Source organism: Lissotriton vulgaris, chromosome 4_1, assembly GCF_964263255.1.
Source record: "Lissotriton vulgaris chromosome 4_1, aLisVul1.2, whole genome shotgun sequence".
NCBI lineage: Eukaryota > Metazoa > Chordata > Amphibia > Caudata > Salamandridae > Lissotriton > Lissotriton vulgaris.
In genome coordinates this window covers 272038201-272110289 of record NC_141691.1, presented here as the reverse complement: position 1 = coordinate 272110289, position 72089 = coordinate 272038201, and positions in this window count along the sequence as shown.

Here is a 72089-nt window from a genome sequence, read left to right as displayed (position 1 = left end):
TGACTCAAAAATCTATATCTCACAAAAAGGGGACAATATTTTGAGTTGGTTTGTTCAAAAAGATTTGGGTGTGATGTTAGATCCAAATTCCTCTCCTCCCATCATCTTAAAGGATTTACCCTTTGTTAACACTAATTCTATCAATACAAACCAGGATTGTGATGAGCCCTTCTCAGATAACTTAAAGAAGAATTTCCCTACTGTCTTTACTGAAAAATTGGGTTGTTTGAGGAACTACGATCATCACATTAAGTTAAAGAAAGATGCGGTACCGGTTTGTTGTAAAGTACGTAGTGTCCCCATTACTGTTAGAGATCAGGTTAAAGCAGAATTGGAGAAATTGGTCAAGGAGGGTATCATAGAAGAAGTTAAAGCAACCCAATGGGTCGCTCCGATTGTAGCCGCCAAGAAATCGGATGGCTCTCTTCGTCTATGCATAGACCTTAGAGAATTGAATAAGAGCGTGGTGGTAGATCACTACCCTTTACCTAAAATTACAGACATGCTAATGTTGTTAAAAGGGGCGAAGGTTTTTAGCACAGTGGATTTAAGATCCGCTTATCATCAAATAAGACTTGATGAAGACTCAAAAGATCTGACCGCTTTTGTAACACCATTTGGCACTTTTCGCTTTGTGAGGCTTCCATTTGGGCTAGTGTCAGCTGCCTCAGTTTTTCAAAGAGCTTTGGAAGGTGTCTTAAAAGGTTTGGAAGGTGTGAGAGTGATATTCTGATTTTTGGGAGCTGTGATGAGGAGCATGATCTAAGATTGGTTGGTGTGTTACAACGTTTGTGTGAATCTGGTCTAACAGTAAAATTGGAAAAATGTAAATTTAGGAAAAAGTCAATATATTATCTTGGGCACACAATCTCAGGAGATGGTATTTCACCGAAAGCTGGTCTGATTAACACCATGATGAAGATGTCCTCTCCTAAGAACAAAGAGGAATTGATTAGCTTTCTAGGTATGGCGGAGTACTATAACAAGTTTATTTGTGGTTTTGCTTCTTTGTGTGTTTGCATGAGATCGTTGTGCAAAAAAGGAACTGAGTTTGTATGGAGTGATGAATGTGAAAAAGAATTCATTGTCCTGAAGGGAAAATTGAACAATGCCCCCAAATTGAATAGTTTTGACCCAGAGAAGAAATCTATTCTAATAACAGATGCAAGTTTAAAAGGATTAGGGGCAGTTTTAACACAGAAGAGTGAAGGGAGCGAGGTAGTCATTTTGTTTTTGTCAAGAAGTTTGAGGGGTCCAGAGCTAAGATATTCTGTGGTAGAACGTGAAGCGTCAAGAAATTGAAAAACTTCTTGTGGGGAAGTACTTTTGAAGTGAGAACTGATCACAAACCGTTATGTGAAATCTTAAAAACCAAAGGGATTGATGCTGTTTCCAGTAGGATTACAAGATGGGTTGTAGGATTACAAGATTATAATTTTGAGGTTAAGTATTTACCAGGTGTTGAAAATAAGGTAGCTGATGCCTTATCTCGTCTTGTCTCTCAGGAAGATTTAGATCTGGAGGAGGATTTAGAAGGTGAGGATGAAATGGTTTGTTCAGTTGGTGAGGGTGTCATTGATAAGTGTAAATGGTTGGAGGCCTCACAGGAAGATTTGGCTCTTATGGAGATTCTGAAATTGATCAAGGTTGGATGGAAGGTCAAGCCAAAAGATGGAGACATATTGGAGAAATGTTGGCATGTTAAAGACCAGTTATCTGAACATGACAGTTTACTTGTCAGAGGTACTAGGTTGGTTCCTCCGATATCTATTAGGAGTGAGCTCATTTCACTAGCCCATGGTGGGCATATGGGCATTTCAAAGACAAAAGAGAATTTGAGGATGTCGTACTCGTGGCCCAACATGGATTTGGAAATTGAGAGGAAAGTTAGGGACTGCATGGAGTGTGCTTTGAGTGAGAAGGTGGCAAAGCCCAAAATTCAGCCCATGATTAGCAGAACACTTCCAAATAGCCCTTGGGAAGAAGTTGGCCTGGATATCCTTGGGCCTATATACTCAGCGGGGTCTGAATGGTATGTCTTAGTTTTAATAGACTTCTTTTCGAGATGGCCAGAGATTGCTATCACTCGTGGCATAGAGTCCAAGCATGTAATACTCTTTTTGGAAAAACTTTTTGCTAGGGAGGGCATTCCCAGCATCATTTTGACTGACAATGGAAGTCAACTTGTCTCTAGGGAGATGGAGTTATTCTTGTCTAAACATGTTGTTAAAAATAAAAAATCCTCTCTGTATCACCCAGAGACGAATGGCACCGTGGAGAGATTTAACCGTGTGCTCAAGGAGACAATTAGAATGACTAAATCTGCAGGTGCAGATTGGAGATCAGATGTTTTTGAAAAGGTTAAACTTTACAGGTTATCACCACATGCTACTAAGGGCAAAACGCCCTTTGAGCTCTTCAGAGGTAGGTGTCCCAATACCTTGGTTTCCCCACCTTTGGTAAATGATTTGCATCTGAAGGTTTCTAATGGAAGTGAGGAATGGAAGGTAGGTCAGGAGAAAAAGTTACAAGCTAGAAAAAGGAGAAGCGTGGCTCAATGGTTAGAGCGGCAGACCCTGATGCAGAGGTCTGGCCCGGGACAAGGGTTCAATTCCCGCCTCGGTGGCTCTTGGACTCAATTTCCCCGGACCTGATAATTCTCGCCTCGGTGCCTAGTCTAATCATGGGTCCCACTCTGTGACTCTGGGCAATAGCTTGCTTAATCTCCACAACGGCCCCAGCAGCGCTGTGGATGCCTGGCTTCACCTTGGGGGTGCCCAGGAGTGGACATTTCACAGGAAAGCCAGGATGGGTTCCACAGTGGTATGAATACAGCGCTACGAGGCCTCCGGGTAGAAGTGCGCTATATAAAATACACTACATTTACATTTACATTCATGATTTGAAACATTCTGTAAAACACACGGTGGTGCATGTGGATGATTGGGTTCTCATAAGAAATCCATGTAAGAAGAACAAGATGTTGTCTGCTTCATTTTTGAAGCCCATCAAGGTTCTAGGAAATGCTATCAAAACAACTGATCATCGCATTTGGAACTTGAACAGGGTTGTGGTGATCAAGAAAGACTTTGTTGACAATTCCAAATCTCCTGTGTCAAGTTATTCACCTACATGTATCTCATCTCATCACCCTGTGAATTGTTCTCCAACAACTACCTAATCTCATCGGGCTGTGGTTGGTCCTGTCATCGCAAGGAAATCTTCAAGGATTACACGTATACCTACTCGTTTTAATGACTTTGTAAGATAATGTTTTCTGTTTATTCTTATTTGTTATAAGGATGGAGATGTGTGGCATCTTGAGCATCTTGGTCATGCAGCCTGTTGCCAGGTTGCCACATGCATTAGAATGCCCTGTACAGATTCTGTAGTTGTGATGTTTACAAGGACCAGATCCCTTTTTTATTAAACCTATGGTCTCAGAAGGTTCCGGCGATCTTGCTGCAACTCCTTGCAGATTGTAATCAGGTGTAAGATATTTTCCTCGTCATTCCCACAAAGGCGACACTTTGCTGGCTTTGAGGGACGCAGCCAGGGGGCCATATGGTCTGCTGAGAGCAATAGTCCTAGCCGGTATTTCAAAAATGTCTCTTTTGTTTTTTTTTGGTGAAGCTGGTCTGAAGATAAGTTTGTGGTCTAAGTTTGGTATAAAATTGTATAGTTAGCCAGCCGTGTTCTCTCTCCGTCAGTGAAGCTTTATCCTGCATGAGAGAATCTTTACTGACAATGTTGTTTACTGCTTTTTAAAAATCTGCCAGAGGCCCTTGTAGATCCCACAGTTCTAGCACCCCCAGTTGTTTTATTGTGTCCTATAATAATAATAATAATAATAATACTGTTTTTTCTATAGCGCGAACAGCTACCTCAACTAGGAGGTGTCCCGGCGCTGTGAGAGCAAAACAAAGCCAGACTGCCCGGTAAGCGAGCAAAGTTAATTATCCAGTGAAAATAACCAAAACTTGAGCTGTTTCCTAAAGTCAGTTCTGACGGGGCCCTTTGCAAATCAGGTGGTAGGGTGTTCCACAGTCGAGCCGCGTTAGCTGAAAAAGTCCGACCGCCCAGTCTTGCCCTTTTGACTCGTGGCACACTCAGTAAAACCCGATCATTCGAGCGAAGAGAGCGGGTCTGAGTGTATCTGGGGATCCTGTATCCTGTATCCTACAGGAAAATCCTTGCCCGGCGGTTTTCTTTGATTTGCAGTTCTTTCCAGAGGAGAGTGGTAAGCGTGTTTTCTTCCCCCCTGCTTATTTCATACCAGCTTTTTAGGTATACTTCTTTACGTGCCAGCTCTTCCTTTGCCAACCCAAATTCGAGTCTAATTTGTGCCGGTGAAGTGTACCTCGGCAGGTCAAAGATCATGCGCATCGCTCTTGTTACTGTTCCATCTACTATTTTGGCGTCCCTTCCTCTCATTGCTTCACTTAGGTAGGTGATAGATGGAATCTGTTTTTTTTGAATCAGCTTTATTAGAGGAGCGAGATTTGGTCCAGCGATCTTATTTTTTAAGTTTCTTAGAGATACCTCTGTCATTAGTTCTCTCTTTTTTATTTCCTCGCATTGTGGCATGAAGCTGCTGCTGTGGTCTACAATTACCCCCAGGTATCTGTATTTACTCGTGACGACCAATTTCTTTGTATCCAGGAACTAGCTGGGCGTTGATTTCTTTTTGCTGTGAGTAATGCACATGACTTTAGTTTTTTCTTGATTAATACTGAGTTTGTTTGTTTTGGAGTATTGCGAGGTGATATCTAAAAGCCGTTGGTTGTTATGGTGACAGGTGTGGGTTTTGGCTTTTGTCCGCAATGCGTGGAAACAGACTCGGTAACCTGCCATTGCCAATGTTTTAAAGTCACTCGTGGTCCGATGATAACTATTCCGACTGCGCTATAAGCGTGTCGTCTGCAAGCAATGCAATGCATCAATCCAGTTTTGGAAAATGCGACAGACGCAAACCTATGGCTTTGGGCGCATGAAATGGAGACCGCCTGTGCCTTTTAGATATAAGTCTGTCTGTTCCCTAGAGACTTCACTTGCTTGCACTATCTGCATCATTCCTGTAGCTCCCCATCTCCCCATCTCTCCGCTGCTGTGTCCAAATCCTCTGGGAGCTGCTATTGCACATACAGATGGCAGGGCCCCAGCCTTTACCCAGGAGGAAAACCAGGTGCTACTGGACACCCTCCTGCCTCTGTACAGCCAGCTCTATGGTGAACCAGAGGAGCAGGTGAGTGATGATTACACTGCTTTGTCAGTGGACATGTGCAATTACGATGCACTACTAGCATTAGGAATCTGATAGGCAAGCATGTAAACTGTTTTCTGTAAGTTCAAAAGTGTGAAGATAACTGTTCTGGGCAAGTACACAGCTGTAGAAGTGTGTGTACTGGTGTAAACATCTCATCACTATTCTCATGGGATGGAGTCATCATTGAACACAGGCAAAATGCACATAATGCCACTTTCTTACCGCTTAGAGATAGTCTGAGGATAGCCTATGTGTACAATTTTTTTTACTCAGAAACATGTTGCTTGTGTTGTTGTTGTTGTATAAGCTTTATTCGAGACAGTTCTCATAAAAGCACATAAAATCAGAACAATTACACAAAATACATATTACAGGATAAAAATTCATTAAACACAGGGCAGCTCATACAATTACAGATAAAACAATTATACCAATAAAAGTTATCAAAAGGAATAACGAAATTACCTGCAATCCCCTAAAAATTCATTAAACACAGTGCAGCTCATACAATTACAGATAAAACAATTTATACCAATAAAAGTTATCAGAAGGAATAACGAAATTACCTGCGATCCCCTAAAGACCGTCGTCTTATCGCCCAAGCCCAACCCATGTATTTGGCGACACCCATGACAATCGAATCCTGATTGGTTGTACATAGGATTCTTATGGCCACGGAACTATCGCGTGTCCCCAGATTTTTGCATACCGGCGAGAGCCATTTCCTCCTTGGAATCGCATAGGCTTCACAAGAAAAGAGAAAATGTCCTATGCTCTCCTCGGCATTTTCACAAGAAGGACATAGGCTATTAGTGGGTCTGTGCCAACAAGATGTCAATTTCTTAAGGGGGATAGATCCTGACCGTAACTGGAAAATGAGTTTCCTATCCAATGGCACCGTGATGTTATCCCAATAGTTTTCTAGGGCATGTTGCTTGTGAACTCAGGGTCTGTCACCATGTCATCCTTATAGGTCAAATCGCATCATAAATCTGAGCTGTGAAGGACCTGTGGTATTGGGTTCTTCAGGCCTACATACTCCGCAGAATACCCTCTACACCATAAGAACTGTTGGCACGGAAACTAGAAAATGTAAAAGACAAGTTTATTAAGACCCCATGGGGTGGTGGTACATTCCTACAGCACCCTTCGGCAATGCAAGAAGTATCACACCGAACATCGGTGTAAGTCCTTCTTTTATACAGTTTTACAGACATTAAAAGATGGGAGGTACATGGTTACAGAGTTTTAGGTACATATATGGCCATTTTTGGAACACAGCCAACTCATGGGAGGGGTTACAACACCACTGGTCAGTTTGGCGGAACATTCCTAAGTGATGACTGGCCAGTTAAAACTGCGCATGTGCGGGCTTGACCGTTACTAAAAATAGCCTGTTGCTGGGCAAACTCGAGTGGTCAGTGGTACGGACAAAGGACTAAAGGGCACGCTGACCACGAGGCAACTCATTCTTTAAAATGGCCACCGTAACATACAAAATGGCGTTTAACACTAAGGTCAAGATAAGGAAAATACGTGTAGCAAAAGCTTAACGCTAACCTAGTCATTGTCAAATTACGACAGACGACCCTTTTAGCGTTTAGCTGAAGCTACCTCATAGTGGACATAATCGGGATACTCATCTTCTATATCGATAGACATAATTTGGGCCACTTCTTTCCGAGTTATTTGTTCATTTTGGGCAAAAGCTCGTCTGGATGGAATGCAAGCAGATAAACACATAGAACATAATGCAGGACCACATTGAATACATAAGCATAAGAAGAATAATATCCCAATTATTATACATAAGATTGTCAGTAGCTTCCAGCCCCATGTACTAAGCATTGACCAGAACCACCCCGAAAAGGTCCATGTACCATTGTCCGGATGTATCTCAGCAGCAATTTTATGTAATTTGGATATGGCATCATATACAGATGGTGAATTATCAGGGACATAAACACAGCAACTACTTCCGATAATGCGGCATGACCCCCCCCCCCCCCGATCGGCTAGAACTACATCTAGAACCATTCGGTTCTGAAGCGTTACAATTCTAGAGATCTGAAGCTCCTCAGTTATGTTCCCCAAAGCAAAAGCAGTATCATTGGCAACAGCTTCAACAATACGAGTTAATCGCCGTATTTTCCGACTGTTAAGAGCAGCTCCCACAAAAGAAAACAAACCCAAATTGAAATCTACATATTGTTGCAGTGCGGTATCTGTCTGGTCTATGTCTTCAAGGACTACTGCTCTTTTGACTCTGTTCAATACAAAGTCGTGGTACAAAACATAATCATTATGATACATTGGCGGGGCAATAAATACAGGGGGTAATACAAAAGAGATGTAGCATGTTCCTAACCATCCTAACGGGAGACGATGATAACCTTTATTGCCACATATGAAGTACGTATTTCGGGAGGCCACAAATGAGATGCCATTCGGAGTGTCAAATGTAAGTGTGGTGTTACATTCACTTCTGCCAACTGGGATGGTAACTTTATTACGTATACAGAGATCAGCCTTTGTATCAATGACATTAATACCATGAGAATTGGACATGTTAATATTTCGTTGGTTGCTGTAAATTCGTGGTGCAGATTCATTATCAGGACGGTACTCCTCCCATTCGAACCTAGTACCCTCAGCTTGTGGATAGCCGTCACGATCATTATAGCATATTTTATTTAAACGGAAAAGCAACCCCCCTTTTGTTGGCCAACGCAAAGTGAACAGGAGAGTGTACCAGGCATTGCAAGACCCGTTGTGGGAAAACGGGAGTGGGATGAGCGGTGTGCCTCCTTTCTTTTGATGTCCAGGCAACATCCCACATACCCAACAGTTAGAAGTGTTCGTCATATTGTGGGTGTGATGCAAGATTTGAATGAAGCTATTGTTCAAGTCAGTCTGTCGGTGCCGTTCTTCATGATATGGTAAGGTGAAATGAAAATGTTCAGATATAGCCGGGGTAGTTGGCAGCAAATGTTCTCGTACACACAAGTTCTACTACCCAGGCTATCACAGCTATTACTACAATTGTCAACACAAATAATACAGCACCAAGGATTCTTTTGTCTCGTGCTGCAGAAGACGCCATAGTTCAAAAGTTCACAATGTCTCAAAATGTACAACTAAAAATAAAAATATGAGTGCTGAGCTCCGAGGTAGCCGTTGTTTTCTTCTCCGGGGTCAAGACGGGTGTCGCTACTCTTGGCAGAACTGATTCCCCCCCCTTGAGATTCCCGGCTTCCGTTTCACAAACCCCAGAGCGGTAACTCAACCAGTCTCGCACCAAAAAAAATCGTCCTCTTATCGTGGTCGCAGATTGTATCTTTGTCGTCCAGAAACAGTGTGGTCCGGGAAGGCTCCCTCCAATTCGGCCGATGTCACAGCTGGGCTCTTTTCCTCGTCCAAGATCTCTCTGTAGTCAGATAGCACAGTAGGATTCACTAGGTCCGGAGAGACACAGCGGCAGTGAGTAGAATGCACCCACCGCTTCCTGTTGGTCACTCGCACCACCGTTCGGGTTGCCAGCAGTACCTGCTCGGGGCCACGCCACCTCGGTTCCAAGCTGTTTGTTCTCTCGAAGGACTTGATCATCACGTAGTCCCCAGGACGAAGATTGTGAGCCTCTCCAATGGAGTTGTCAGGGAGCGCTTCTCGAACCTGTTGATGAATAGAAAGCAAATCATTTGTTAATCGTGCCAAATAATCGTTCATCATTATACAAGGCACATCATGTAACAATCGAGGCTTAGGAACTCCCCATATATTCATCGGCCTTCCAAACACCACTTCATAAGGTGTGAGGCCAGTTCGAGAGTGCGGCACTGATCTGATAGAGAGTAATGCTAACGGTAAGGCATCCGGCCACTTCAAAGACGTGGATGCCACAATCTTAGCCAACTTTAGTTTCAAAGTAGCATTGTACCGTTCAACAAGACCTGCGGACTGAGGATGGAACACGGCATGAAACTTTTGCTGGATCCCCAATCCCTTCAACACGTACTCCACAATTTTCCCAACAAAATGGGGACCATTATCGCTCCACAAAAATTTGCAAACGCCATATCGAGGGAAGTACTCTTTGAGCAAAACCTTAGCTGTTGTCAACGCTGTATTATCCTTCGTGGGGAAGGCCTCAACCCATTTACTAAAGGCACACACCACCACTAAGACATACTTAAGGTTATTGCAACGCTCAAGCTGGATGTAATCCATTTGTAGTACCTCGAATGGTGCGGAAGGTGGAACGAACCCTGCTTTCGGAGTATGCGTCCCTTTTGCAGGATTGTGCTGTAAACATATCAAACAGGTCTGCACTACTCTCTTGGCAGTGTTGGCAATCTCAGGATGCTCCCAAACTCGCGTTATCAATCGAGTAATTGCAAGAGCTCCAACATGTGCCAACCCATGTGTCATCTGGACCATCGCTTGCAAGTAAGCTGCAGGCAATTTCCATCGTTCCATATCTTTACTCCTCCAACAACCTTCATCATCCAACACTCCCTCTGTTGCCCAGGTTGCGAGTTCTGCTTCAGACGCTGATTTCTGAATGTCTAATATCTCCGCTCTAGCATCATGCCATCGCTCGGCCTGCGACTTTACTACATACATTGGGGAGTCATTTTGTGACATAGCCGTTTGTCGTGCTATACTGTCTGCAAAAGCATTACCTTGTCCCACTTTGTCAATGACCTTTTTATGTGCACTGCATTTAATTATCGCCACTTTCTTTGGACAAAGTAACACGTTTAGGAGATCACGCACTAGCTCTCCATGCATAATGTGTACTCTATGCGAAGTCAAAAACCCACGTTCTCTCCAGAGTAGGCCAAAGTCATGCGCTACTCCGAAGGCGTACCGGCTGTCTGTGTAGATGTTCACACATAAGCCAGCACTCAATTCGCAGGCTCTTGTCAAAGCTATTAGCTCCGCTGCTTGGGCCGATTTCTGTGGTATTCGTGCTGTTTCTACCACTGTCTTAAGTGTCGTGATCGCGTATGCTGCAGAAGTTGTGCAATCTGGCAGCCTTCAACACGATCCATCAACCCACAGTTCCCCATCCGCTTCTGGAAGTGGCGTATCCTGTAAATCGACACGACCCTTTGTTTGTTCTTCGGTCAGGAAAACACAATCATGGTGTTCTTCCTCCTGGCCCTCAGCAACCGGATACGGCAATAAAGTGGCTGGGTTCAGGGTAGCGCATCTTTTCAGTGTGATATGTGGCGCCAGAAGTGTGAGCTCATATCCTGTTAATCGTGCACTCGTAAGATACTGGGTTTTCGTTTGGTTTAACAGCGCGTCCACTGCATGGGGAACTAACACCAACAGTTTATGTGACAAAACTATTCCCTCACTCTGCCGTATAGCTACTGCTGTCGCTGCAACTGCTCGGAAACACCCAGGTAACCCTCGTGCTACAGGTTCAAGAATGGCTGAAAAGTACGCACATGACCTTTGCTTGTCCCCGTGTGTCTGCACTAACACTGATAATGCGCACCCATCTTTCTCGTGCACATACAACGTGAAAATCTTAGTGTAATCTGGTGTACCTAACACGGGTGCAGAGCAAAGGGCCTGTCTCAATTGTTCAAAAGCATTTTGACATTCATCTGTCCATTCAAGGGGCATATGTGTAGTTTTGGACAATAACGCTAACAAAGGTTTTATGATGTGCGAAAACCCCATTATCCACTGTCTACAAAAGGATGTTAAACCTATGAAGGCACGTACATATCTCTGAGTGCGGGGGACTGGTGTATCTAAAATCGCTTGGATTCGATCAGATGTTAATGCACGTCCCTCCTTAGACAAAAGATGACCGAGGTAGGTCACCTTTGGTCTACAATATTGCAATTTCTTTCTAGAAACTTTGTGATTGTTCTGAGCAAGAAAGGAGAGCAAAGCAAGAGTACTCTCCTCACATTGTGCATATGTGTCTGCCGCCAATAAGAGGTCATCAACGTATTGAATAAGAGCTGCTCCAGATCGCAATTCAAGGAATCAAGCTGTCTTTTCAAAGCCTGGCTGTAAATGCTAGGGCTTTCCGTGTAACCTTGGGGAACACGACAAAATCTATACGATTCATTATTTAACGTGAAACCAAATAGGTATCTGCTATCAGGATGGATGGGAATGGAGAAGAACGCGCTTTTGAGATCAATAACAGAGAAAGTCGCAGCTGTGGGGGGGACCAGAGTAAGTAAGGTGGTGATGTCAGACACCACCGGGTACTGGGGAATGACAATTTTGTTTATTTCTCTTAAGTCAATAATAAATCGATAGACTTTGTCGTCAGTGTCTTTCTTAAGGATCGGGAGAATAGGACTGTTACAGACATTGTAAGGAACTTCCTCCACTACTCCTGCAATATTCAAATCCTGAACGATGTGCGTCAGGGCAATTTCACCTTCCCTGGATATCTTGTACTGTGGTACACGTGGCAAAGATACTCCCTCCTTGACAGTGATTCGAATAGGCGGGATGAGCATCTGTCCCACATCCGTATCTGAGGTCGCCCATAACGTGTGTGGGAGGGAGGCTAACGCTTCAATTTCTTGCATAGTACAGAGTCTGCCTGAATCTGGGTAATTATCATTCAAAATAACCCGCACTGCTTCAGGAGCACAGCGTATCGTTGCTCGAAAATATTTGAGCAAATCAATACCCATAATATTGTCTGGAGTGTGGGGCGACAACAAATATGGACAAAAACTAAAAAATTTGTCAATACAAAATGCAAGAGGTTGTGATAATGGGCTTGGAGAGGGTGTGCCATCAAACCCTATACATGTTATCGTTTCGCCAGACAGGGGAGCCCTTGGAACCAAGTTTTTAGACAAAGCACTACGAGTAGCTCCTGTGTCAACTAAAAACTGATCAGTAGAACCCAAAATGCCCGCTGATACATATGGACCTCTTTGATCTACTGGCACTTCAACCGATTCCACACCCCATCCTATGCAGTCCTATGCATGCACATAATCATGACTCTCCAAGTTCTCACTCTCCGATATCTGATACTGATTTCGCCGATCGAAAGCATTTTGTTCATCCTGACCACGACCCCTCGCTTCAAACCTACCACGATCACCTCCGCCACCCCTCGCTCCAGAATAACTATTCTGTGACCTTCCACCTCCTCGACCACGCTGACTACGTTGCTCACGGAGCACCGGACAGTCGTCAGCCCAATGTCCAAATTCTTAACAATATGCACATTGATCCTCAGCAATATCGGTACGACCATACGACACATAACCCCCTCCTCGCCTACCTCTATCATTCCCTCTAGATTGTGCATCACGAACCTGTGCCAACATCACCTTCGTCTTCAACTCCTTCACTTTCTTATCAACACTTTCTTTAGCCTCTAACTCCTGCCGCTCATAATACTGAGCCATAGTTAACAAAGACGCAGGGGTCGCCGTGGTCCAGGAACTTTCACTTGTTTTCAACCGCTTTGCAATCTCCGGTAGGAGATTAGCCACATACTTGTCGACAAACAGATGCCTACCCGTATCATCCGTTAACAATTGCCCACTGTAATCCTGAAACGCTTCTTCAAAACGTGTGAAGAAGTCAGATACCGACTCGTCTTGTTTCTGTTTACACGAGGCTAACATAGTCCAATCAATCTTTTTAGGGGGAACAAGCGTTTTCAATTTATTCAAAATAGCTGTTGGAAGATCTAAAATCAGTTGACAAGGTTTACATGCAGGCTCCCTGTCCAAATCAGCTTGGCCTATATCTTTCCAAGTTGCTCCGAACATCGTTTGATCATCAAACTTACGAATCGCTCTCCACATATCAGGGGGGAGTATTAATCCAAAGAAAATATCTATATCAACAAGCGTCATAACACAAGAAGAAATAGCCCCCTCCACTCCTTCATAGAAAGCTGCCGGATTTTTACGAGAATCGGGTAAAGCATTTTTCAGTGCCATAACATCCGCTCTATTCCAAGGCGTATACACCCAATTATATATGAAATACCCTTTTGCATCCCCAGATATTTTATCATCACTGGTACCTTGCCCTTTAGGGGGAACATACAAAGGTGCAGCTTCACGCATAGGCAAAACATGCACTTTAGAACCCTTATCTGCTCCAAGGATAGAACACTGTTTAGACTGCTCCGTCGACTCCGGCACGGACTTTTCTGATGCCTTTCGTGCTTCCCGCAATCTGGACGCCTCATCCCGCAGCTGGACCAATCGTAAGAAAAAGGCATCTGCATCTGCAAGAACAAATAAACCTTTACGCATATTCTCATGATGGACTGATATATCCTTGGGTTCTAAATCCTCTGAATTCTTACGAAATCGTTCAATAACTTCATCTGCAAAAGTATTTAAAAAACACATCTGTTCTCGTTCTGACCACTTATCCCTTTCAGCTTTAACTTCTGACATAGTTATTCTATTCAAATTCAGTTTCCTGGCTAAACCACGTAATTCCGCGGCTCTATTAGCAGTTAACCTCGTACTCGCACTATCTCGATCTTCATCACCGAAGTCCTCATCCGGAGCCGTAGGCGAAACGTACGGGGGCGGAGACCGATCTAATAACGAAAAATCATCAACTTCATTAGTAAGGACAGGATAAAGCGGACGTCGAATAGGAAATTGACCGCTCGTCTGTAAATTACGTTCCCGTGCCTCCCTCTCTTTCTCCTCCTGTAATTCCTTCTCCTCCTGCTGTAAAGCTTTATCTCGAGCAGCCTTGCGCTGCTCCTTTTCCGCCAAGGCAATCTCACGCTTCATACGTTCACGCACTGCCTTCTCCCACATTCGCACACAATCAAACATATTCTGTCTAGACCTGCGTTGAAACAAACATTGCTCTACAAACTGAACCTTTCGTAAATCAAACGACCCATGTAGTGGCCATTGCAACTCGGGATCAGACTTGGTGTATTTATTCCATAATTTATTGTACAGTATAGGGGGAAGGCCAAACTTTATATACATTTCACGATTAGGGGTCGCCTCTGGGGGAGCCAGCTGAGATTCATTTAATCTATACGTGGTACCATTTCCAAGACAGCACATCCCTCGGAGTGTGCTTAAAACAGGCATGTTCAAAAAGTACCACGAAAACGTGATACTGTAAAAATGGCACTTACTATACTACACATAAATGTGCCGCTCAAAATACAAACGAAGTTAGAGAACATCTCTACATGCCTGCCTATGTGAAGTGCACTACACATATAAAATCAAATCCACAAACTCAAATGTTAGCTAACTCAAATCATAGTCATATTCATAGAACCACAGTAAGCGTCCGCAGACTACCTTACCAATCACAATTCTTACCCAAATCTCAAATATCCAGGTTCCAACTGCCAAGGTCTTTGATCAAATCAGCCAAACCGGCACTGTACGGCAACACAAACGAGCAGGATCTCAGTCGGGGACCGGCGCCACCTGGAAGGTCAGATCAGAAGGAAGGGAAGAAAACACCGTGGGTGCCAAGACTCGGGTCACTCAGTGGCAGCGTACGCGTCCATGGCGAGTTTCCAATCCTTCGTCACGACCTCTCCTTCGGGCATCCGAGTCGCCGATGAGTCCCTTCGTGGTCGCCAATTTGTGGTTTTGGGTTCTTCAGGCCTACATACTCCGCAGAATACCCTCTACACCATAAGAACTGTTGGCACGGAAACTAGAAAATGTAAAAGACAAGTTTATTAAGACCCCATGGGGTGGTGGTACATTCCTACAGCACCCTTCGGCAATGCAAGAAGTATCACACCGAACATCGGTGTAAGTCCTTCTTTTATACAGTTTTACAGACATTAAAAGATGGGAGGTACATGGTTACAGAGTTTTAGGTACATATATGGTCATTTTTGGAACACAGCCAACTCATGGGAGGGGTTACAACACCACTGGTCAGTTTGGCGGAACATTCCTAAGTGATGACTGGTCAGTTAAAACTGCGCATGTGCGGGCTTGACCGTTACTAAAAATAGCCTGTTGCTGGGCAAACTCGAGTGGTCAGTGGTACGGACAAAGGACTAAAGGGCACGCTGACCACGAGGCAACTCATTCTTTAAAATGGCCGCCGTAACGTACAAAATGGTGTTTAACACCAAGGTCAAGATAAGGAAAATACGTGTAGCAAAAGCTTAACGCTAACCTAGTCATTGTCAAATTACGACAGACCCTCGCCCAGAAGGTGCGCACCGTGGGGGTAGCAAATCAGCACATCCATCATTGCCGAAAATGCTGGCAGGACCTTTGTGGCTGGAGCAAGAAGATTGCAGAAGTCCAGCTGGGCATGTCAACTCCAGGCAAGAGGAGTGGGCACTGAACACTGAACCCCCACATGCTCAGGATTCTAGCCGTGGTCTTCCCTGACCTGGATGGAAAGTTGAAAGCCACACAGCAATGAAGGGTGAGTATGCCTTGTTGCACATCTTCTTTAACCATGCATGTTGTAGTATCTTAGCCTGCTGGCCCTTTTACAGGTTGTATTACACCTAAAACCACTATTCAGTGTAGTGACAGTATTGCCATGCTCATGTGATCTGAATAAATTCCAACCACATTTGCATGGACATAACCTTCATGAATGATGTGATTGCTTAACATGTATCAGCACATTGAGTAATGTGTGAACTTTTTTCAGTGTGGGCTCAAAAAATCTGCAAAGTATGTTGTTATTGGAGCACCAAGTGTGACAAGCCCATGCTATACATCCCAGCAGCATGTGATGTCTATGTTGAGGCCTTGGCAAGTTTTGCTTGATCAGTGTGCTAATGTAAGGTCCCAGCCATGGTGCTCAGTGTATTCAAATCTATCCCTTTGGCTTATTACAGGTTTGCTAACCTGTCACCCTGGCCTTTCACATGATTGGGTGTAAGATTCCATTCTCTTCATTCCAAAGAGTGATTCCATGTGTCTGACAGTGATAAAACATGTCATTTATTGGCCAACACAGGTGGTAACATAACAGAACAGCCAATGTTTCCCAAATTGATAAGTAGGGTTTGCAGATTGGATATCATGTCTCAGATCAATTGCATCATTATCAAATTTTGAAATGTCAGATATGCATTATTTATTTGTAACGTAACAATTTGAGACTACTTTGATGTCTCCACAATGAGAATTAGATGTGTGACCTGACAGGAAATAACTTTGTCTTTTTGATGTATGACAATACAGTTATATGATCAGTAACATCACAGCCAATGTTTCCCAAATTGTTGAGTAGGGTTTGCAGAATGGATACCATGTCTCAAATCAATTGTGTTAATCCTATTTCCATAGTGAGGCCTAAACACCCTTGCATTAGATGAGGCAGGTATGTCATGACACCAGCCTGTCAGGAGCAAAATACAGTACATCGCCTGCAACAAAGTGCAGTACTTGACATGTGGTTGTTGGTTTTGGTATTGATACACCCAATGCTTCAGATTTCATCATGCACGAAGGAGCAATGGTTAGCTGTCATACTGACAAGTGTCATGTACAGAACAATTTTAGATGTAATAACACATGTCCCATTGTAGTATTTGGTTGATTGATGAAGATTTGTGATGATACCAATGTGTCAAGTACATATTATTGACTCATGTGATTCTTGTTCCTTCTTTTTCACAGCATCAGCACTGGCCAGCAGAGGAGACAGTGCCACAGACCAAGGGGAAGCAGCTCACCAGACTGGTTCCAGTGCTGAATCTGAGCAGGAGGGAACCAGTGGCATGGAGGGTGAGGGGAACCTCACTGAGGGCACTTTGACATCGCATCAGCTGGATCACCAGCCACCTCAAGCTCCAGTGAGGACTCACTCTGACATGTCTGCCATACAGAGATCTAATCAGGCTCCGGCCTCCACCCTAATGGCAGCAGTGTCCCAGCTCCAGCTGCCCCCCCCTGCCTCTTCCCCATCCATAGTCCCTACTACCCTCCCTGACCCAAGCACACACAAACAATCGCATCCATCCACCTCAACAGCAAGCACACAAACACATATACAAATGGACAAACCCATTTGCACGCACACTCCAAAGACATATAGCATACCCACCCTCACGGACATACCACCAGGCAATACACATGCATCCACAGACACTCTGCAGACCTCAGAACCCTCTGCATCCACAGGCCATAACCTTGCTTATCCTGCACTCACCTCAGCCCAGTGACTCTAGATCATTCCCCTAAAAATATTCCCTTCCCAAACTTTACACGTCCCTCCCAAGAAGAGTAAACCCACCACCCAGACCAGCTATCAAAATCTTCCCACCCCCCTGAGAAGAAAAAAATGACCAAATCAACCTGCACCCGTTAATCCCCTGGTCTCAGAAATCAAAAACCCCTCCCGGGCCCCATACTTCTCTGGACCATCCCAGTACCTCTGGGCACAAAAGAACCCTTCCCAAACACCCAGAAGAACTCCCTATTCCTATTCCTGTTCACAAAATGATAGATTATAAAATACCAAAAAAGGTTAAGCCCAGCCCATCCCCCCTCCATCTACCCCTCCCACTACAACTGTCCCCTCCCATCTGAGCCTACCTCTGCAGTGGACCCACATCCCTCCTCAATATGACCCAACCACTGCAGTGGAATGATCCCATCCCTCTAAAATCCCAAACTAGTCCTCACTAGTTTTGTCCCTTTGGTGCCTGGCATACCTTCTAGATGCCCCTCCCAGCAGAGGTGCCCTTTAGCAGAAATTGTTCAGGCAAGACATGATGGGCATGACTCTTCTGCTCCATGTGTCAAAGACTTTTGGACTGGCCATTGGCATTTTGCTATTTATTATTTTCAGTTCTCATGCTGAATAAAGCAGTTTCGATTTTGCGTTTCCAGATTTCTGTATTCTTAAAATTGTTTTTAAAGTCAACTGTAAATCATGTACATTTAGTGGTGTAAGTATACAATGTTAGTATGGCATGGATTGCATATGGTCCATGGAGTATGAACACTTTGACAGTATGTATTCAATATGTGTGTGTCTACATTTGCTGTGTGTCATTGTGCACAACAGTTTTGGCAAACACTGTGACATGAAGTTACAAACCATTTCATTTTAAAATCACAATTGCCCATCGCTCATGCATTCAGATGTCAACATAGTGCAAGTGTCTCAAAGTGCAACAATTTAGGGTAGGCATGCTGCATATGTTTGAAATGTGCTGGAAAAACACTAGCTCATCAATATATCTTGAGACATATGGACTTTGAGTACATGGTAGTGATTTGGGTCACGCCCATTTACACAAAGTAATGGTCACAATCTTTCATGTGACTTGATAGTGGTAGACCCATTGTCTGTGTCTTCTATAGATCGGATAGACTAGTTGCAATGACAACCTTACCACAGGTGGCCTGCCACCGTAGACCAATACTCTTCAAGGCTGTGTATTCATCTGATGCCTTACCTGCGTCCATGGTGTTTGTGAGTTAAACATTATACTGAGAGTGATCCGACACTGTTGCCTCCAAGGACTCCACTTTCTGCAGATATTCCTATCAGGCAAGGTGTCTAAGGTCTGAGGTCTGTATTGTCCGGTGCCTTTAAATGTAGATGTCAGTTGTTCCATCCTGCTTTTGTTTGGGTACATAATATGAATGGCCTGTGTGTCCAGGACATTTCTCAGTAAGTTGCAGTGTTTTACTGTCTTTTCAGGGACACATTTGTTGTATGTGTTAGTTGAATGTGTACACAGCGACTAAGGTACATAAATGTTTGTCACACAATTGGAATTATAGTGATGACATGCTGTGATTAAAAAGTTGTACAGTAGCTGGTGGTGTAATGTACCTCTCTTTTAGGCCTTATGCCACAGTTATGGTGTACGAGTCTGGGTATTTCCCAATTCTGTAAAGTGGTCATAGGCAACATCATGCTCATGTGATATTCAATTTGACATTCTACTGGTGTACACATGGCAGTGCTTTTGCTTATACAACCACGGTATGTTAATCTGCTGCATGTACTGTCTATCCCAGGCTGATTTTACTTTCAATATGTTGACAAAGCTTTACAATGAGTATTTGTGCAATAAGTAGAGGCCAGAGAGGAAGTGTGACAAGCTAACCGTAACCAAGATAAAATGTGTATCAATTCAGGCTTGTGGTCGGTTAGTTGGTTTAACAGGTGTTTTGCATTGTGATAAGCTTTATGTTATTGATTCCATGAAACCTACTGTGTATCCTGGTTTGTAAAGGGTTGGTTTGCATGTCATTATATGGATATGTGTAATGAGTATGTGTCTAGATGTTCAACCCAACTGAACAACTGTCCAGTGTATTTTACATATGTACACAATTTTTCTATGTTGTTGTTTCTGGCATTTGATTCAGAGATCGAATATGACACACCTAACATTGTCCTTTAGATGAGAGACAGTTTGTATGTGCCAAATGCTGTGATTCTATTATAAGTCATGTGACACACATGAAAACTAGCTACATAAGGATTAGGAGTTGTCACAAAACTGTCTGGAGTGGATTGTGCTTGTTGTGTCCAATATATTCAATCTACTACTTCAGGGACATTGCTTTGTGCTGCCTGGTCCTTGTGTGTCATTCATGTTTCAGACATTTAGGCAAACTAGACTCAATTCAAAGGGTAATTATTTTGCCATGTCAAATGGACCTGTTGGTAATGATGGGCTATGTCAAGTCCTGTTAGTACATTCTGCCTGAACAACAGTTGGTTGTGCTTGGTAATCCAAAGCTACTTTGAGCCCTCTCATGTGAAACAGCTGAAGGTATACCTATTAACCATGACACTGCAGCACAACAATCTCCTTCTTTGTTGTGACAACAATCTCCATATTGGCTCAATTAATTCAAGCAGTCTGAACCTACATTTTTGGTATCAGGAGTGGTAAAGAGTTGATTTAGTTCAAGTTGGGTGCTGTGTGCCAGTCCAGGCTTATGCTGCCCGTGGCCAGCTGCCCAGGTCCTCACAAATGATACTGGCTACAGAGCACTGTCTTTGGTGTGGTCACTCCACACACATCATACACAATGCATTGTCATCATTACGGCATGTGACCACCTCACTTGTGAGTGCTATGGTTGTGACTGGAACCTATCCCTGTCTAGATGGGCTCCGGGAAATCCTATGTTACTCACCCACAACTGATGTCTGACATGCATAATGTAATTGCAGCAATTTGGGCACTGTTCAACAGGGGTGAGTGCCAATTGTGAATATCTGTGAATGGTTGTGATTATGTATTTTGTACAATCTTCAACTGACAATTATTTTCTCTGTCCAAACTTGTATGTTGAAATTTCAAACACACATTATTTGTAGTTGAGCATGGAATGTGTGTGTAGGTTGTCATTTGTGCATGAATGACATTGGAGTGCTTTTGAGTTATGTTTCATGCCGTTCCAGAACACAGAGAGCTTAAATGGTAGTGCTGGCATGTCTATTATAATAATCCACATTTGTAAAGCGCACAATCACCCGTAAGGGTCTCTAGGTGCTAGGGGCCGTCGGGAAGATTAAGCAAGCGATTGCCCAGAGTCACATGGTGCTGGGCTAATCTGCTGCCGGTGCCGGCGATCGAACCGTGATCCCCACACCACTGGAGTCAAGCTATCCTGGCTAAAGACGGCTGATAGCCAGAAACCGGTCCTAGGATGCTTGATTCCGGTCCAGGAAAGACATAGCTTGGTTGTTCGGGCTGGACTGTTCCCATGAGGCACAGGGTCAAGGCTGATTTGCATGTGGCCATGTATGAAATGGGGTGGTGTGGAGTGCAAAAAAACGATGGATTTAGGCCCAGAACTCTGTACTGGGGTGAATGTATGACATTGTTCTGCATTCTGTCCATCAATTGTTGTTTTTGCATTCATACCTATATATGGGCATGAATCGGGAAAATTACACTAGGGTCCTAAATTCATATACAACTGTTTGAGTAGGAGGCACTGACATCAGTACTGAGTGGCTGGAACAATGGACTTGTGTGTTGTCTGGGCCAATATCCTAAGGGCTTTACAGTACACAGAGGCTTCAAAATGTCAATTATCTGCAGTTCAGTTGCAGGCTGTGATGTTAGCCATGCTGACAAACACACCTCAACCATCTGATTGAGCAACTCTGTTGCTTTTACTTAGCAACATGACATGCTGAGATGCACACAGAGTGGTCTATGCCAAGTTAACTCCTGTCCTGCCTATTCTGTTGCTAAACAACAACCCAGCTGATTGTGAATCACCTGCCTCGAATGCACACTAATCAAGGCAACTATCCATGATTCTTTCAAAGTGTTTTGTTGTTGCTCATACATTCCCCCCTATTCTGAATACAGGGGTTGATGTGTCCTGATTGACTGGATTGAATCTACCTGAACATTATCTGGCTGCATGTGTAGTTATCAACACACCATTGGCTGGTACAACAAATACTCAGAGTGATTCTGTGTACTGGCATGTTGACCACTCATGCCACAGCCTCCCTCACAGTCTCAATGATGACTATGAACCTGCACATGAACACAGGTGACTGCATCTCTCTTGTGCCACATTGAGTTAATGATGTCACCCACATGCATTGTGGCAATTAATGTAGTGTAGCTTATTGAAACACTCAGCAACACAGAAGTATCCCTTCCAGAGCCGGAGTGGATACTTTTGTGTTGTTGAGCATACTAAAGGGAGGTTGTATGCCTTCATCCTAGCTGTAGAGGACCTTTCAACTCTCCCAGCGGTTCCCCCGGGACCTCAATCTTTGTTTTGAAGAAGCTTTTGAAACACAACAGTGACCTAGCTGAGTCTATGGCACACGTTCCTTTTACCCCGTTTGCCAGGAATTTTTCATACTTAGTGTAGTAGTCGTGTGTCACCTGCTGATACACCTACAACATCTGGTGCATAATGTCCAAAAGGATTCTATCCCTGATAGATCCACAATGCTTAACGTTCTTATGCAAAATAGAGTGCTGTGGCTGGTCCACGTGAGGTGTCCCTACCCTACGTAGCCTGCTTGGTGCTAGATTTGGTAAACCGTGCAATCCAGTTGGTTGTGTGTAACTGTTTGCCAATCTGCAAGAAACATGGGCATGTCAGGGTGGCTGTAACAACACATATGTGTTTTGGATGCCAACTGTCAAGACTCACCCTATTTTAGATTGTGCAGGGCGACTCTTCAGGCTGTCTCCTTTTCCTACTTCTCCTTGTCCTGAATATGTAGCCAGTATCACATCTTCTTTTTATGGGGTGTTACTGATGGCGTCTTCCACTGGGCGATGAGGTACATGTAGTGTCCATTGATGCAGATGACATGCTGCTCTATATTCAGTCTATCTTCAGGGTCAATTCATATATTTGTTTGAAACAATCAGATGTGAAAGGTGTTATGAGTTTGTGTGTTAACTGGGCCAAGTATTGAGTTTTTGACCTGAGAGCTGAGGGCGGATGAGCAGAGTGTGATGCGTGACCTTGATGCTTTTTGGTACTCATGTATCTGTAACTGGGATGATGCAAAGTATCACATTGTGTGAATCTTATCAGGGCCATATCCTCATTACTTCTACATATGGTTTTTATGATAAATAATCCAGTTACAGCGCATGGCTGTGTTTGACTTCCTGAGGGGACAATGCTCCCCTGCATCTTGTGTTTTTGCCATCCCCTAACAGTAGCTTTGCCTGGTGCCAACTCCAGGGAGTTTGACACCATGCTGCGATTGTTGATCTGCAATAGTGTCATGTTAAGGGTGGCTCCGTGTAGGCTGCTTCAGCCAAAGCAAAAGCTGTCAAGGCTGTGCATTTTAAAGGGAATGTTATGTTCAGGACCACTGCAATGGACTGTGTTAAGTTTGTTCGTAGGCAGTTGTGAATAGTGAGCATGTTCTTAAAATGCAGTGCACATGATATTGTGGGATTAATAGTACTCCCTGAAACCCAGCTCTCCGTTGGAGCTGACAGTCTGGTGAAAGTGTTTTTTTGGGGTATTGGACCTGTGGCTACTGAGGGACATGATCCCATACTCTCCGTCTCTCATTCTGTACGTCTTGGCTGATTTCAATAGTCAAATTGTTGGGAAGAACTGACCGTATGGAGAGACACGGCATTGAGCTCAGGGTTGGACCTAACTAGGGTCCCGGAACACACTACCTTTGTCCATTTGCAAGAAGATCCTGACATTGCAGGGGTCTCTTTCCTGCACATGGCACACAGATGGCTTAGATGGGATACTGTCAGCTTCTGTTAGCCCAGTTTGTCCTCAGGAATGGTTCAATGTCAAAAAGGGTCCACCTCTCAATAATCCCAACCCTGATTACGGTAACCGCACAGGTATTTGGGATGATCAAGTGGGGAAAGGAAAGGGTAGGAATCAGCTGGGAAGAAGGCTGGAAAAGCAAGCAATACAGATAAATGGCAGTTCTCTATAATCATCTTTTTCCTCACATAGTAAATAATGGCTTTAGTACCTTCAAATCAAAATAACAATTCCCCCATCCTACATGGCGGCAGAGTTAAACATCATTGTAATTTTTCATCAAGCTTAGGGTGAGATTTTTGAACAGAAGGTAAAACAAGTTAGGGTCTCAGGGATTCATTCTATGAGGGATAGTTTTCTATGCCTTAAGGTAATTCTCCTTAACCCCAAACACCTAGATATGCTGTATGCAGGTATACACACCATAAGGCAAATAATGATCTGCTTCGCAGTGGAAGAGTATAAGGCCATCTCTTGAACCCCCTCTTAAGAGGAAGTAAAATCAACAATCATCAATTCATTTGAGTTGATCTTTGCATCCCATTGACTCCATGGGGATCTAGGTGAGGTAATAAATTATCTTACTCAATCCACGTGTAAGGTCAAGCTGGGATTCCTCGGTTTCCAATGCCCCTAGAATTCCTTAGCACATACACAGTTACTGTCATGGGTTTTACGGTCTGCCATACCAATGCATCTCTCGGCCACAGGCACAAACTGAAAGGCTCCCAAAATGCTTCCCAAATCAATGCTAAATCCTGGCACAACAAGTGGGACAGCAGACACAAATGAGCGAGTCACTGGAGTGCTTGGTGCAAGTGCACCCTTACCAGACAAGAAGCATAAGAGGGCAGCGTGTAGGATGCCCTGCTCTGGAGAATAATCAGCAGCATCTTTACTCCCCTGGGCACTTATATGCTGTACTTCACTTTCTGGTTGCACAGGCTCATTCCCAGGCAAATGCAGTCGTTTATGCTTTCCTCATGGGAACTTTAGTCCCTGCTCTTCCTTCACTGCGCATAGGACATCGACTGCTCTGTGCGTCACAATGGGGGCCCCTACTCCTCTCCACCAGCTTGGCTAAAGTCTCTCCACACCGGGTAAGTGTAAACTGGAGGTCATGCACTGCCCATATGAATGTAACCTGGGGGTTTGTGCAGCTTCATCAATCATGTGTGTAACAGCACATCCCTTCTCTAAGGAGCACAGGTGGGGTCGGGTTTCCAGGATTTCCTTTCGGAAATGCTGCGGTCAAGCAAGGGTCATGAACGTTATTAGAATGCTCCCAGGAATTTTCCTCAAGACCATAGTTTTTCCAAGATATTAAATACCATAGAGGAGCTCCTTTTCTTTTAGAATACAATATTGTCTTAATATCATACCTATCATATTCAGGTTCGTTGTTGACCCATATGGGAATAGGTATTTTTCTTGATAGGTTTGTATGAAGGCTTTAACAATGAAGTGTAGACTACCGGACGGATTCTCATAGATGAGGGAAACGCCAACTTTACTGCCAAAGGGTTTATACATTTGACTATTTTGTAAGGACCGATGAACTTTGGGTTAAATATGCTATACCTCTTAATAGCATATGTTTTTGGTTAATAACCACACAAATTCCCCTTTTTTGTACTCTGGTCCAGGCCTTTGGTATTTATCTGTGTATTTTCTGTATCTGACCTTGGCCTCTTGCAAGTGTTTTTGGGCAGTTATGAAGGTTTTCTGTAATCCTTTTGCTCATTTCCAGGATTCTGTCTGCAAATGCAGGGTGGGCGAGGATGAAATCCGTAATTAGAGAAGAATGGGACAATTTTAATAGAACTATGTCTAGCGCTGTTGTAGGCTACTTCTGCCAACCATAACATATTTACACATGAGTCTTTTACATGATCCACATAACATCAGTGTATGATTCAAGCAGTCAGTTTGACCATCAGTCTGAGGATTAAAACTGGTAGACGTATTAGCCATGATTTGAAGTGTGCACAAAAGGAGGTAGGTCCTATTGGGGGGCTGAGAGAGGGCTGGACCGTTTCTATATCACAACACACACAAAGATGCCCCCTTCTCACACTTACTTACAATATGATTTTAACAAAGACCAAATAAACAATTTCATTAGATCTGGTCTGGTACATTTATTTATACCTATTCTTCATATATTCTCTAGGGAAACTAATATACTCTAGAAAAGTTTTTAGGCAGTAAAAGAATACACACCTCAACAAAGCACTTACAATCTTATTCAATCAACAAAGTGCATTTCCAATTACCATAAAATATTACAAAAACATTCAACGAAATAACATCAAAGGAAAAACATGAAAAGAAAAAACATCCAACAAACATTTACAAAATCATGGTAATCAATTTGAAATACACTGAATCATTTCATTAATCGCAAATCTTAAAAGGACATAATTCATAACAAGAGCAACAACAATTGTGTCTCTTAGTCAACCAACACAATGTAATAATTGGCTCTTGATGGATTTGCCGACGCGTTTCAGGTCCGGGACATTGCTCCTCAAACCCTCATCAAGGCTCTGCTAATAATCTGTTAAGGTTGCAAAAAAACATAAAGTTTTAATGACAACCTGTTTGCCTCTTCTCTAGCTATCATAGCGTTTGGATACGATTTATTTGTACCTGTATCTTCTTATGTAGGTGACCATTAGTCACTTCTGTCGATAGATGTACCTTCTTCTTTAAGTCTTGAATGGCACACCTTTTTATCTAGGAATTCCGTTTTTTGTCCATTTAACTTTTAGATGATTGCTAGTTAACCATTGTAGTGACGTTTTTAGTGCCTTATTCATTAGCTTGATATCTTCGAGGGATGTGATCCTGATGTATATCTGTATGTCGTCTGCGTACATGTGAAAGGAAATCTTCGAGTTTCAGAGAATTTCTGTAAACGGTTCGACATACAGGTTGAATAGAGATGGGGATAGTGTAGATCCATGGGGAACTTGAATTGAGTTAGGGCAGGATGGTGTTAGTGTCTGGTTGACCAGGAATCTTTGCGTTCTATTCTGAAGGAAGGATTCCAACCATTTCAGCACATTTCCAGACATTCTCATCATGTCATATAGTCTGGTTAGTAGTTTTTCATGATTTACTGTGTCAAATGCAGAAGACAGTTCAAGAAGGACTAGCAGACATGTTCAATTCTGGTCTAGGGCCTGTAATGCGTCATCGAAAATATGTAGGATCGCTGTTTCCGTGCTGTGTCCAGTTCTGAATCCCAACTGACAGTCATCCAGTAGCGTGAAATTGGCGATGTGATTGCTCAGTTGATTTTGCACGCATTTCTCAATTAATTTGGCAAGTAATGGAATATTGGTAACTGTGCGGAAGTTATTAGGATCTGCCGGGTCTGCTGTAGGTTTTTTGATGATAGGGACTACTTGCCCTGTTTTAAGGCAATCTGTGAGGATCCCTTGGGAAAGAGAGGCATTTATTAGTTTTGTCCATATTGGAATGACAATATGGCTGATCTCTTTCATACATTTTGAGGGTAGTGGGTCGTTATAGTGAATATTAGGTTTGATATCCAGGAGTATTTTGGTGATGGTATTTTGGTCATTTAGTTTGAAGGTATTCCACTGTGCCTTATTTTTTGTCCTATTATAGACGATATTCGAGGTGTTATTGATTAGTGACAGTGGTTGGATAGGGAGGTTGTCCGCTGCTCTCCTGAGCTCTCTTTCTAGCATGTCGGCCTTGTCGGTGAAGAATGTAGAGAATTCCTTAGAACTAAGTCGCGTTTTTGTGGTTTCTTGGGCGGATTTGGCCAATTTATTGGATTGTTGTTTCAAGATCTCGAATGGTTTCCTTGGTCTGTTTTTGGCGTTATCCAGTTCTGATCTGATCAATTCTTTATTGGAGTTGGGGATCTTTTTGTTGTATTCGTTTCTGATTTTTCCGAGGGATCTCAATTCGGGGGATGATGGGTGTTGTCTTCATTTTTTTTCAGCTAGTCTTAGTTTCCACCTATCTTCATTCAGTGACTCATTAAACCATGGATTTTTGAAATTTTCTGTAAGTTTTAGTGGCATGGTTTCATTGACTATATTCGCTACTGATGAGGTGTAGTGAGCCGTTAGATCATTCACATTCTGCAGGTTATTAAGTGGGTATAAGTCCTTCTCACAGCTTTCTATTAGTCTTTCATTGTTCAAGTCTTTAGTGTCCCTAGTCCATTTTTTATCTTTTATAAGTTGCGTGATCTTGTTTTGTTTTTACGGTGTGTATCTGGAACGTTATGGCATGATGGTCCCACCAGTCGCACAGAACAATTGCGTGGATTGAAGCATTCTTATTTCTTGATATTATCCACTCTAACGTGGCTCCTTTTGAGGGTGTTGGCAGTGTGCAGGCTCGAGTGAGGTTTAGTTCCGACAAAAAGTCTTTAAGAGCGATAATCTGTTTGTCATTATTGTCGTCCCAGTGTAAATTAAAATCACCTATGACTATGTTATTAGCATGAGTATTAGAATTAGTTGTTCTGATCTCCATTAGTTGGTCTATGAACGTAGCATTGTTTCCTGGTGGGTGGTAGAGAGCATGGAGATTGCACCTTTGATTGTCTGCTGACCTTATATTAGGCCCTAGATATTCACAGGACTCGAGTGGGTCGGATTGTTTTTGGCTGACCTCTATGTCCGATCGGTGGATGCAGGCTATACCACCTCCTGTCTTTTTTAGACTATCTAATCTCATAATGTTATTGTGAGGGGGCACTAGAAGATCCATAAATGCGGACGAGGATTCTGACACCCATGATTCTGTTAGTAATATCAGGTCAATTTCCTTGTTAATGATGAGGGCAGCGATGTCTGAAGCATGTTTCACTGCGGACCGGCAGTTAATCAGTAGGAATTCCAGAGGTTTCCCTGAGCTACTAGAGTTCGGCTTTTGCGAGTCGGCAGTTAGCTGGACCTGATGTAAGTTGTTAAGGTTGGGTTTCCTTTCATTATGTCTGGATGTCCTGGTAGCATCGATTGGTACTGTTCTAATTTCCTCCACTCTACTACTAACCGTAGGCTCATATGCCCGTAGTAAAGCAAGGGGTTCCTCCTCCGACAGGTAATTACTATTTCTGTCTGGTCTTTTATGCCTCTCGGATAATGGCATGGCCATCTCACTGCTCTTTCTTTGTGAGTTATGTACTAGTTCATGGATGTGCTCGACTTTGGAGTGAGTGCTTACCGTATTTTTAAGTATTTTTTTCATCGCCTGTAGTGCGTTTCGTATGTCCTGTGACAAACAGCCTATTTGTGTTTTTAGCTCTCTGATTTCTCTCTACATCTGGGATGACGAATTAGGAGTGTGCATCCGCTCCTTTTGTGGTTCACTGTTGATGTCCCAATGTTTTAGCTCTGTTTTCCTTTCCGCAATCATTTTCTTCTTGACTGCTCCGCTTTTGTTTGCGATGTGGGCTGCGTTATCTAGGTTTTGTGACCTTAATACCCTTTGGGGGAACTACGTTTCGTATAGCTCTAGGTGACATTTGTGTTGTAGAGGAGGAGGAGGGGCGTCTGGGAGGGGTGATAGATTTTGCCATGTTCTCAATGAGCGACCTACTCGAAGGAGATGTCCTCTCATGGGGGAGAGACATTGATTCTTCCCTTTGCAGCAGCTCTGGGTCGATATTCGCATATCGTGTAGACATTTCTGTTCTCTCTGTGATCTTTCCATTCACTCTTCCTCCTGTTCCAGTTGTGTCTCCTAGTCGCGTTGAATGTTTTGGTTCCTAAAGGTCTTCAGTAGGAATGATGACTGTGGTGGTATTCTTGGCAATGTATAGGGTGTCTACTTGTGACTTCCGCTGTTGTGGTTGAGATCTTGCTTTCTCTACATATTCTTTTAAGGTTGTAAAAATGTTGTCAAATTTTTCTAATTAGTTGTTAGCTGCTTGTATAAGCACTATCCTGTTCTTGTAAATAGTTATGCATAGGACTGCTCTGAGTCTTGGTGATGATATGATCGTAAGTTTGGTGCCATGTGGGATATTGTTTGTAGTTTTTATGTTGAGCATTTTTTAAATGGCATCCTGCCATTTAGCCGTTCTCCTAGTGAAGAATATCAGGTCATTCACGATTAAGCCTTTGTCTATGTTAAAGGAGGGGTCAGAGATCAACGTGTTCAGGTTTTTTCTCAGAAGATTGTGTTTGAATATTTTGGCTGCATTCTTGAATAGTTTGGTTGGGTAGTTTATGGCATGTGCATTTATCCCAACTGCCTCCAAATCATTGACGGCCATATTACTGATTGACATGACTTACTATGGTGGTGCCCTCTCTTGCATTACTATCTATCTCCTAACTCAACGCTAATGGCTTACTTGAGGTGCCTCTCCTCTCCTTTGTTGTCACTTGTCTAGTTTGATCTTTGGTGTGGTACCTCATATAGTTTAATTCTGAAAATGTAGGTTAAGGCGTAATGTCAGCACATGTCAGTAATGTGTTCTCTTATAATTGATTAATTCTGTGACAATTAGGTCAAGGCGTAATGTCAGCATACATTCAGATTACTTTCCCCATCTTTCCTGTCCTAAAAAGTCCTTTCAACAAACACTTCAGTATAATTACCCATATCTGTCCTGTTAAAAAGTTATTTTTGGAGTCACTTCAAGATGGCTGACGTCATGGTTGCCAAGCACATCTAAGAGATAGGTACCCTTTTCTCTTTTTACTTAGTATTGACTAGTCCTCTTTTACTCGCTTTTCTTTTTGAGCTGCCATTTTATAGATACAGTGAGCCCTCCTCCACTCAGGATGGCCCCAAGTAGTAGTGCTCCCAGTCACTCTCTGTAGCCAGAACCCTGATAAGGAAGAGGTAACTGGCGTGTAAAAATATAGCATGCCTTTGCTTGGGAACTACTTATTTTGTCTCTGGATGTCCGCGGCGGCCGCCATTTTAAGGACAGGTAAGCCGGGTCCTGACTCTCCAGATAATATGTTCCGCAATGTACAATTTAGCAAGTCAGCATAACCTGGCAATTCAGATTTCCCGATCCCATTGGGGCCCAGGGCGCTCCTGCATCGGCTCGGTAATGGACTGCCCCGCCTTCAGCTCTAATCATCTGCGCCTCGCTCCCCCTCCAATGATCCTCGGCGCCCAGAGCAGGGCATTTCACGGGGGGCAGATCAGCGCTCTTGTTATGTTCCGGCTCCGATCACCTGCGCATCGCTCCCCCTCCGATGATCCTCGGCACCCATATCAGCACATTTTACAGGGGCAGATCCGGACCATCGCTGCCATTCCGCTCAGTCCACATACAGTCTGGTCCGGTGGCGACAGCACTCTGCACCTTCTCCTACGAGCCTGGTGGCCAGAAGTGACTATGGGTGCAACAGACGCACCCCGTGTGGGCGCAGAGAGCCTCGATGCGATGCAGAGTGCAATGCGATTGATAGGCGATGCTGGCAGAGGGTCCGGAGCCTCACTTATGTCCCGGGTCCCCAGACGATCCCTGGCGCGATGGCGATCAGAGCCAGAGGGACCCTTGGGCGATCCCGTCCCCGGGAGCACCCAGCAGCTCTCGGATGTTTCAGCCAGCTCTCAGATGATGTCACCAGCTCCTTGTCAGCGATGTAGCCGGAGGATCCCCCAGATCCTAATCCCTGGAGTGAGTTGGACGTCATGCTGAGGTCATGTCGTACGGATTCCAGTCTTCTTGGGGTAAGTTAATTTCCAGCTCTGTTTCTTCCCCGTTGTTCTCGTAGTTAGGAGGCCTGAGGGTGTGGGTGGATGGCGGGGTTTTACCAGGGATTTAACCACTTTGGTTATCCCGAACCCAGGAGCTCTTGGATAGAGCTCCTTACTTGGCAGCCATCTTAAGTGCGAGAGAACTCATTAATGAACCATCGAAAAAAGTTCCAGAATTCCAGGAAACACTGTACATCACAAACAGTTTTTGATTTGGGCCAATCTATTACAGCCTGTATCTTTCGGATAGCTATTTCCTGTCCGTCGGCTGGGAGCCTGACTCCTAGAAACTTTGCCTTCGCCACGTGAAATTTGCAAATTTTTTCAAAGTGTATGTACCACTGCTCGGACATGCAATACATTTTCTTCCCTCTTGTTGGAGTATATTAGAATGTTGTCTATATAAATGATGGGAAATACATCAAGATACTCTCTTAACACATCGTTTAGAATTGGAACAACGCAGGGGCGTTACTCAACCCGAATGGCATTACTTGGTATTCGTACAACCCATATCGAGTACGGAAGGCGGTTTTCCATTCGTCTCCCTGTCTTATGCGAACGAGATGATATGCCCCCTTTAGATCCAATCTCGTAAAAATCACTGCTTGTCGAACCTGATCCAGTAGAACAGGTATTAGAGGTAATGGGTACTGGTTCTTTACCGTGACGTTGTTCAAGGCTCCTAAGTACACACAAGCTCTTAATTCACCGTTCATCTTGAGTATGAAAAGTAAAGGTGAAGCTGCAGGGGACTTGGTAGGTTTCCAAATACTCTCTCAAATGCACGTTTTCGGGTTCTGTGAGAGCATACATTCTTCCACAAGGGATCACTGCTCCCAGTATCCAATCTATTTGGCAATCATACACATGATTTGGGGGTAATACATTCACCTGTACTTCATTAAATGCATTCCTGAGCTCATAGTATTACAAAAAGGCAAATCCACATTTTTTTCTTCTGCGGGTGCTATGACTTGTTGAGAGGATAGTGCCTTAGCCAAATTGTTCTGTGATTTCTGGCAGTGCACAGGGCAATGTTGGGAGTTAAATTCCAACTAAGTGTTGTTCCACTAAATGGTGGGATTATGGGTACTCAACCAGGGGAGTCCCAACATTAGACCATTTTGGGGTGTCTGAATGATGTAAAAGATTTCCCAATGGCCTACCCCGCATCCAACATATATCCTTGGTATTGAAGCAGATTGGCCCTGACTTCAGATTTCTCCCACCCACTGCCACCACAGTTTCCAGTTCTGGCTTCTTAAGGAGTATGACCTGCAGTTTTCTAGCTAACTCATTATCCAGAAAGAGCCCAGTGGCTACAGAATCCAACATAGCCTTAACTGGCTGCCAATGGTTGTTGATACATAATTGGACGGTAATATAAATATCGACTTTGGAATCCTTCTGATCTTGAGTTATGGAAGGGATAGCTTTCATGCACCTTCCTGTCTTCTTGAGCTCTGAAGTTTTCCGTCTACCTTGATTCTATGGTGGCATTGGCTTGTTTTTCCTGAGATCAGCCTTTAGGTTTACTCAAACAGTCTTTAACATAATGTATTTTACGCCCACAGTAGAGACACAATCCATTTTTCCGCTTTGTTCTCTTTCTTCTGTGGTCAGCACAGCTCTTGCTGATCCTATTTTTATTGGCTCTGTCGTGGTACTACCGCCTCCTAATGAACTTTGGTTTCTCCCTCAAAAGGGAAATAGGCTGTTTGGTTCGTCTTTTTTTGTTCTTGCGTTCAGCCGGTCTATGATCCAAGCGTAATGTAAGGTTAATGACTTCTAAACAAGAAGTGGGTTAAGGCGCGATAGGTGCCAATACATCCTTTAATTCCTCTTTCAGGCCTTGGTAAAACAGGGCAGCTTGTTTCTTTTCCAGCTAGTCTTTTTCAGCTACCAACCTTTGGAAGGTGTTGATGTATAACACCTTCCAAAGGTGGTTCCCTTGTTTTAATTCCAACAATTTTCTGTCCACCAAAATGGCTGCAGCTATACAATCGAACACCCTCTTGAATTCTGTACAAAAACCCTTCCAGTTGTATATCAAGGGGTCATCACCACGTACCAATTGAACAGCCTATTGTGCAGCATCTCTGGCTAAATAGAATATTGTGAATGCAACTCTTGATTGATTAGTTGGAAAGGCTTTTGATTTACAGTTGAAATGAAAAAGGATCTGTGAGAGAATTAACTGGACCTTATTGGTATCCCCTGAGAACCTTTCAGGTGCCGCTAAAGGGATGGGCAGGTGTGGGCAGATCTATACTAAAGGGCACAGTTTGTGTACAGATGTGTAGAGAACACCCCCAAGAGAACCTCCCCAAACCCACATAAAATGGGTTTTGCTGCATCTGATCTACCTTTACTCAAAGGGCTTCTGTTTCTGCTCGTGAAGCTGCTAAGTCTTGTTGTATTGAAGCCAAGACTCCTATAACATCTTCTAGAGTTGCCATATTTTTCCTCGACCCGTTCAGGAGGAAATAATAAGTGGGACAATTATTCTTTGAGCTTCTGTAAGCCCAGGTATTCCTCAGGAACAGTTCAATGCAAAAAGGGGTCCACCTCTCGATAGTCTCAACCCTGATTACGGTAACCGCACAGGTATATGGGATGATCAAGTAGGGGAAGAAAAGGGTAGGGATCAGCTGGGGGGAGACCTGAAAAGCAAGCAATACTGATAAATGGTAGTTCTCTATAGAAATCTCTTTCTTAACATAGTAAATAATGGCCTCAGTACTTGTAAATCAAAAAACCTATTCCCCGTCCTACAGTTCAACATCATTGTAATTTTTCATCAAGCGTAGGGTGAGATTTCTGAAATGAGGATAAAACAAGTTAGAGTCTCAGGGGCTCATTCTATGAGGCATAGTTTTCTATACCTCATGATAATTCTCTTTAACCCCAAACACCTAGATATACTGTATACAGGTATACACACCATAAGGCAAATAATAATGCACTTCACATAGGTAGAGCAGAAGGCAACCTCTTGAGCCCCCTATTAAGAGGAAGTAAAAGCAACAATCATCACTTCATTTGAATTGATCTGATCTTTGCCTCCCATTGACTCCCTGTGAATTAAGGTGAGGTAATAATAAATCATATATAATCCACAAGCAAAGCTGGTATCCTAGTTTTCCAATGCTCCTTGAATTCCTCAGCAAATACACAGTTACTGTCATAAGGCTTAATGTTTGCCATGCCGATGGATCTCTTAGCCACAGACGCAAACTAAAAGGCTCCCAAAATGCTTCTCAAATTAGTGCAGAATCCTGGCACAACAAGTGGGACAGCTGACTCAAAAGAGAGAGTTACAGGAGTGAACCCTTACAAGACAAGAAGCATAAGAGGGCAGCATGTAGAATGCGCTGTTCGGTAGAATAATCAGCAGCATCTTTCCTTCCTGGGGCGCTTTTATGCTGTACTTCACTTCCTGGTTACACAGGCTCGGTCACCAGGCAAACGCGGTCATTTATGCTTTGCCTCATGGGAACTGTAGTCCCTGCTCCCCTGCCTCCTTCACCGCGTGTCAGACATCGACTGCTCTGCGTATAGGAAGCTCTGTCATCACAATGCGGTACCTACTCCTCTCTACCACCCCACCAGCTGGGATAACGTCTCTCCATACCAGATAAGGGTAAACTGGGGGTCTTGAACTGCCCGTATGAATGTAACCCGGGAGTGGGTGCAGATTCGGTAATTGTGTGTGTAACAGGATACAAGAAGAGAGTGACAGGCACATCGGTCCATAACCCACAGCCTGCAAGTCATGGGTGGAGTTTGGAGATTGGGGATCTTATTTATTGATGTGTTTGGACACAGGAAGAATGTCCCACTATCACCTAGATTTGAGACATAGATATATTATGAGTCGTCCACAGGCAAGGAGTGTGAAGTGGACTAGGCACTAGGGATGTACATTATGTCATGATGCCAAACTCCATTCCATTACATTTGACATGTGGCACAGGGCATGTCTCACCTCAGCAGTTCAACCAGGAAGTTTATGTCCTTCTACCTGTGCACACAACGTAATGCTCTAATTTTGTAATTGAGACATATTTTTGGGACATGGCTGCATGCTGCAAACCTTGGTTGGTATGTTACAGATGTATTTGGACCAGTGAGGGGTTGGTTCAAACTCATTGCATTGGAGTAGATGGAGAGAGGGATATTCCTGATAATGATATTTTATACATTATCCAATGAAGGATGGATTTGTAAATACGAATCAGACGCAAGACCATTTTCATGTATTCTTAGGACACTGCACTCCTAAGAGAGCAACATTTGGGTTCAGCGACTTGCTAATGGTGTCTGCTGTAGGGCTGAGGCTACTGCACAGAGCAGGGAGTGGGTTGTGTGCCCAAAGAGGATTGCATTTGCTAAGCTGTGAGTCAATGTGTTACATGACGAGCCACTGGATGGGTGTAGGACCTTGAAGGGTGAGGGTCATAGACACATGTCAATGGCACTGTGAGAGTTGTTCTGGTCATTGCTAAATGAGACAGCTGCTCTGTCACGTGAGGCAGACTGTCTGCATGACGTTTCCTCCTTTGTTCAAATGTAGGGGTGTCTTTTGGAGTTCACATATGCTACAATGTCAACTGTTGTTAATTGCTATTGTCTTTAGGGCCCCAGTCTCATCATCCATGTGTGGCCTGTACGGTATGTGTATTGCTGACTATCTACATGCACATGATCCCTCTGTGCTGTTCTATATTGTAATGTTTATTGTGTTGTTTGATTTAGTTCCATATGCTCCTTTTGTGGTAGGCTTGATTCCTTGCTGAATGTTTGTTCGGCCTACCTGACCTGATATGCATTTCCAGATTAATAAAGATGATTTACTATACATCCTAAATTATGTTCAGGACATGATAATGGGCTGATAGTGAGGTTTTGGTTTTGATATGGAGATGTCTTGTGACTTGTGTGCAGAGACAGCCATTGTACCATATGCCAGCGAAAGCAATTCCCTGTATCTGTCCTTTGCATGTGATAATTTGTCTTAGTTTGGAGATGTGTGTCTTCCTTCATCCAAGGATTTGGATGATGAACCATCCTTTTTGTTCCTGCCAATTTCAGGGCTGCTCTGTGTGGACTGTTATCACTTCATCTATTTGCTGTGTTGTGACTCCAAATGGGCCATTTTGCTATCTTTTCCTGACTGTTCAAGTAGGTAACCTATTCCATGCCCTGCTGGCTTGCCTGAATGAACAGCATTGGGTGAATGACACTGGCCCATAAACCACTGCCCAATTACCCGCATTCCCAATCCAAGCCTATACAGACCACTTTCTGATAGAACTTGATACCCATAGGGCTCTATAGACTCCAGCCTCTTCATCGTGTATGACAGCCTAGGCTGAGACAGCTTTCCCACACACACAGACTGTTCTTGAGCTGCTGTGTATAGCTGCTTGTCGTCTTTGAGCAGCAGCACCCAAGAATTTCACAGGTTTTTAAGTAACTATTTACTAGATGATGAGGCTTTGTTGGTTTTTCAACAGTCCCTATAGCACCAGTATATCCACTCAGCCCATTCCTTAAAGTTGCAAATTACTTTTGGTGCCACAATGTGAGAATGCATTTCCTACCAAGTAACCTTAGGCTTTGGCTTTTGTGCATTTTTCTGAAGCTTGTACTCCACTCGGCGGTATAAAGGCACATTGCATGAGCGCCAGTTACATTAGTCAAGGACAAATGTCTGCGAATATTAGCTCCCCTATAATTGTGTCTACATTGCTGGGTGTGTTAGACCCCCACCCACCCCATTTGGCTTTACATTGTTCAGAGTATTAGCCCCCCCAAGCCCACCCACCCCCAAATAGACTTGTTAATGCTGGATGTATTATCCCCCCACCCAAATTGGCTCTACATTGCTCGGAGTGTTATCTCCCCTCCCAATTGGCTCTCTATTGCTAGGAGTATTAGCCTTCATGCCCCACCACTGGGAGTGTAGACCCCACCCCCCATTTGGCTCTACATTGCTCGGAGTATTACCCCCACCCCCATTTGGTCTAAATTGCTGGGAAAATTAGCCCCCCACCATCCCCAATTTGGCTCTATATATGTGGGTAGTATTCTCCCACCCCTCAAATTTGGCTTTCCATTGCTGGGAGTATTCACCCCCCAAATTGGTCTGTAGTTTTGCCCCTGCTTTCTCTTGTTTTGTCAGGGCTAGTTATGTTATTACCTACAAGTAGGTGTCTAACTTACTGTCTACGACAAACACCTCAGTTGGGGTTGAAATATTTATTATAGAAGTAGAGTAGAGGGATCACATGTATGATGGGATGCATATCTGCACAGTCTCGGTCACAGGAATTGTGTTGTGAGGAGTTTCGGAGTTGAAATACACCCCTTGCGTCTGCTCTGACGTTCTCGGTTGGTCCTACCGATTCGGAGCATCAGTGGTACGCATTGTAATGCTTGCGAGAAGTTCACCTTTTCGCTTTAGATCCATATTGGGATCAGCTCCAAAGTTCCTTCAGGAGAGCATCCCAGGTCCGGCGGGAAGAGAGTGCTGAGAGTCTTGGAAACTGATGCGTAAAGACCAAGGGGGCCACTTAAAAACACACTGCACAGGTGAACTTACAGTCCTATAGTGAAACATCTGGGATACATTTTGTTCAGGATCAGCCAATAAAATATACAAATCACAAACTAGACAAATACGGTAAATTCTAAATATATACCAGAAAAACTATACTTCAATTCTTAGAAGTCGAGGGGAAATTGACATTTGTCAAAGCAATAAACTTGTCAACACTGGATCATTATCTGTGTAGACATTTCAGACTGTGAGATGGGCTCCCAGGTACAATAAGTCTATTTTCATAAGGAAATATTCAAACCATATCACCGTATTTGAGGTGAATATGTTAGTGAGGTGTTTAAGTTTAGTATGATTTGCCTGGCTTTTCGGGCCATGTGCGAAAAAGAACCATGTTATTTAAATGCCTCTATCAGGAGTTACAGACTCCCGAATAATTCAAGCACATGCAGAAAACTCACCGAATTAAGACATGAGAACGTGCCTTCAGGAGAATAAACCCCTAAAATTGGGTCCATACTTCCAGTAGATGAGTTATTTGAGGAGGTAACTACACAAAATATCGAGTATAAAATATTGAATTACATAAATATCAACTTTAAAATATAGAAAGGACAAAATATCGAATAGACAGAATATAGTCAGCAAAAATATCGAATTTAAGATAAGTATTGTAATATCGGGCTTTCATAAATATAGAAAGTCAAAATATCAAAGCATATAATATAGGTTATTAAAATATATCAAATTTTTAATAATATCAAATTTTTTAAAGTATTTTGTATGTTAGTATATGTGTGAAAATTGTATATTTTTTTGTAATTTATTTTAAGTAATTAATTTTATGTTAATTTATTTTTGCGTAATTTAATTCTGTAGCGGGTTGTGGGTTTATAGGGGAATAGGGTGGGAAGTAATTTAATTATATTAAATAAAATATTAATTTTTTAGGAAATTATTAATTATTTTAAATTTAATTTTGTGTTTTAGTTATGTAGCAGATTGTGGGTTTATAGGGGAACAGGGTGGGAAGTAATTTAATTGTAATTAAATAAATATTTTAATTTATTTACTGGTACTTATTTTTAATAAATTCTTAACTAATTTTAATTGGTATTTAATTAATTTTTATTTGGTAATTAATTGTTAATTGATTAATTGATAATTATGCACATTTTATTAATTTATGTTCCGTAGCGGGTTGCGGGTTTATAGGGGAATAGGGAGGGAAGTTAATTGTAATTAATTAAATGTTTTTATTTATTCATTGGTATTTATTTTGAATTAATTGGTAATTAAATTTTATTTGTTAATAAATTAATTGTAAATTGGTAATTAATTTGTATTAATAGTTAATGAATTTTAATAATTAATATGTATTTGTTTTTAATTGATTAATTATTATATTATATTAAATTGGTATTTACTTTGAATTAATTTTTTATTGGTATTGATATTTAATTATTTTGTATCAGTATAATAAATATTTACTTTACCTACTGTTAAGCTCACTAGAGAGGGAATAGTAATTTTTAACCCTACACTATCCAGCGCTTTCCCTAATGTTGCACTCTCTGGAGTGGGAATAGTAATTTTTACCCTCCCGCTATCCGACGCTTTCCCTACTGTTGCACTCTCTGGAGTGGGAATAGTAATTTTTACCCCTATGCTATCCAACGCTTTCCCTACTGTTGCACTCTCTGGAGTGGGAATAGTAATTTTTGCCCCTGCGCTATCCAACGCTTTCCCTACCTTTGGACTCACTGGAGTGGGAATAGTATTTTTACCCCTACGCTATCCAGCGCTTTCCCTACTGTTGCACTCACTGGAGTGGGAATAGTAATTTTTACCCCTACGCTATCCAACGCGTTTTCCCTACTGTTGCATTCTCTGGAGAGGGAATAGTACATTTTACACCTACGCTATCCAACGCTTTCCATACTGTTGCACTCAGTGGAGGTGGAATAGTAATTTTTACACCTATGCGATCCAACGCTTTTCCTACTGTTGCACTCACTGGACTGGTAATAGTAAATTTTACCCTCCTGCTTTCCTACGGTAAAAATATTGTATGTTTTTTATTAATATATCGTGAATATATAGATATATGTTTTAAAAAATATATATATTTTTATCTTAAATTAATTATTTTATACTTTTAATGTTAAGTATTTTTAAGTATGCTTTAGTTAATTATATTTAATATGTCATTTATTTTAAGTTACTTTTAAGACATTTACAAAAATTCGATATTTTGACTAACTATAATATTTTTAAACAATATTTTTGATTCAATATTTTTGTACTTACCTGTTTGTAGATAGGAATTCGATATTTTGTAGCCAATGTTTTATCCTCGATATTTCTGTATGTCTATATTTTTGTACTCGATATTCTTTCAGTGATCCCCCACCACCTTGAAGCACCCCCTGAATGCAAAGTGCATGCAAACACTTCCCCTAAAGTAATACATTATAAAGTAGTAGAAAAATTATGATTATGATGACTAACTAGATACTAGGTTGAAAAATATTCATTGCAGCACAAACAGCGGTGCACTAGAAACATCAGCCTCCTAATTATTTCTTATTAGAGCATTTATTATAAAAGTATGTATTCATTATTTGAAATTTGTGTTAACTTCAGAGGAAAAAAAGAGGGAAATCAACAAGATGCAAAGAGTACTTTTAATAGATTTAGCTTTTGATGCCTCCACCTACGTACATCTGCCAAAGGCACATTTTTTTTGTGCTCATAGGAACGTTTGTACACTAAAATCATATCACATTGCAAAGAGTTAAATCCATTTTCTCCAATTTTTTTGTTGAACTCCAGGACTCATATTACACAAAGTGCCCCGGGTGCAACAGTTGTTTGCACCCGCTTTGCGCACCCCCCGGGCACTCTGGAATTAAAGAAGGGGCTGCAGCCTCTTATATAGCCCCTTCTGTAATACTGAAAGTGCTGGCACACATACAGAACCAGCGCTTTCTCAAGAAGGCATTCCCTCATTTGCATGAGGGTATGGCCCCATGACAATGAGGGAACCCCCTTGCATATGCTCCTGTGCCATATTATACATGTGCAAAAACAGCATTTGATGGACATAATGTAGAACAATGACATATATTCACCCCAGTACAGAGATCTGGGGCTGAATCCATTGTTGTTTTGCTCACCATGCCATTCCAGTTTGAATCCAACCATATGCAAATGAATCTTGACCTTGAACCCAATGCGAACAGTACAGCTCGAACTGGCAGGCCCTCCTTAGACTGGAAACAAGCATCCTAGGACTGGTTACTGGGTTTCACACCTCATCAGCCAGGATTGCTTCACTTCTGTGTCATGGAGAGCACTGGACCCATATCTGGGCATACCCGTCCCACTCGTGGTGACAAATGAAAAAACAACAATTGATGGATTGTATGCAGAACAATATCATACATTCACCCTAGGACAAATATCTGGGAATAAATCCATCAGTTTTTTGTTCACCATGCCATTCCAGATTGGACCCAGCCATTTGCAATTCAGTCTTGACCCTGTGCCGAATGGGATTAGTCCAGCCTAAACTGCCAGGCCAGGTCTTCCCTGGACTGGAAGCAAGCATTCTAGGACTGGTTTTGGGGGTTCACCTCTCATCAGCCAGGATAGCTTGACTTCAGTGACACGGAGAGCACAGGACCCACGTCTGGGCATACCTATCCCACTCTGGGTGACAAATGCAAAAATAACAATTGATGGACAGAATACCGAACAATGTCATACATTCACCCCAGTACAGAGATCTGGGCCTAAATCCAGAGGTTGGTTTGCTCACCATTCCATTCCATTCCAGTTTGAATTAACATGTGGGTGCAGAGGCAAAGAAGCTGCCCCATCTAAAAGGTCAGTGTGTCCCCTGAAAGCAGCCCTCTGGAAGGAAGTCCTTTGGACCAACTAAACATCCCCTTGCAGCATCAGAGGGGTGGATAGGCATGAAGGGTTGAGGGTAAGTTTAAATAAAAAAATAAATGCAACTTACCTGCTTGCCACATCCTTCTTACCTCTCCTCCTGGTCATGTCCCTCCTCCTCTCACTGGCAGGGACAGGAAGCAGCCATGGCTATGAGCTGAGACGGGAAATAGGGGCCTGGGCATGTCCTCCACCGAGGCTGTAATGCAGCCGTTGTAGAGAAGAGCGATAGTGTGCATGACTGTTAAGGGTAGCGCGAGAGGGCTGGCCAAACAGTCTTGTGCACTTAGGAGTGAGAGAAAACACTCGCGACTGCTCTGTCTGCCCTGCCCCACCCCACATCGCAAAACTGGAAAAGCACAGAATAGGAAAAAATCAATACCTGAGTTATTATCATTTAATTTGGTTCTTACTGCTAAAAAAAATCAGTGGGGTGATGCTACTCTGCCTTAGTGGAGGAGCCGCCACTGCCTTGCAGGTAGGTGCAGTCACTCACTGCACCCTCCTGCAAGGGGATATCTAATCCCCATTAAACATGTAAGCGGGTTGCCAACTGCACAGTGAAACACTGAGTGACTTCTTCAAAGCCAGTCCGTTTTTCACCTGAATGTGCTGCACTAAAAGGGAAGCGCAATCAGTGCACTATCCCCTGTTTGTATGTGCCTGGCGCACCCGTTTAAGGTGCGCTGGATGAAAACAGGGAAAGTGTGTCCTAAACATAATAGGGCCTCAGAATCGTACCAGTCATGCAAATTCAAAATCAACAGAGGTTTAAGAAACAGACGAGGCCAGAATGCATCTGTGTTCTTGAATTGGCATTTCCAACGAAAGGGTATAAATAACGTGCGCTCATATGTGCTCGACTTAACCTGTCTGTGTTTCCCATTTCAGGTTATCCACCAAGAACAATTTTTGATCACATGGACCATCTTTCCTCGGAGTTGGGGTATTTAGTTGTACTTGCTCTTCTTTCTGATTGACATGTGATAGTCAAACAAATCTTATGATGCAGAAATATCATGGAAAGAATAGAGGGGCATATTAGCAACAAATAGCGATAATTATCGTTGAGTGCGCTTAGCACATTTTTTTTATTGCCGCCTATTGGGGGATATTATCACAGAGATAACGTGCTAATAGCAACGTTTATCTCTAAAGCGATAAAATATCCGGCGATAGCGACTCAATGCGTGAATATTGCTGGAAATCCAGCGATATTCAGGCATTATTGCTAATAGGGGCTTTTATCGCTTCACCTGCCTTGCTAATAGCTGTGTTAGCGACTGCTTTCAGTCGCTAACAGGTTGGGTACGCACACTTTGCATGTCATTATCGATAAATATCGCTGACATGCAAAGCTGGCCCCAAACCTGTAGCTATCGCCTATGGAGAAAGAATCATTCTCTCGCCAGTAAGGAACTTTACATGCAGGCAATATCTACCTATTATAAAAACATTAAAAAGGCAAGAAAAACCTGCTTAATATCTCAGCTTGATGAAGCCGGCAACTCAACTAGAAAATTATATAAAATCCTCAAAACCTTTACCAATCCCTCGGCTTGCGAAAGCCCCGACGCTTTCTCTCAAGAGTTGTGCAACAACATTTCTCAATTTTTCGAGGACAAGATCGACACTATCTACAATAAAATCCTGGCCAAACACCCCAATAACACGGAAGACCCTAGTACCTCATGCAAAAAAAAACCCACAGAGACCTTCATTGACATCCCAGAAGCCACTGAGAGTGATATTCTATATTCTATCTATCATTACTGAGCAACATGAAATCTGGCTCTCCCCGTGATCTTCTCCCTGCCAGACTGACAAACAACCGGAGCAGAATACTATGCCCAATCATCTGAAAAATCCTCAACCTCTCCTTTAAAGAAGGTAAACTTCCTCAGCAGTGGAAAGAGGCAGTAGTGAATCCTATACGCAAAACACCACCTCTCCTTGGACGGAACTCTCCAACCTCCGCTCCATCTCTCTTCTGCCCCTCCTGAGCAAGCTGGCTGAGAAATTTGTTAACACCCAGATTTCCAGTTTCATAGAGGCGACAGGGGGCCTGGACCAATCTCAATCTGGGTTCAGGCCCAACTACAGCACCGAATCAGCACTCCTCTCCGTGACCGATAACATCAAGATGTCACAGGATAGAGGAGGCTCGATGATTCTGGTGCTGTTAGACCTGTCGGCCGCTTTTGATACTGTGTCCCATAAAATCCTGCTGAGCCGGCTGCAGGGAGTGGGCATTGGAGGTCAAGCCCTTGCATGGTTGGAAAGTTTCCTCTCCGGACGCTCACAATCTGTCAGCCTGGGCCCCTATCGTTCCATCTCCAGGGCGCTCACGAAGGGGGTGCCACAGGGCTCATGCCTAAGCCCCACATTATTTAATGTGTATGTGGCCCCCCTTGCTGATATTGTGAGGAAGTATCGATTAACACCAGTGTCCTACGCCGACGACACTCCTCTACCCTTTCCATGCCCTTAACTCTAATGTTAGGGAAAACTTTGCTGAAGGCATGAGGGCTGTTTCAAATTGGATGGCTTCCAACTGCATCCAATGTAATGTCGGGAAGACAGAGGTAATGCTCTTTGGGAAAGCTAGCATACTCTGGTCTCCCGACTGGTGGCCTCTGGACTTAGGACCAGTACCCTCCCCAAAACTGACTGTCAAAAATCTGGGTGTGAAACTGGACCAAAATCTAACCCTAATAGAACACGCAAACGTGATTGCAGGAGCTTGTTTCTGCACCATTGGCCTGCTCAGACGAGTTTTCCCTCTCTTACCGGACACCTACAGAAAGACCCTTGTACACGCCCTGGTAATAAGTCGATTAGACTATTGTAACGGGCTCCTGATACTAGCTAACGAGGATGCCATTAATCGACTACAGGTGGTTCAGAACACGGCGGCCAGACTGATTCTGAACGCTCCCACAAGAACACCTTCTAGACCCCTGCTGAGAAAACTTCACTGGCTCCCAATACGCCAACGTGTCAAATTTAAAATCTGCTGTACTGTCCATAAGTGCCTGTTTGGAAACGGCCCCAATTACTTAACCCAAAAACTACAACTTTACAAACCGGACCGCGATCTGCGGTTAAGCAATCAACTTCTGTTAAAACCCCTTCTTATCAAAAAGACCAGACAAGGCGACGAGCCCTCTCCCTAGTGGGCCGACCTTGTGGAATAATCTGCCCCTCAGCCTCAGACAGATCACAAATCACCTATCTTTTAGAAAAAGGTTAAAAACCAACTTGTTTGTAGAGGAATAACTAACTGTAGTTCCACCATTGTAACCTCAGCTCATCTGTAATGCCCTTGTTTCTCACCATCCTAGCGAGCAAAGCGCGGAGATACCCCGATCGGGGTCGATTCTTGCGCTATACAAGAAATTAAATAAATAAAATAAATCCATAAATTTGTCGCTAATTGTTGTTAGCGACAGCTTGCTAATAGGGCGATAAAAATATTGTCGCTTTAGCGGGAAAAAGTCTAGCTAAATGCCCCATAGTTTTTTAGGTAAATAATATTGTTGTAAATAATATCATTGTTTTTAATATAGATTTTACTAATATTGTGCTTTTGATTATTTTAATGTTTTTAGATGATATTTAAATTTTATTTATTACTATTGTTTATTTAAATGTTATTAATAGTTTTTAAATATAGCATGTAATTTTAAGCGATGCAGAATATTTTAGTAATTTAAGGTGTTACAGCGGGTTGTTGGGTTTGAAGGGATATTATGGGAACTAAATTATATAAATACTTAAGGTATATTTAATACATTTATTTTGATTCTATGTTTGATATTTATTATGCAATTCATGTAATAATGATGTATTCCAAGTTTTGTGATTTGTGGGCCATTAGGTTTGTAGGGGTAAAGGGTGAGAAGCTAATTAAGTATTAGTCCATGACCAAACCATATTAATTGTTAATTATTAAATACAGTCAGTCATAAGCTTTTATTCGATACGCAGAGATATCTTATAAGCACATACATAATACAATCAATACAAATATACAAAAAGTTTTATGCCATAAGAAGTCAGTAGAAATGTTAGAATATTAAAAAGTGATAAAAGGGTGTAAGGTCCATTAATAAATTAGCTAAAACAAGGATTAAACAGCTACTGACAATCTCTTACATCGAATGAGCCAAAACTGCTTTAAAAATTTAGCTATTCCACAGACTATGGGGGGGGAAGTGTCCGTACTTAGGATAAGCAAGGCTACTAAGTGACTGCGTGTGCCCATGTTACGGCAGAGTGGTTTCAGCCACAAGCTCCTAGGCCTTGCATAATCCGGGCATTCAAATAAAACGTGCGCAATAGACTCAATCTTACTCGGGCAACATGCACAGTTGGGAGAAGTGCGATCCGCTGTTGACCATTTCGATACCAGGGCACCTAGCGGGAGGGAACCAACTCTACATTTAAAGTAAAGAGCCTGGTCAAAGGGGAGAGTGATCAGGTCCAGGTAAGGTTCAATGGCCACAGTGTCTTTTATTTGTAAAAAGGTGGCAGTGGACCTGCAGTGATTGGAACTAGAGATTAGACGCTCTACAGTCCATTTCCAAAAAAGCGCCTTGACAACTTCTTTTGGAGGGGCTGAGCGGGATGACCAACAATCCCCTAGTCCTATATTCTCCAACAGCTTTTTGGTGTCCTTTAACCATTTTATCTTGGCCCAACCCCCCTGGCTCATTATGTCTCTCAGGGCGTCAGCATAGGATTTTAATTCTTCGCACCTCCAGATCCGTGTCCACAACAGGAGCGGGCGAAGCAAGGCCTGATCTTTAATGTTTTTACATCCCGTGTCCATCCTCACAGGTACTGACGGTGTGCTCAGAGGAACAGCGATGAAGGATTTTAATAGCTTGCTCTCAGCGGTAACTAGGGCATCCAGACGGCAGTGGCCCCACAGTTCTGCCCCATACAAGGCTGATGTCGCTACTTTGGCCTTGTAGATGTCGAGTACTGGGGTAAGTGATCTCCTAGTTGAGGCCCTGTATTCCCTCATGAGAGCTCCTCCTACTCTCCTGTGGTTAAGGACCATTTTTTCAATGTGGTTTGCCCAAGTCATCCTGTCCGTAATCCGAATGCCAAGGTAGTCGAATTCGGCTACTTTCTCCAGGGGAATAGAGTTGAGTGTAGGTGGGCGGCCCAATTTTTTAGGTGGGTTAACAACTAGGTATTTTGTTTTGTCCACATTTATTATTAGCCCTTTTGCAACACAGAACTCCTGAAATCGTGTTAGAAGTTTCTGTAGTCCTTGTGGGGTCTTCGAAATCAGGAGCGTGTCGTCCGCAAAAAGCAGGGTTGGGATACGGACACCTCCAAGACAGGGGGCGTCGGCTGGTTCTTGTTGAAGGTGTTTTACCACCCCATTCAGATATAACGAGAATAGGGTGGGTGCCAAGACGCAACCCTGTCTTACGCCCCTAGACACTGGTATTTTTTCCGTGAGCTCTCCGTTATTACCCCAGCGGACCTGTGCAAAAGTGTGGGCATGAAGGCTTATAAGAAGGGACAAGATGTAAGGTGGTAGCCCTAACTCACAAAGGACCCTCCAGAGCTCTTCCCGGGGAACCAGATCAAAGGCAGTCTTCAAGTCTATAAAGGCTAAGTAAAGACTACCCTTGCCTAGTTCCACCACCTTCCACCCCAAAAGGGACAACCTAAACACCTGCTCTATAGTCCCCATACCAGCCCGGAAACCTGCCTGAAAGTCTGATAGGATTTTATTCTCCTCCACCCAATGGAGGATCCTACCAAGGATAGCTTTGCCAGCTATCTTTTGGGTGGAGTCTATCAGACTTATTGGGCGATAGTTACCCGGGGTTTCCCTGCACCCTTTTTTATAAATGGGGACAACCACCGCCCCCTTCCAGGATTCTGGTACTGCTCCTCCCCTCATGATGTCATTTAGGAGAGCTGCTATGATCCTTCCCCATTCCGCTGGGTAAGCCCTCATCAAATCACCCGGAAGGCCGTCCGGGCCCGGTGCCTTGCGTGGTGCCACCCAGCCTATAACACCCTCAATCTCTAAGGGAGTGAAGAGGTCATAGGCATGAGGTTCGATTGCTAGTGTGAGATCCATCCCCACAGACAGTTCCCCATCTGGTGGGAGGTATAAAGACCCAAAGTGTTTTGCCCAACTTTGAGGCGGGATGCTGCAGGGTCTCATGGCTGCATCGGATTTGCTCCGTTTCCTTATGAGATTCCAAAACACCCCTGAATCCCTAATTTTGCTAGCCTGGAGTAGGTCTTCCCAATAATTTTCTTCCCACTCCCTTCTAGCCAAACTAAGGGTCTTTTTGTAAGCCTTCCTAGCTTCCTGGATCACACTTTGGGATTTAGATTTAACTGCCTCAACTAGCTTTGCCTTATGAATCCTGCATGCTTGGGTATACCACCCCTCAACAGATTTTTTAGCTCCTGTATTGCCCGGCTTTTTAGAGTACAGGGTAAACACGTTGGTTAGGGCTTCAATCAGGGAGAGAAATAACCCACTCACTTTACCCACCCCTTCTAGCGAGGATTCCAGAGATGTTACCGCGTGGTTTAAATGGGATTGAATTTCCCCAACCTTCGCCTCGGATAGGACCAGTTTCGCCCATTTAATTCTTCTACCACATGGGGAGACTTTAGATTCATCTAGTGGTACGAGTGCCTCTTTAATGTTGGCCTTCCTTAGGGGTTGCCACCATTGTTCCATTTCTAGGGAGAGAGGGTTGTGATCGCTTTCTGTCGAAGGGACCACCTGCATGTCCCTTACATAAGGCCATAAGCACACGTCTATTAGGACATAATCCAGCCTAGAGGTGTGCCCTGGTCTGTTGTAGGTATGTGCACCCCCCCTATCCAAGGAAGTCCTCCCATTCGCTGCCCTTAGATTAAATTCAAGAGTAAGGGAGTATATTTGGAGCGCCACTTCTGTCCACCTTTTAATCGGTGCGATGTCCAGAGCCTGGATCCCCCCCACCTGGCATCCTCCTCATCCTGGTCGAGGGAAACGTCCGAGCCCAAAGGCTCGAACGTGCAGTTCATATCACCTACAACCAGGGTGCGGGTCTTATGGGGGGTGTTGTTTAACAGGGTCTCGAGAAGAGCTATTACAGGAGACTTTCTCCCGCCCTTTGTACCCCGAGCATACACATTAAAGATGTTTAGAACAATTCTTCCCCTTTGGTCAATAAGAGTAATATTTTGTATGTCCGGGGAACCTGTGGGATAATCCACTACTCTACAGTTTAGAGAAGCCGCGACCCAAATAAGAAGGCCGCCCGCTGGGCGGCCTCTCCCGGATTCCGAGACCCGCGCAGGAGAGGAGTATGAGGAAAAACCCACCCTATGGACCGGTATCAGGCTCCAGGTTTCCTGGAAGAGGCACAAAGAGTGCTTATCAACCCATGCAGTAAAGTCTGGGAGGGCCAGTTTTCCAGCAATCCCTGCGATGTTCCAGCTGAAAACCTTGAAGACTAGGTCCGTCACAGCTGGATGGTCGCTGGGCGCTTGAAAGCCCCTATCTATAGGGCTCCCCCTATATATCCGAGGAGAGCGGGGAGCTTGTGGAATTATTATAGGGTCTCCCATTCCACTTACGAGGTTTATTTGGGTTGGTGGTGCTTCTACTTGCTCTGCTCTGCTCACTGATTCCAGTCAGCAGGGGCCAATTGGCCACATTTGTTTCTCCCTATCGCCTCCTACAACCCCAGCCCAGTTTTGGCCAGAATTAAGAGAACTTTCACTTCCTCCATTTGGGCTAACAATGTGCCTAGGATAAAAATATGAGAGGTCTACCAGTTTAACCCCCGGGGCCCCCATGTTTTTAATAGGAGTACAAATGGATGGCACCACTCTGCAATCTTGGAAGTTTATAATTACACAGTCTCCCTCCAGCATTTTTTTCCCTTGCCCTACCCATCCCACTCTACGGACACTTAGAATAATGCCGTCCATACCCGAGGGGATTGGTTTATTTGCCTTCAGCCAGTGTATACACTTGTTCTTGAGTGATTGATGGTTTTCCAACTGACCATCCTTTAGGGGAGGCACATTAACCATGACTGCAACAAATGGTTGACAGTCTGGTGGGAGATTAATTGGGGGGATCCGTCGTGGGGGGATACAGGGGGCCTGTGGAGAGATAGTTGGGGCAGAACATTGTGTTGCAGGCCTGGGGGCTTTCCTAGTCGTTGGGCCGCTGGGTTTACTGCTACCTTCTAATTTTTGTTGGGCTTCCTTATTACCGTCAGTTGTCTGTTGCAGTTTTTGAGGAAGAGATTTTGGCTTGTTTTTCTCAGGCTCTTTATGTATTGGGAGTCCCTTGTGGCTTGGACCTGGTTTCAGATGGGGAGGAGATTTAGGAGTTGGGATTGCTAGATTATTAAGAGCAGCTTTGTTTTGGGTTGTTGGGGGCTTAGGGCCTTTCTGCGCTGATAGATCATTCCCTTTTACACCCACATCCTTATTTACAGTCACTGTAGTTGCTAGTTTGATTGTTGTTTTAAGTGAGTGTATCCCATCCAGAGTTGACTGCTCTAGTTTGTCAATCCTCTCCCCTAGGCCCTTTACTTGAGTTAGTAACGGTTTCAAAAGGGTATATACCTTCTCCAGAATATTTTCGACCGCTACTAAGTCAGCTCGCTTTGAGACCTTGGTTGTGTGAGGGCCCTTTGAAGAAATCATTACATCCCCTTCTGTGTCGGTTTCATTCAGCATAGGGGCACCCCTTATAGTTCTTGTAGTAGGTACAGGAGACTTCCTTACTCCTCGGTAGAGGGCGGCCTGTCTCACTAGCCTACCCTTCTTATGTTTGCGCGATTTTTTACCTACGAGGGGAAGCTCCTGCCTAGTGTCAGGAGTCACGGTGATAGGTGGGGCCCCAACTAGGTTTCCATCTGGTACAACTGTGGTAGGTGCAGGGGAATTTGGGGACTCGGAGTCTTTAATGACATCACTTGACGGAATAGGTGGTAGTGATATGGAACGGTTACTGAGGCCACCGTCATCCATTGTGACTATAGGAAGGAGAGCGGCCAAAGTTTCCAGCCTATCTATATTTTGCTCAATACCAGTCAGATGGAGGGGTTCTGAGGGAGCACTGACCATACTAGGGGGGGTACCTGCTTGAACCCGGGTAATGGCTGCTGTGAGCGACTGGGCGACTTCCCCCAATGATGAGCGTCTTGCGGGGAGGTATACTTCAGATAGACGCCGCTCAGACATGGCGATCTCCTTTTCAATCACCGCCGCTACCCTGGTAATAAAACGGTCCATTGACCCTATAACAGGGCTCGCGACATTAGATCCCCTTTCGACCTCACCCCTGAGTGGCTTACCAGAGCGTGTAGACATGGTTTGAGCAACAGAAGGGCAACAAGCACCAAGCGTGAGTTGTCGCGGTTGGTAAGAGGATAGGGACGGGGCCCAACCCAGCCTCTGTCAGCCCCTGACGGCCACAGACGGCCCGCCCTCTGCCCGCGCTCCGCCCGGCGCTGCCCGCGCGCGTCCCGCGACGCGGAGGGGTTGGCCCGCCTTTGTAGCGCCTCCGGGCGCGCTGGCTGCGGGAACCGGAAGTACACGCAAAGCCCGCTGGGAGCTGTAGTCTCCAGCCGCCGTGAGTTGGTAATAGCGGCGAGACTTACAGCGTTCCTGGACCCAGGGGCAGAGGCTGCGTGTGATGTGCGTCCAGGTAGGGTTCTCCGTGTAGCTGACAAGAAAGAAAGCCTCCCCAAGTGCTCCGCAAGTGTTCCCGCAGGTGAGGGTGACGGTGCTGCTTTTATGCACCTTGTCACCTGGTCCGATAGTTGGTGGAGGGAGGGAGGCGCTATGCCCGTTGCCTTCTGGGCGCTGTAGTTGCACCAAGCCCACAGGTGCGAGCGTTTCCCGCAAAGCGGGAAACGCGAGAGGTGGCGTCTCTGCAGGGCACTGAGAGGTGCGTGGTTCGCCTCTGACACGTAGCCCCCACTGGTATTGCTGCTGCCGGTTCCCAAAGTGCTCCGCAAGTGTTCCCGCAGGTGAGGGTGACGGTGCTGCTTTTATGCACCTTGTCACCTGGTCCGATAGTTGGTGGAGGGAGGGAGGCGCTATGCCCGTTGCCTTCTGGGCGCTGTAGTTGCACCAAGCCCACAGGTGCGAGCGTTTCCCGCAAAGCGGGAAACGCGAGAGGTGGCGTCTCTGCAGGGCACTGAGAGGTGCGTGGTTCGCCTCTGACACGTAGCCCCCACTGGTATTGCTGCTGCCGGTTCCCAAAGTGCTCCGCAAGTGTTACAATTTTAATTATGTAATTTAAAGAATACTTATTTACTTCACTTATATTTTAGCTCTGCCTGCTAGGTTTGTAGGGGTGTAAGCTGGGAAGTTAAGTAGTAATTAATCAACAATGTATTATTAATTGTTTCAGTTATTTTGTTTTATTGACTTTTAATTATGTAAAATATGGCATATTGATTTATTGTACTTATATTTTAGTTGTGGGATGCTAGGTTTGTGGGAGTATAGGGTGGGAAGTTAATTAAGTATTAATTAATTATTAATTATTATCTGTAAATACATTTTTCATTGAATCTGAAATATGCAAATTGTGGAATACTTATTTCATTTCATTATATTTTACTCACAGGATGCTGTGTTTGTAGGGGTCTATGGTGGGAATTTAGGGCCCGATTAGGATCGCTGTGAAACCGCATCCTCCGGGCCGGCGGAAGCCACCGCCCGCCCGGAAGATGCGGATTCACCGCTGCGGACACATAAAAGACCCCCGCCAGATTAGGATGGCTGTGGGGGATCATGTTTCCGTCCGCCGCTTTTCCGCCGTGGTCGCCTTCCTACCGCGGCGGAAAAGCTCGAATATGGCTGCGTTGTCTATCAGACACCGCCAGCCATATTTGGATGCCGGCAGAGACATGCTTTTCCGCGGCGGGTTTTCCGCTGTAGAAAAGCATGTGGTGTTTTGAGTATGGGGGCCCGTTCCGGGCCTTCAGGGGTGTTGGGGGTGCACATGGGGGGGTACCTATGGTACCCCCTGCCTTTGCATGCACAAAGCGGCAGGCAACACGCGGTGCCTGCCGCTTCATGCATGCAAATGAAAACATGCACATTTAACCTTGCGGCGGATGCTGCTTGAAGCAACATCCACCGCAATGTTAAATATAGGGGATGTGACCGCCAGGGTGGCCGTCACATGCTAATTCCGAGGGAGGGAATGCCTCAGCCCCTGCGGATGGTCCCTCCACCTCGTGGGTGGCGGACGGATACTGGTCCGTCTGCCATCCTAATAGGGCCCCTAATTAGGTAACAAATAATTAACAATTAATTATTAATTGTTAATTCATTATTTCAGTTATCCTAAATATGTAAGTTGCAAGATATTATATTTGGATTGTTATATTCTAGGTGTTGCCTGGTAGGTTTTTAGGTGTACAGGGTAGGAGTATGGGTGTATGAGTGGATAAGTGGGTGTGTGAGTAACTTTGTGAGTTGTTCTGTGGATGATGTAATCTGTAATGTCATTAGTGACGTCGTTTGAGATCTCATCAGTACTGTCATCAGATCCGGAGAAGAAGTAGTTCAGGATCACTTGGGCAGTTATACAGGGAACTACAATCGGCCCGGGAAGCGACTGCAGATTGCTGTGAAGGCTCCCCTTGACGACCTCGCCCATTGCTGGCGCGTCGATTCTCAAACGGGGAGATTGTTCCCCGCAGTTTAACTGGACGATTGTAGTTTCCTGTATAACTGCCCAAGTGATCCTGAACTAATTCTTCTCCGGATCTCCACTGCAGCCCTCAACGGTTACCGGCCGATACCTGCTGCGAGCCTCCCGCCGATCGTGGCTATCATGGCTAGGAATAATTAGGCTCTATGCAAGTCCTGATGATAATCCCTGTAACTGTGTAGTGGGATCGAAACGCCGTTGACACTTGCTACACCATATACCTTTCTGTGTATTAATCACTATAACTGGAGTAATGGTGTGAATGCTAATTCTGTTATTGCTATCTGCACAGAATATAACAGCTTTTTGCCTAAAACTCTTCTCTACTCTCTATCCCCTCTGCTAACCATGACAATCTGTAAACTTGTGGGTACAGGCTTGTGCCCCCTCCAAAAAATTGTTGAAGGTATTTTATAAATATTGTGTTGAGAATTAGATATTAGACCTCTGCCCGGCTGGGCAAGTCAGCTAAGAATATAGCATCCATTGTGTTTATATTTATCCTTTGTGAGCGATCATCCCTCTACATAGGACCGCTATTGTTTACATTAGGCCAACATTAGATTCAGAATAGTTTGTAAATGAATAAAGTTAGCATAAGTAAATATAACAAATACATCTCAAAGAAAGGTATACATTCCCTATTTATGGTGAACACAATTATTATAATTCATCTAAATATACAAGTGGCTCTCATTAAAGTGAATATAGAGCCACTTACTACAATGAATTAATAAAATAGAAACACATTTATATGGTTAAACACCCATCCAGTATTTAAGTTGCATATAAAGAGGTAGAGCTCTAAATTACGCTGCTCCACCATTACACATGGACCTGCGAACGGGGGAACTGTGAAGAAAGTTGAACGATGGAAGGATGGAGCAAGAAAAAAAAGTGAGGTGGAGCAGTCGAAATAATGCAATTACAAACCTGCGACTCTACAAGATTAGAAGAAGTTTCTTGTAGTTCCTATAAATCTATATAGGATCTACGCGTTTAGGCAACATAAACTAAGGGATTGGTGTCCAGACTGATTCCAGACACCCCCAGAGGATGTGTTTGCCTTTAGACCAGCTAGCTCACAGTGCCACTATAATTCCCCTAACCTTACCAAGGAGGGAAAAGTTTCTGGCAACTATCGAACATGACAACCCTTGATCCTTCAGGGATCATGGAAACAGTAAAGTACTTTATGCTCAATTACTCATGTTCACTTGGTCTCAGGGAAATACACAGAATAAACAATGGGGACATTTTCAATAAGCATTTATTGAACCAGTGCCTTCCAAAAAACCTTTTCTAAGAATCTGATACGGTCAGGAGAACAAGTGGGTCTTGAAGGATGCAGTGAACAGATGTGATTCAAAAGGACATTCTTTGTTCTTTTTGAACTCATCATCTCAAGATTTTCCCATTAGGAAAAAGTCAATCATATTCAGCTACATAAACGTATAATTAGCTACATAAGCCATTGCCTACGTAAATGTTTTCTGGGTTGTTGTTTTTTGCCCAGAATCTGAGGCCGATGGAAGAGTTTATTAAGTTGATTGTGTATTTTTTATAAGCGAAAACAGCAAATTGGCAAATACTGGTATGAAAACGAAAATTATTTATTACAAATATTATTAACTGCTAATCAGTTTCAAGCATAATAATTAAAACAGCAATTGAAAGCTTTCTTTTCTTGGCAGGGTGCATAATTGTCTGGGTTTCATAAGTGATATAAACTAAACAACGTTTGCATAGTTTATTTATTTATTTATTTGTTTTGTTTTTATTTATTTATTAATTGATTCATATGTGAGAAAAGGTGGATGATTGATAGTGGTCGTTGGAAGATCACTACGAGTAATACAGTCACTAGCCTATTAGTCTAACTAAGGGGACAATTATGATGTTGTTAGGAAACTCATCCAACCGAATCAGTTTCAGAATAGTTTCCAACCAAATCGGGTCCTGCTTGTCCGTCTGACCGATTCTGATGCTTCCCAACATCGTTCAATTGGACTCTCATTGACTTCTATGGGAGTCTGTGTTCTGAACGAGAACACAGGCTCCCATTGAAAAAAGGGGTGGTTGTGGAAAACCTTGCACCCTATGGTGGGCACCCCATGGTTCACGCCAGATTGTGCTTTGTTTGAAAGAGGGGTCCTCTGGGCGCCCCTACAAGCCACAACCAAACGTCTAAGGGTAAAGGACGGCCTGCAATAGGCCCCTAAAGATTCCGACAGCTGTTTTGTGTCGAGCAAACCAAATCAGGACAGCTGTCCCAATCAGTCATCGTAACCACTTGCTCGGGAACCCCGTCCATTGAGTTCTATGATTCGGCTTCGAAAGACTCAGGCTGTCCGAATGCATCTCAGAACCAATTCGGACAGCCCGAACGGTTTTCGGGCATCACAGTTGGTCGTCCGGTAATGCATACGACTCGGTCAGAAACAAGGGTTCCGTATCGGTTTCTGAGATACCAAATCCGATTCGGAGCCTTTACAAATATTCGACGCCTAAGATTTTCATTTAAACCTAAGTGCAACCACTTGTAGCTATGGCAATGAATGTATTAACTGTTCAAATAATTAAAATCATTACAGTAATAAAGAATAAAGCTGGTCAGTAAAACAATGCGCACATTAAAACTATAAAGACTGCTGGTTAAAAAGTTTTTTGTTCAAGTAATATATCCCCTCTCCGCTGCACCCACTCGGACCGTCAGCCCCGGGTCTTTATCATATATCCTTGCACCAAGTTTCTTAGACAGCTTCGTAGGCCTTGGTGGTTTTCTCCTACAGCAGTCTGTAAATAGTTCTCCTTGTCCCTTCTGTTTCAAGCCATTGATGTGCTGCGATTTCTTTAGGGCGGATGGATAGAATCATGGCTCATTTAAGGGGAGCCTGCCTTGATCCCCTTATTGTACCATGCTTGTGGCACTAAACAGACAGGCTAAATGAAAAGAAAAAATGTAAAGGATATAGAAGTAAGAAACCCGTTAAAAAGTTCCAAACACAACATAATAAACATTTGTATCATGACATAAAAACAACAGAAGCCCAATAAATGTGACCCGATATATTATTATACAATTTAATTGTAAAAACATCAAGTAAAGCACTATTGATAATCTATTGTCACAGTATACTGAAACCTTGGCTTGATTCCAGGCCAACAGTGATGGAGCACTGGTCACTGGTCAGATGCACCAAGTAGGTCCATCCCGGATGGAGATTTTACTGTGGGGTTCTGCAAAGGAAGTCAAAATCTTCCAGCGGGTCAAGGTTATAGGTGGTATCCCAAAAAAGTTCCACAAGGCCAAATAGGCATTGGACAAGGTCACACTGTATCCACTAGTATGGGCAGGAAAAGCTTCGAGTGGAAGATTAAAAATGTAATTCCAAGATATTTTCTTTTGTGGGCCAAATACTTTTCATGCCTTTCCCTGTCAAGATTACTACATTTGGAATTAGTCTCTTTTTTGGAGTTCAGAATCCTCCAGTGGAACAAGGTTGTGGGCTGTATCAGAAGAGGAGTTCCACGAGGCTGGATACCTATTAACTGATGTCTGGCAAACATAGGCTGGTTGCTGCATAGATGCTTCAAGTGGCAAAAACCTATTGCTTTATCCCAGCAGTGTCGTGCCTTGGGCAAATTGTCTTGGGTGTTAAGTTCCGGTCCTACAGAGGTCTGTAAGTCCAAAGTTTTTTAAGTTCCAACTTTTCTGAGTTGTTCGGCGAAGACAAAATCAATGGTCCCAGGACCTCACGAATAGCACTTCTGGGTCAAGAATAACTCCAGGTGAGGCTACTAGCATGATTCAGTCTATGTCCAGTTGTCATTTGTCAGATGAGCACTTCAGTATAAAGGCTGCTTGCAGCTTGTTGTGTCCCTGTAGCCACACAGGAGTATTGCCCATTGACCCTTGGAGCCCACTTCTTTGTCATGGTTATAAATGACAGAAGGTCAGGCCAAATGACATATGCTGTGGGTATTTGGTGGCCCATGGAGGGGGATGAGTGTAGTTCCTGCTACAACCATGCCCTCAAACCTACGTTGCACACAGAAAGGAACATTTTACTGTATATTAAAAAAAATATCTTTGAAAAAAACAAAGCTTAGAGGTATGTTATAGTTAAGTGAAAATATCATTTAAAACATATCATTTTAAATTAACAAAACCATAGAAATTCACTAAAATTCGCCAGTTATAGTTAGCTCAAGTAACTATAACTTGTACCCTAAAGGAACTATAAGTTGTGCCCTCTCCATGCAGGACTTATACTTACTTGGACTCACATATTACATCAATCATAATGACATGTTCCATGACATCATTTATAACACCACTCCACCATCTGAAATGACATCATTTGAAGACAAAACTGTGCATCGGTGTGAACACAAAGAAGGGGTACTTTTTCACATTGTTTATTTCAGTTCCTTCAGACGTTCAGCTTGATTGTTAGGTGAGAAGAGTTGAGTCTAATCACATCAGTGTAATCTGTCATGGGGTATACTACAAAATGTTTTTTTTTAAAGAATCAATAACATAATGTGTACATAGTGGCATTATCAACTACACTGGATCATCGCTAAGCCAGTCATATGTCTTTTTGTTTTGTGTTTAAGGTGTTTAAAGTTCATCCAAACAGCTCAAAATTACTCTAGGTTAATGTATGAACTTCAGAAATTAGACTTTAGAAAAAGAGAGCAGTTATACCTGCTAACTGTTTCAGATTTCTGTTTTCCACATTGAATTTACTATTTCTGAAATATTCAAGTTGTATGGATGAATTTAAGTCTCCCCAAATGCTAAAAACTGATGCTTGGCTCTGCGCTGAGCCAGCACATTTGTTCATATGTTCCTAGGAATTCCTGACTTAAGATTTAAATAAATGTGCGGCCAACTATTAGATGTCTTTAGAAATGGTGCTGTGGGTAGTCCATCTCCTCTTGTAACATATATTAAAGTATGACTTACTGCAGCGATTTCATGGAAGTGATGGCACCTCTCACTGTCAAATGGAGAACAGTCGTACAAATTCTTGTTATATTGGTTTAAAAGGCATATATGGGGACTTCCTAACATGGTGGAATTTGTAGTACTGCAGTGTTGTACATGTGGATACTTGGTTCTAGTGTAATTGTTTGGGAATCAGGGCTTATGTGATAGGTTTTTTTCCTGCCACATTTTTATGTGGCCCTGAAACATTTCCGACCTGTCGATTATCATAGAAGGAAAACATTCTGGAGAAGTAATGAATAATGAGAGGTAAGATGGCACCCGCAGTGTTGGACATGTAAGCGAATGCTCTCGGATACCCCCTTGTGCCTGGAAAATAGTTTGTGGACAGCCTAACACCGCTATAAAGCACATGCAGCATGATTTAGCTCATCTTTGGGACCCTGTGGCCATGCATACTACGTTATCGTGGTCTAGCTTGGCAACTGTTGGAGGCGGAGCCGCCCCAGCCATCCTCCTGGCTGCTACTATGCTGCTGTAATACGCTAGAGAGAAACCACGGATTTATTTGGATACCTCAGGGACAGTAAGGATCTGCTTGGCATCTAAATGCAGTGGCAATGATAATGGCATCCCCGAAACTGGGGAGGAAAACCATGAAGGTAAGCAAGGGGAGGCTGGGGGTAAGTGCAATTTACCCTCTTTATTCTTATCAGGGAAGGAAAAGAAGAAACCCTAGCTCCCTCAAAGTGAGAATATTATCCCTGGCAGTGATATAGGTGGTCAAGAATGAGAAACTGGAAGACAGTTGTTCACCAGTGCAAGGAGGTGATAAGTAAACAAGACATAGCAACTAAAAAGGGGAATAATGGTTGTGGGAATGGTGCGGCTAGGGGGAACTAAGGTCACCTCTGTGCACCTTCTGCTTTAGAGGGTAACCTGAAGGACCACACAGAATTTACTAAAGCTATGAGTATAACTTGGGGCAAATCAACTACAAGGAAATTTAAGATGAATAATACCCCATGCACATTAAACAAGGGATTAATTGTATTTGCCACAGCCAGCCTTCTGTAAAGGAAATTGACTCTGGGGACAATTTCTTCTCCCCATAAGATCCCTCTGACTCATCAGGAGATTATCATGTCTCGCTTGAGGGAAGAGTCACCTGGTAGTTGTTGCAGTGAGGCAAACAGTGTACATCCTGAGGATCCAGAAACTGATACCTCAGAAACAGGCACGAGGTCAGTGCGCAAGAAGCACAAACTGTTGGAGGGCATCACACAGACTCCTAGTACAGACACAATGTTATGGGATTACTCATTCTAAGCAGGACTTGGGGCAGATAGGGTGTCCATATCTAACCAGGTGGGGGGGCGGCACTGGAGAAACCTGAAGATAGATCACTGACAGTGATATATCAGAGCATAATGGCACATAGAGATGATACACGCACAGGGAGCCCATAGACTCAAGGAGCTTGATGCAAACTTCGGAACTCTATAAGGTGTATTTTGAAATCCTGTTCAGGGTTTGCAGAAAGGTTTAATGAAGCAGAGGTTCGGATTTCAAGTTTGGAAGATGAGCTTGCAACTCTGAAAGTGATAACAGATGCAATACATTCACAAAAGAAGATACGCAATGGAAATTACCAGCAGCGCCAAAACAACTTGAGAGTTTTAGGGTTCCCAGAAGGTGTGAAAGGACAGGATGTTTGAAAGTTTGTAGTGGACGTCTTCTCTGAACTTTTGCAATGGAACCAGAACCATGAAAGATAAAGAACACATCAATTTCCCTTTGCAAAACAACCGAGATCAAGACAAACTATCCCTAGGCCTAAGCAATCCTGATATCTGTCAATAATTTTCTGGCTCGCCAGCCAGTGTATGATCTGGCACGAACAGATGAAAAAAAGGTTGGGATTTTTTTGTTAGGCCGGATTTTTGCCATCAGATGGTGAAAAAGCGATGGCAGCTGTGGCATCTCATTTCCTTATTTTAGGGCAAGGGGGATAAAGCATATCTGCTGAATCCAGTTAAATGGAAGGTTATTCATAATAAGAAAGCTTGGTTCTTCAAATCAGAAATGTAGATTAAAACATTTTTGCAATCTATTTAGATGGGGCACAAGGGTCTAGGTGCATCTCGATGTCCTATTTACTCTCTTTAGAATTTCATGATGGGGTGTGATGGATTAGAATGATGTTGGTTCTTAAGGGGGGTGGGTAGCAGGAGCTTCATCATTTCAAGGGACCATCAGTCCTATTGCCTCATTGTTAGGTCGGGACGGGGGGTGGGTTTCAGAGGATGATCCGGGAGAGGGTGTGGGGGAAGAGTGGATGGGGGAACCAGATTGGGTAGGGAGCACTAAGGGGATGGTAGAGGGGTGGGGGCCTAGGAAGAGTAAAAAACAATCCATAGCATGTCGATATTAGAGGACTGTAGGGTATGTTATGATGGGTAACTGTCGGAAATGGTGTGGCATGGGGCAATGGGGATAGAATGAAAATGTTAGGGGTACCTATCTGCTCCTTTAAAGTCAGTGGGTTGAACAACAATGGGAAAAGGCAGAGTGTCTGAATAATGAGTAATGAAACCTGATGTGGTTTGTTTACAGGTAATCCACATTCGTTGGGGCAAACTAAAGATTTTATTTAAATTGGACTACTTTTTGCTTGCGTCCACACAACAATCTACAATGAATCGTGGCGTGGCTATTTTGGTAAAACATGTGATTCGGGGTACAGTTAGAACATTGGATTATAAACAAGGCTCCTGGGTCATCACTGAATGTATAGTAGGGGCAGTCAAGCTTGTTTTGTGTTCAGGTTATGGGTGAAGCATAAGTGCTTGAGGAGCTTAATGTAGAATTGCTATTATGGCCCACCCCCTTGATTTTGTGTGGCGATATTAAAATACATTTGGGATGTCGTCAATGACTGATGTGTCCACTGCTTCGGTGGAGTGTGCGGGCCAAAATCCCACCTGACAGGGGTCCAGAAACTGTGACTTCTCTATAAATGCACAAAGATGGTGCTACATGTGCCTCCAGAATTTTTTGCTAAGTATGGTAGAGGAGAGACAGGGCAAGAAAATGTCATGTCTGTGGGGTCTGCCCCTACTTTCTTTAGAAGAGGTAAATAACTGCTTTCTTAAAGGATAGCACGCTGATAACAATGCTATTGGGTATAGGGGATGGTCTGATAGAGAGACAGCCAACGTACAAGTTTTGTTTCCTGATTTTTTAGCCACAGCCATTCAATGGTTATGTATAGCCTCTATATGGTTACAGAAAGAACCCCCTACTTTTGAGATCTGGAGAGCTAGACTCTACATCATTTATAATCTTGAATATAGCTTTTACTCTCTTAAGGGGTCAACCAGACGAAAAGTATGTCTACAGATTTGGGGTCATCGCTTTGTATCTGGATGTGTTTCTCTAATGAATTATTGTGTATTAGATCATGTAATGGATTGAAATAAAAATAGTTAAACAAAAAAAAAGAAGCTAACCCTTCGGTCTAACTGACTCGGTTCCGACCGGCATTCGGAGAGTCCGAGTCGGTCGGAGCGGAATCGTTCAGCTCTATGGACCACATTTCTGACTGATGTATTATGATTTCAGAATTAGACAGCCTTTTTAAATTGGTCTGTCTGACACGGTATGGCTGTCAGAAACTGACTTTGGGTGCCTGTAGCAGGCTCTCCTTCACCTGAAAGCGTCCGGTTGGGGCCCATGGGGGTACGCATAGGACCCCTCTTTCGAACCATGCACAGTGAGTCAGGCACCATGGGGTGCCTCGCACAGGATACAAGGTTTCCCGCACCCACCCTTTTTTCCAATGGTAGCTAGTGTTGTCGGTCGGAACACAATCTCCCATTAAAGTCAACAGGAGTCTGACCAAACAGTGTTTGGAAACATCGTAATCAGTCAGATGGCTTTGCTGAACCCAAATCCATCAGAAACGATTCCGACGAGGAGTCGGTCAGATTGCTTTCGAACCAACATCATAATGAAGCCCATACTTGTAACCTTTAATACGTCTGTGAGGAAGAGCAGGATGTACAATCCGGAATGCCTACATCGGAATGTCTTTCCCCGTCTCCTCTCCTGTTCTTGCAGAGTGTGCCTGCGGGGAGCTGGCCCTTTAACTCAACGGGCTTTCCAGACTCAGAGAGGTCACGTGGGGCGGAGGACTTCAAATGGGAAGCCGCCACGGACAGCCGTTGTTTTGCTGGACCAACGGACGAAGAACACCACGGGAGGACGCTTGCCCGAACATATTCAGTCCTGCCGTCGGACAGAAGCCTGCACGAGGAGAAGATAGCATACTCGTCAGCTGGAGTGGAGAACCAAAGGACGGAATGAGAGGACGACACAGACGGGCAGCCAGGCCCTACTTGGCAACGCAACAACTTGAGCCACGGCCCAGGAGGGACGTGGCTCCACAAGGTACGGGCGCATTTCCTCGGTTTTGGGTTGCGCACTAGATGGATCCAAGGGTGGGGAGTAAGCGGGAGTCTTTTGAGCCGCGACCGTCCTCGGTGTAAAGTCAGTGCAAGCGTATCACTGGTGATGGTAAAGGTGACGATTCCCTCACTTGCTGCATCAAAGTTATAGAATGAGAGCCCCCTCCTTACAGGACTCTTTTTGTTTCTTCTTTTCCTTTTGAGTATCAGCGAGCGACCGCCTCCAGTCCTGATGATAAAGACACCTGCACTCTTAGAAGCATGAGAGAAGTGGTGAAATCAACTACAAGTACCAGATGGCTTTGCACCGGAAGTGTGCCCCTCCTTTGTTAAGTGACTGTTTTGACATAAAGATTATAGTATCATTCTGTTTAACAATAAACCCACTGAATCAGACACTCCTGCATCCTGGTCTGCTTCTCCACCACCCCACAACGTCCTATTGTTTCCTAATCCCACTCTCATTTGTGTTACAGACATTTGAACTGCCGAGAGCAGAATGGTTAAAGCATATTTTGATACACTGGCTTCAAAACGAAAGATCTGATGTACGGGGGAAGGCAAAAGAAAAAGAAAATGAGGAATTGGCTGCCCCACAAGTACCTTGATCTTTTAGGAAGCCTAATTATGAAGTTGTGTCAAAAGAGAGAGGGAAAGGAGAATCAAACTTGATTGTATAGCTTGCTTGTCTGTGTCAGTGACAATTCTACCTCTGCCTTTATTCTGTTAGCAGCTTCCATGGTGACACTGGTCTCTGGTTGTGTGTTGAGCGTGCTTATGAAAGTCATCAATGTACCCTGCCCTGCTGTCTTACTTAGGAGTAGAGTGAAGCAGAAAACCCACATGTTTTCCTGCATCGACTTTCCTCTGCTGCTTCCACGTGTTGCCCGCCCAGTGTCCCATGTACAGTATTTTATTACAATGTGTGGAGTAATTGTGCACAGATTCTAGGGGAAATACAGAATTACATTAAAATCTTGAATGGAAAAAAATATGTTGCTGAGCCATCACAAGAAGCAGGTAATGAAGGAAAGTCCACCTATATCCTATCTCTGTCAAGAACTAGTGATACCCATTGAAAAACTGACTGCAGAAATCTTACAACTAAAAAATTCTAGATGTATGCTAACAAGTATCTTTCACTACAGCAAAATCACATTTAATCACACAAGAGTTTAAAAACATCACTACTATGCCAAAAGAATGAATATAGCACAACAAATGGCATACGTTAGTGCCATGATAACACACAACAACTGCAGCTGTTATTCCGACGAGGAGAGTTACTCCCTGATTTCCTTGATCCATTCCAATACGGAGACCTCGTGGGCCTTAGTCTTTATTGAGTATACAATTGACCAATTGTAGTGTCCTACTGTGGTGGATCATGTAGCCTAAATCTTTATAGTTGGAATGTAGTTAGAGCAGACACAACACCGATGGTTACTGACTACAGTCTTCAACCTTCTGGTCCAGGTGTATTTCGTAGATGATGAAGCAGAGCTTCATGGGCATTAACCTTCACCTATTTCATATAACTGCTGAGGCACAGAAAACTGCCATGGGAAGTTGGGCATCCACAATATAGATCAAGTTATACAGAAGAACACTACTCGCTACGCGGGTCCCGCTTCGCCTTCGGGATTCCTGGACTGCAATAACTGTGGCATCGAGACACTGTTGGGAGCTAAGCCACCGAACAGCCCAAATTTCATCTTGGGGCGGCGGTAGGTGCAGGGCTGCGAGCGAGGCAGGCGCAGGACTCCAAGTCCCAGGAGCGCCTGCCCCTCCGCATTAACAACAGCTGCGACGCTCTCCCTGCTGGCTCCTAATAATAATAATAATAATAATAATAGGGGGTCTTGTAAAGCGCATGGTGACGCACAACGGCGTATCCCCGCGCTCCGATACGAGCGTGGTAAGAGGCGGTACTGAGGGGAGGCCGTTATTTCACATATAGGAGTGTTTTTAGCTTTGCTCTAAATATCGACTCTGTAGGTTCCAAACGCAGCGCAACCGGAAGTTTATTCCAGCTGGATGAGGCAAGATACCTGAAGGACCTGCCGCCCATCCTAGCTCTGGTCACTTTGGGAATGGTAAGGCGCCCTGATCCAGAGGATCTGAGTGCGCGTGTCGGCTCGTAATGGGTCAGGAGACCCTGAAGTGGAAAGGGTGCCCTGCCGTTAATAATCCGATGACAGGTGCAGAGGGCCTTAAATTCCACCCTGCTTCTGACCGGGAGCCAGTGTAAGGCCTGGAGAGCGGCTTTGGAGGCTGATCTTCTCGGCAGTTTGAGCACCAGCCGGGCAGCGGCATTTTGCAAAACCTGTAGACGGCTCAGGTTTTTCTCAAGTTTACCCAAATAGAGCAGGTTGCCGTAGTCCATTTTGGACGTGACTAAAGCGTGCACTAGTGTCCTGCGGGCTTCGGTGGGAAGGAGCTCCAATACCTTCCTGATGGTCTTAAGGATCCCGAAACAGGTGCCAACCACCCTGTTTACCTGGGGACCAAAGGTCAGATCGGAATCGAACCAAATACCTAAATTCCTCGTCTCCCGGCAGGGAGTAGGAGCTGGTCCCAAGCAAGGCGGCCACCACGCTGACGTCCACGCCGCCCGATCACCCCCTACCACCAGCACCTCAGTCTTGTCGCCGTTGAGTTTAAGGCAGTTGGCAGACATCCAGGCAGCAAGTTCTTGCATGCATGCTCTGAAGATGTCTGCCGCAAGACTGGGTGCGCGCGATAGGGAGATGACTAGCTGCGTGTCGTCAGCGTAGGACACCATGCGCAGGCCGTGTCTCTCAACTATGGAGGCGACCGGGGCAACATAAAGGTTAAAAAGCGTCGGGCTTAGGGACGAGCCCTGAGGTACCCCTTGGTCCAGTGCCACTCTCCTGGAGTAGCAGTCGCCCTGCCTGACTTGAAAACCTCGGCCCGACAGAAACGACTGAATCCATTTTAGCGCTGCGTTGCCTACCCCTGCTATGTTCAGACACTGTAGCAAGATGGAATGTGCTACAGTGTCGAACGCAGCGCTGAGATCCAGCAGGATCAGAGCCATGGTATGGCCCTCGTCGGCCCCCTGTCGGATGGCTTCAGATGCCATGAGGAGCGCCGACTCAGTCGAATGTCGAGGTCTGAATCCAAATTGGGTGGGGTGGAGGAGATTTGTCTCTTCCACAAACTGCATTAGCTGCAAATTTGCCACCTTCTCCGCCACTTTCGAAAAGTAGGGAAGGAGGGATATGGGTCGTAGATTTTCCAGCTTTTCGAAGCTGATGTTGGGCTTTTTACGGAGGGGGAGCACAACTGCCTGTTTCCACTCACGAGGCAGGGTGCTGGACCTGAAGGAGATGTCCAACAGGTGCCTGATATATGGTTCTAGTGTCGTCAGGCTGTCGGCCAGCCGTTTAGGAGACGCTGGGTCCCGTGGGGAGCCTGACTTCACTGACCTGCATATTTTGATCAGGTCTTCTGCTGACGGGGTAGAAAAATTGAGCAGCAAGTTTTGTCCGTTCACCTCCCTATCAGGAGCTACGAACTCTCCTCCGACCATTGGTTGGGCGGGAAAGGCAGAGTAAATTTTGGACACTTTGTCGGCGAAATACTCGGCAATGCGATTACAGGTCCTCCCCTCCCGCACCTGCTATAAATCATCTCCTAGGTGCCGCGGTGCGGAAGCACGCGGGAGCGCTCCGGGAGAAGCCCGGGACAAGGGCGGGACCGTCTGTGGCCGTCCGGGGCCGACGGAGGCCGGGCTGGGCCCACTCCCTGACATCCTTTATTACAGATTAGCTAAGGTACTGTGATTTATGAGAACTTGTGTGGTCTCCTGACATTGGCTGCTATCGAACAGTGCTGCACGGTTCGCTACCTATTCCGCAGCCTCCATTCTTTCCTGGTTACCAGACGGGGGTCAGTTTGAAGAGGGTCTCTCTGAGCCCTCACTGAATCGCCCAGGAACAAGGATTAGTAGGGGGGGTTAATGCTATAGAATAGGATTAGACTCTGCGCATATGGTCTTTGCAGATTTGTGTTGAATGATTTTGCCTTATAGGTGATCCATTCAGATCAACTAGGACTGACCTTAGGCTTTCGAGACCACCCCATACTTGAACCCTAGCATTTCTCTGTAATCATTTTAGGATTTTGAATTCATAGATTTTACAAATTTCGTATGCTGCATGATCTTGTGTTACTTTTTATCCTGCTAGTCTTGTGGCTTGTCCTCATTTCCCTACATCACTCATTTGTGTAGTTTTTGATTTTTGATACCATTTTTACTCTCTTGTAAATATGTCTAAAAAATCGGCCTCTGCCACCCCAGCACCACTTAAAACCTTAGATTCCTTCCTAGTCCAAGTGGTCAAAAAAATAAATAATGACAGAAGGGAATCCTTAGGTTTGAGCCAATCACCAATTTTGCTCCCATTGAGCCCTGACCCTAGTGCACAAACATCTGGTACACTATTACCTGATCCCACAATTCACATACCTGACATTAATTTATTAGATATTGGAATAGATGACGGAAACTCCGATTTGTTGGCTGATCAGTCAACAAATGTAGTGTCTGACTCCGAGCAACAGCAAAACACTGTTGCAGAAATTCCTTCATCTTCATCGCCTGTTATGCGACCTGTAAGCAATTGTAGAAAAGCTCAAGCCAAACGGGGGGGAAAACAGCTAGGAAGGAAAAAGATTACCTCACCCCCTAGACATAAAGGGAAAAATGTGGAGCGCGAAGACGCAGATGAGCTTAGACAAATCATTGACGATGATCTATTTAATAGGATTTCAGACATGATAGATATCAAAATTAAGACCATCATCAAGCCACTCATCGGGAAGATAGATAAATTAACATCAGAAGTAAAAAAGATGGGCGGGTTGCAAGGCAAGTTGGTTAATGACTTGGAGAATTTAGCTATCGAAGTTATTAAACCAGTAGTCACCGTGGAGGAGGACCTGGCCGTTGATACAGGTCCTAGGGAAGCTCAACAACAGCCCACCCCGGAAGACCAATTACCACCACCCGTCCCCATCCAGGATGTAATAAGAGAGCCCCCTATGTTACAACCTATGGTACCAACCCCACTGCACTTAGGGGATGATTCTTCCCAATTTATTATGGAAGCCTCACCATTGGTCCTGGTATTGGCGAATGTCCCTGTTTTATCTCAGGAGCAAAAAGAATCCGCCCTAGGACTAAAGGACAAAGCTTTATATTGGCTCACCAACAATATGCGTATGACAGACCAGGGAGCTGACCAGCTAGCGGGGGAAATTGTCACGGCAAGGAGGGTAACATGGATTGGGAATAAGATTAAGAAGTTTAAAGGGGACTGCGTCGTACTAAATTTTGCAAGCGCAGAAGTACTCCCTAACATTCTTGCTAATATCCTCCCACCCCAACGTAGAACTGGATCCATAATTCCCCTCACCCTGAAATTCTTTTACAATGAGACTCAGATGGCGACCTCCTCCAATATCTCTAGGCCTAGAAGGAACGCTAGAGTTGCTCACTGGGGAGGGGAAACTAGACCCAGATTTAACAATGACTGTTTTCACCCCATGACTAGCCGCGGGTTAGGGCAATACAACCTCCCGAACGGGCCAATGGCCAGAACACCAGGGCTACTTTGGCCCAATATAAATAGGTGGGGTCCAAACACTCCAGGCTATGATAATAGAGGCCAGGGCAATGGGTTTATGACCAGGCAGGGGAATGAACACTTCTTGATGCGACCTAATACTCCGCAGCCTATGTGGAATCCAGCAGCAAATGGATGGGGTCAGGTGCCTACTCCCTTTGACTGGGGATTGGGAATGGGAAATAGATATGGAGTTTTGTCGGGCCTAAATGACTGCGACTGACACATAGTGGCAACAAATCAGGGGAAAGAGGCCATAGCCCAACAATTGGTTCAGACCAGTCCACGTATTAATGGCCTAGACTCCAATGAACCCTATCCCCAGTCAGTGCACGAAGGCCATAATACACCTTTGAATGATCATCCCATATCTACGTCATTTTCGCCCGACCATAGACCGATTCAGGGCCGGGGTAGTACTAATCTACATAGTCCACTGGATGTAGGAATTAATGAAGTAACTCAAACATCGCGAGAGCCCGAAGTGGCATTGGCGCGGTGCCCATTAACTAAGACATCTATGGATTCCTGTAGATTAATAAGCTGGAACATAGCAGGGCTAAACGGTAAGCGTCAGGATAAATCCTGGTCAAGCTTTGTCCTAGGCCACCACATTATTGCCCTTCAGGAAACTTGGGACACTTCTGACAATTTGTGGTGGGATGGGTTTATTAGTTTTACCAAAGCGGCCGTCCACAGTCGCATAGGGAGGGCTAAGGGAGGCCTTTTATTCCTGTTCTCTCTAGAATTAAAGGGTAGCTGCAGGCAGATTAACACCGACTCCCCTAATATCCTAATGGTTGAAAGAGTGATTAAAAACACTAGTAGGACTATCTTTATAAATTTCTACAATTCAGGGAATAGTGATCACAGAGGACGTAATATTACTGATTTAGATACTATCTTAAACTCGGTCAGTCAGAATAATACGCTTGATACAGACTACATTTTATTAGGTGATTTTAATATTCATCCGTGCAATTTAAATTGCAGGAGAAGTAGCCCTGAAGGGGACGATGGACCTGAGGGACCTCATTTTGAACATACCAGTGAGGGAGAGGAGCTGGAAGATTTTCTCGCCAACTTTGACCTCTATGAACCAGATGGGGGCATTAGACTGCCAACCTTCACTGGTATCCCTTATGGTACAATTATTGATTATATATTTGTATCCTTAGGTACTCTTAGCCGGGTCAATGTCTATCACACCACACAATCACATTTCAGTGACCATAATCCGGTAGAGTTAGAAGTGGCGTGGGGAGCCAATATGGGACCAGCCCCACTGAAAGTAACCGCCCACCCCCTGAGGACCACTGAGCAAGGTAGACGCATGAAATGGGCAAAGGTGGTTCCGGAAAAATTTTATGCTGAAAACTTCTTAAAGATTAAGGGGCAGGTTTAAGTTTGTAATAACCCTTGTGCACAGTGTCCAGAAATTGTAGAGGCATTTGAGGCCATATGTGGGCAGGTGTCACAGGACCTTTTAGTAAAGACTAAAAAAGGAATTCCAGGAAATAAGCGCTGGTTCGATTCAGCATGTTCAAAAGCACATAGATCACTACTGACAGCCCTAAAAAACACCCCTAGGGTAAAAGATGAGATTACCAGACTCAGGAAAATTTATAAATTAGCAATAAAAAAACGAAAGGATACCATTAAACAAGAAGCATGGGAGGGCCTCCTTTCGGCGGCAGTCCTGAAGGATAGTAAAAAATTCTGGGAGATTATTAAACAGCCCTTTTTCTCAGATGACAACAATGATATCATGGACTGCGTTATTCCTGATGAAAAGTGGTTATCTCATTTTAAAAATGTCTATGGGGACACTGCTGATGTAACTAAGGACGTCCTGTTGACAAGATCAGTCACCAGTCCCATCATCTTTAATCGAGATGAGGTGGAGAAAGCCATTATGTCCACTACAAAGCACAAGGCACCTGGCCCTGACGGCGTGCCTGATGACTTTTTTATGTATTCCCCAAAATTGTGGGCCGAAGTCTTGGCAAACGTGTTTAATGCAGTTAATGGTAACCCTGCACCTGCATCATGGAACACCTCCACCATAGTTCCCATTTTTAAAAAAGGTCAGCGGGATGTTCCAGGCTGTTACAGGCCTATATCCCTTCTGGATTCATCAGTAAAAATCTTAGGTAGAGTTCTTCTATCCAGGCTGAGGGAGAATGTTGAGGGCTGTGGTGGATTGTCCGAAATCCAATATGGATTCAGGGAAAGAAAGGGGACTATCGAACAGTGCATCAATCTACATCTGCTCATCTCCAAATACACTACAGCTAAGGAGGGGTCTTTGTATCTTGCATTCATGGACCTCTCCTCGGCATTTGACTTGGTCAATAGGACTAAGTTGTGGTCCATTCTGTTGGAGATAGGTATTGATGAGGCATTGGTCACCTTTATGGCCTCCCTGCACCAAGAACTCTTCTCGAGTGTACGTGTGACGAACGAAGGCAGGCGTACTGCTCTCTTTAGATCATTGAGGGGTGTGCGGCAGGGCTGCATTTTAGCCCCCTTACTCTTTACCATCTACATCAATGGCCTGGGCGCACACCTAGAGGGGCAGGAAGCCGACGTCCCGCGTGTAGGAGCAACAAAGATCCCAGCGCTCCTATACGCGGATGATGCTGTGCTGATCGCCCGTACGGGAGTTGGCCTCCAGCGCCTATTGAATGTTTTTGGCGCGTTTATGGAGCAATTAGACCTTAAAATAAACGTAGCCAAGTCACACACAATGGTGGTGGGCCTAGAGTGTCGCAGGAAGAGAAACCAAACATTCATCTGCAGGGGGGACCTGGTCTCTAGGGTATCCACATTTCCTTATCTAGGAATACTGTTTGACCAGAAAGGGTCCTGGGGTCCTCAGGTTAGAGCTAAGAGGCTAGCCGTTATACGATCATCTTCAGCACTCCTGAGTTTTGCTGGTAGGCTAGGGGCCAGGCCTATGGAAGCCATTCTAAAAATCTACAATAGCAAAATCTGTGGCCATTGCATTATATGGCTCCGCATTGTGGGGATACGTAAATGTGGAACCAATTCAAAGAGCAGAGAATGGATTTATCAGGGCCCTACTCTCTGTACCCCAGTCGACCCCAACATATTCTATACATAAAGAAGTTGGCCTACAGTTTCTTTCAGATAAGTTGAGCATGGCTCCTTTGATTCTTTGGCTAAAAATATGGATGAATGAAGAACTCCCATTAAACCATAAGATCATGACCGATGTCCTGTCCCTCGATAAATCTAACAAGATCCCTTGGCTGGCCTATTTGGCCAGGGCTTTTTCTGACTTAGGCCGTCCGGAGCTTTTTACCTCCCCAGAGATTATCAGGATTCAAGATCTCGACTTTGTCAAAAAGTCTTTCATGGGAAGGAAGGAAATATGCTGTGAAGAACGTGAACTGGCAAAGCCGGCAGTGAGGGATCATTGCCTGTTGGTTAGTTCGCCATCACTCGCGCCATATCTTGGCTTCGTTACACTCCCCTTCCACAGGTTTCTTTTAACCAAATTTAGATTTAATTTGCTGCATTTTTA